Source organism: Lactuca saligna, chromosome 2 (assembly GCF_052625555.1).
Source record: "Lactuca saligna cultivar CGN05327 chromosome 2, ASM5262555v1, whole genome shotgun sequence".
Lineage (NCBI taxonomy): Eukaryota > Viridiplantae > Streptophyta > Magnoliopsida > Asterales > Asteraceae > Lactuca > Lactuca saligna.
In genome coordinates this window covers 137,320,558-137,392,646 of record NC_136418.1, presented here as the reverse complement: position 1 = coordinate 137,392,646, position 72,089 = coordinate 137,320,558, and the positions used below count along the sequence as shown (strand labels likewise).

The following is a 72,089-nucleotide window of genomic DNA, read 5'->3' as shown; positions in this document are numbered from 1 at the left end:
CCCGAGGACACTAGAGCCAGATTGGTGCGGGTATGAGATTGCGGTGGAGAACTCGTGAGAGTTGCTCTAGGGCTGAAGCTTGTTTCATCCTATCAGTAAGAAAGGTAAAGTTGGGTTTCGGACTTCGATGGTCGAGTCTTGGATAGCCTGGTCCGGTGAGTGCCAGGCGGAACATTGCAGGGATAGTTTCTGAGTAGAGTAATCGCAGGCTTCGAGGACGTCGCCTAATTTAAGTGGGGGAGAATTGTAACACCCCGTTCTTCAAGTGTTAATTATGAGTCCCTGAGATTTAAGAGAAAGGTAATTTTGGTCCCTTTCGAGAAATGAGTTTCATCCGAGAAGGTTTCGGGTGGGTGTATGTGTTAGAAGTATTGGGCTTCTCGTCACCCTCGCATGAATGTAAAGTTATTTGAGAGTGGGTTTAGATTAGAGGAGTTGCGGTGCCTCGAAGTTGATCATTGTTTATAGTCCTTTGTGGAATAAGAAGGACATGGTCTCATGCATGCATGGCATGCGTGCATGCTTTTGGTTTTGAAAGGTGGCTGGGTACGCCCAGCGTAAGCTGGACGTACGCCCAGCATAATGGGATGGAAGGTTGCAGGTGGCCGGGTGAGTACGCCCAGCGTACCAGGGAGGTACGCCCAGCGTACTCTCAGAAAACCCAAACCCTATTTTTAGGGTCAGCCACTATATAAGGAACATGTTGGTTCACCCCTCAGCCCCCTTATGCTCATCTTCAACCTCAGAGAAACCCTAATCTTGTATTCCCTCCATATTTGAGTGTGTTTGATCTTGGAAAGCTCTTGTTGGCAAAAGAAAGGCTTGAAGGAGAAAAAGGGAAGTTGTCAAAGAAGAGTAAGAACGTGTGGAGCTTGTAGATCCAAAGAAATACCACCCTTTCGAGCTGGTTTAAGGTATAAAGTTTCTTGCTTGATCTTCATATGGCATGGATCTATGTATTTTGAAGCTTTGTCTCCATTCTTGTCCCAAAAGTCTTCATCTTGTTGCATAGTTCGATTTGGTCAAGTGTATCTGTCCTTTCAGACCTTTGGAGAGGTCTTGAGTGATAAAAATGAGGTCCCAAGGGCTGTAGTTGTTCCATGTATGAGACATATAGGTCTTAATGGATTAAGACCTTAAGGACGTCCCAAGTGATAAAGTCTGAGACTTTATGATTTCTAATCATATTTGGCCTATGGATCTAAAGTTTGGGCATAAGAGCTTAAGCCATTAAGTTGTTAAAAAGGACTTATTGGATCTCACAGTTACGCCCCGCGTAACCTTCGAGTACGCCCCGTGTAGCGGGCCAGTCCCCCGTTTCATTTTGGCGATCATTGTAGTACGGCCAACGTACTCCTCCTGTGGACTTCCTTTTTGGGCTTTTGTGTTGGGCCATTTGTGGGTTGTTGGTGTTTGGGCCAAGTTTGGAAATTATGAATAGAGTATTTTGGGCCCAATTAATATTATGAATATTGGATCTAGGCCCATTTGGTGAGGTGGGCCCAATTTGGTAAATTGGGCCAATGTTGGACTTTGTGTGAGATTTGGACTTTGGTCTTGTCCCGATAAGTGGAAGTATGTTCGACCTAATGCTTATGCTTGTTATGTTGGTTAGTTCGGGATTTGCGATGAGTTGGTGGTTCGAGAGTCTGCTTCTTCCGTTCAGAGTATCGGCATTCACGAGGTGAGTTATCCTTACTATATCAACAGGGTCTAAGGTACCAAGGCCGGCCCTTTATTGGATTAATATTCGGATATGGTTATTATGTTTTTGCTTGATATGTTTGCATCCTGGTAGCTAGGATGGTATATGCTAGAGACCTGGTTAAGGTCAGTTTCCCGATATGTAGAGTGATGCTATGCTAGTGACCAGTTAGGTCGGTAACCTGGTTAGGGTAATGATATGTTATGTGATCTGCTTGATCGGTTTGTTGACTATGACTGTTATATGATTGTATGTTATGTGCACATGGATTGGAGGTGGGTTGAGGCGGGTCCTGCTTTGTTCTGTAGGCCAAGATACCCACGGCGGACCGGTTGTTCCGAAGGCCCAGCGAGCGTTCCGGATAGGTTGTAGGCCCCACGAGGGTGGACCAGATGTGCTGAGGCTCGGAGAGTGGACCAGTCATACTGTAGACTCAGAGAGTGGACCAGGTGGGTTGAACGCCCGGTGCAGGCGGATCAACCACACTGTAGACTCGAAGGACATGACTAGACTCGGAGGGTGGACCCGGTGGACTGAAGGCCCGATACGGCGGACCAGTCACACAGTAAACCCGATATACATGACTGTTCTATGTTCTGTTATGTTATGTATGCTTTTAATGCTATGGGCCGGAAGGCAATATGTTTTGGACCGGAAGGTCGTAGCCTGGAAGGGCGTATATGTGGTTGGTATTTTGGGGGTATCTCACTAAGCTTTCGGGCTTACAGTTGTGGTTTAATGTTTTTCAGGTTCTTCAGGAGACTGTGGCAAGGCAAAGGCGTGATCGTACCGTTCCTCGCGTTTATGTTTTATGAAATGGACCTAGGAATACTCTGATAAATAATGTATTGAAAACCTTTTTGTAATAATGTTATTAAAATGGATTGTTTTGAAAAGTTTAAATTATGTTGAAATTTTTGGTCGTTGCAACTTTAACTTTAGAAATTTTATTTAGCAAAAGATAAATAATTAATATTGTAGAGCTTGATGATAGGTTTCCGTCGATATAAAGATCATCAAAAATGGAGTTCGCATGAGAAAGTTATCGATGTTTGAAGTTTAGATGAAAGTATGTTGCTATTTTGAGAATGTCTGGTCAATGATCAACTTTTGACCATCACAACATCAGGATATGTTTCTCAAGACATGAGATGAGAAACTCATCGGGACACTTGGTGGAAAAGTGTGACACGTGACGAGAGAGGAAGACACGTGGCAGAACCGGGTCTTGTAACGTCCTAAAAATACGATCCAAAAATTTCAATTTTAATTTAATAAAACAGTATTCCAAAAAATTATGCATACGTCCCAAAGGAACAGTAAATGTATCAAACATCATATCAATCAGAGTAATATCTCAAAAGCGGAAACCATGTGGTGTGTGCGATGCAGTCATCCCGAGCTCCTCCCCTCGGAACCAGAAGTACCTGAAACATAAACTAAAAATCATAAGCACAAATCTTAGTGAGTTCCCCACGATACCGTATACCGTACATAAAACACATAACAGGCCCTACCCTAACTCGCATAACGGGCCCCGCCCAATGAGTATAACAGCCCCCCCCCCCCCCCCACACACACACATATAATTCATATCAAATAATAGCATACAAGATAATCATCGGACCCCACCCAGAAAATATACAAGCACACACACATACTAGTGTCACACAGACGAAGTATTCTAACATATCAAGTTATGGGTCGGCATTGGTTCCTTCGACCCGCTATATATGGTGAAGAAACTCACCTCGCTGCTGAACCTCACTAAAAATTCCTAGTTGTTGTCTTGAGGAATCCCCGAGCTAACAACACAAAATAGCACCCAATTAACACCTGGGTTCCAACACATATCCAATAGTCAATACTTGCAGTAAAATGACCATATTACCCCTGAACTAGTTTGAACCAAGACTGAGGCCCGAACTCATGAACCAAACTCTTAGCTTAATGCTTGATTTCAGATGGCCTACTAAGAACAAAAGCAACTAGGTCTAAAGGAATGACCTAACCGAAGCCCAAAAACTACAAAGCCCAACAGACTAAGTACACGGGGCATACTCAGTTGTACGTTAAGCGTCCTCGCTATATGGCTTGTACATTTCACGTACTGACTTGTACGTCCCGCGTACTCATCCATTAAGCAAACTTTTCTATTAAGCTATTAATGCTTAAGTCCATAGGTCCAAACCATAAATCAGAGTCCCAAAAAGTGTCTAGAACCATAAAGTTACTGACTTTATGACTTTTCATGCCCCAAAAGCTCCCAACCTTGCAATTTAGCATTCTACTCACGTTAAATGAACTCAAACTCACGCATGGGATATTATATGCCCTAAAGGTGCCAACTTTATGAGTCTAGGACCAAAAAAACACCAAGAGTGGCAACTCTAAGCTCTTGGAGTGGTATTAAACCACTAGATCTAATCCACTAGACCAAGAAGGGTCCAAAACTTAAACAAGGAAGATCTAAGCTTCTAAAGAACAAGATCAAAGCTTTATACATGAAACAAGCTAGAAATGAAGTAGATAATTCAAATCCACAAGCTCTTCCTTCATCCACACCTTGCACCAAACTACTCCGTCTTGAAAATGGATCAAACTAGACCAAAATGGACACTATAAGCTCAAAATGCAAAACAGAGTTAGGGTGTCGAGTATAGGGATAGGAAGACAGAGGAGGCTGAGAAATGAGGGTTTCATGGTCCATAATGATGTTTATATAGTGTCTAACCCCAAGAATTAGGCTTTCCAAGTGGCCCACATACGCCTGACATACATACACGTACGCCTAGCGTACGTGTCTGGAGTCTCGATCCCGCCTCGCATGAGTACACAGAGCAAACCTGTGGTACACCCCGCGTACTCGCTTTACAACTTGTACGCCTAGCATAGCATATGGTACACCCCACGTATAACATAAAGCCTTAAATCGATTAAGTAATTAATACAAGGGAAAAAGAGAAACTTAACAAGATTCAAGTGTTTACAATTCACCCCTACATAAATCAGACTTCATCCTTGAAGTACGCTGCCTAGAACAACTCCAGATAGAGCTCTCTGATCACATCCGTAGGATCCCAAGTCCACTATGATCCCTTGCAGTACTGTCAATGCACCTTCACTAGCTCGACAACCTTGTTCCTCAAGGTCTTCATCTATCGATCCAAGATTGCCACCGGTCTCTCAATATTGTTTAGGCGGTCATCCACCTGAATATCCTTCAATGGTACCACCACGGAATCATGCATTAAACACTTTTGCAGCTGAGAGACATGCAACAGGCTTTGAATCTAACTGAGCTCGGCTGGAAGATATAAACGATAAGCAACCTGATCCACCTGAGCGAAAACCCCGAAGCGACCAATATACCTGGGCCCAACTTGCCCCACTTCCCGAACCAGATGAAACCTTTCCAAGGTGACACATTTAGGATAACCATATCCCCCACCTGGGAGTCTAAGTCTGATCAGCGCCTGTCGGCATAACTTTTCTTCCGACTCTGAGTTATCTGGAGCCTACTTCAAACCTGCTGAATCAGCTTAGTGGTCTTGAGTACCACCTCAGTACTCCACATAAATTGTAGAGCGTTTTAAAAGAAGGCCAATCGATGTTGGCGTGATAACTGTTGTTATAAAAAAATTCCGCTAACGGAAGATATGTATCCCAACTCTCACCAAAATCCAATATGCACGCACACAGAATATCCTCAAGGGTCTGGACAGCCCGCTCACTCTGTCCATCGGTCTGTGGATGAAAAGTTATACAAAAATGAAGTCGAGTGCCCAACTTGTCATGAATCCTCTTCCAAAATCTAGAAGTAAAACGAACATCCCTGTCAGAAACCACCGCTACCAGCACCCCATGACGTGCCACCACCTCCTTGATATAAACCTCGACCAACTTCTTTGCAGAAGTACTCTCCTAAATCGGAATGAAACGCACACTCTTGGTTAAACGATCCACGATGACCAAAATCAAATCCACTCCATGTGCAGTCCTAGGAAGCTTCGAAATAAAATCCATAGTGATTTCCTGCTATTTCTATATGGGAATATTCTACAGCTGCATCTTGACGTGAGGATGTTGATACTCGGCCTTGACTTTCCTGCAAGTCATGCACTGCTTAACATACAATGCCACATCCTGATTCATGCAAGGCCACCAATAATCAAGACAAAGATCCCTATACATATTCGTCACCTTGGGATGAATGGAGAACGTCGACTTGTGACCGTCCTCCATCAGAATATGATGTAAACCGCCCCAATACGGAACCCAGACTCGCCAATCAGAGTCCAGAAACAATGACTATCATAATCGAAGGAAGCCCTGAGTCCCACAATATGCTAACTTTCCAGTGCTCTTCCCTTATAACCATAACGTGTGGCTCTCGAATCCGCTGCAATAATCGAGTAATCACGGTCATTGTCAAACATATATCTCTTATTGGAGTCGCTATCGCCTTGCAGCTGAGAGCATCATCAACCATATTGGCCTTCCCCGGCTGATAAAGGATCCCGTAATCATAATCTTTCACCGCATCCACCATCGACGCTGTCTCATATTCATATTCGTCTTATCCATCAAGTACCTCAAGATCTTGTGATTTGTTTAAATAGTAAAAAGGACCCTATGGAGGTAAGGTCACCAAGTCTTGAGGGCGAAAACCACAACCCCCAACTCCAAATCATGAGTTGAATAATCCGCTGCATTAGGCTTTAGCTGCCTCAAAGAGTAAGCGATCATGCGACTCCTCTACATCAACACTTCCCCCAAATTGGAGATAGAAGCATCACAATAAACCACAAAATCATCAACAACCTCTGTCAGGGTCAGAACTGGTGCCTTATACACCCGTTGTCACAGAGTCTCGAAAGTTTCCTGCAGCTTAGGCCCCCAACAAAAGGTAATAGGCTTCATGGTCAATCGCGTTAAAGGAACAACTATCTTGGAGATATTCTGGATGAATCTACGATAGTAACCAGTCAAACCAAGAAAGTTCTGAATCTCAGATGGAGACCTTGTAACCTCCCACTGTAACACGGCATCGACCTTGGCTAGATCGACTAGAATACTTTTCTGTTTGACAAGGTGCCCTAGAAACTGCACCTCGTGCAACCAGAACTCATACTTGGAGAACTTTGTGAAAAGTCTATCCCTCCTAAAAGTCTCCAACACTTCCCTCAAGTGCTCCTTATATTGCTCCAGAGTCATGGAATAAACCAAGATATTATCAATAAATACTATCATAGACCGATCCAACATCGGTCTACACACATGGTTTATGAGATCCATGAATACAGCTAGAGCATTATTGAGTCCAAAAGGCATCACCACGAACTCATAATGACCATATCTAGTCTAAAAAGTTGTCTTCTACACATATTTATCCCTGACCCGCATCTGATGATAACCTGATAACAAATTAATCTTAGCGAACCAAGATGCACCTTGAAGCTAGTCAAAAAGATCACCAATCCTCAGGAGTGGATAACATATCTTCACTGTTACCTTATTCATCTCTCGGTAATTAATACACATACGGTGAGACCCATCCTTCTTCTTCACAAACCGAATCGGTGCTTCCCAAGGTGAACTGCTCGGCCGAATAAATCCCTCGTCTAACAGCTCTTGTAACTATATAGACAACTCTTGCATCTCAGGAGGAGTCAATCGATATGGTGCTTTGGCTATCAGAGATGCACCCAGAACCAGATCAATCCTAAACTCAACCTGCCATCGCAGAGGCACCCAAGGCGAATCCACCGTGAATACATCTAGGTAATCTGGCAATATTGGCACGCCATCCACAATCGCCTTACCCTTATCTTGGGTATCCATGACATAGGCGACACAACCCGAGCAACCCTGCTGAAGATAGCGTCTGGCCCTTTCCGTGGAACATAAAATCAGCCCACGCTGCGGTCTTTCCCCATGCATTACCAACTCTCCCCTACTTGGGTTCTGAACCCAAACAAACTGCAGCTCGTAGTCGATCACTGCCCCATAGGGCTCAACTAACCCATGCCCACGATAACCTTGTTCCCACGCAAAGTAATGGGAACCAAATCAACCAGATATTGCTCACTGAATAACTGGAGGGTACAACCCCGATGGACCCTCATAACCTGAACAAACCTATCATCAACAATTTTGACATCTAGAGGAGAATTTATGTCCCTCGAAGCTCCAGCTAATGTCTTCCTAAGCGCAACGATACAAACGATTGGGTAGCCCCTTAATCAAACAATACCAATGCATAGATATTGTTCATAAGGACGATCCTAAAATAAAACACACAAATATAAGAAATCAATTCAATATAAATAAAGAGACAAACAGAAAATACATACCTTTCACTACATCATAAATTGCATGTGCGTCTGTCTGGCCCTTGTGATCGTCAGTAATCCGAAGAGTCGTAGAAGTAGGTACTGACACCGGTGGTGGTAGCAGTACAATACCAACTGATATGACCAGTCCGTCCCCAAATGAAGTAGCCAAAACCACCCACTCTTTACGACCCCTTGTGTGACCTAATACACTTGCTACAGTGGCCTCGACCCTTCTAGCCCTTTCCTCTCGAATCAACAAACTTGGGACTCTTTCTCGGATGAAGACATAATCTAATTATAATTCATCATTATATAGATTTTTTTTAAATCGGAATCTTATGTAGTTCTTTACATGAAGATTTTGTTCTAAACTATGTGTCTCAGCCTTGTCGTCGCCATAAATAATAAGCACTCCCCACTTGAGTCCCAAACTGACACCAACTGTTACTCACAATCATTCAAAGCCTGAAATCTGCTCAACCAACCCTCTACACTCAACACAAAATTTGGCTTACTTTTCATCTCCATCTCTAGATCAATATCCCTCTCCCTAGCTCACGTTATCATATCCTCCAGCGTCTTGCAACTGGATTAGCTCACAAACTACTGACCGTCACTCCTTAAAATCTCATGATATCGAGCCTTCTTCGTCTCCTCGTCCACTACATATTGTGTAACAACATAATTTTTCAAAACAAATTTTCCATTTTTAATATTCATAAAACACATGTCTCAACATTAATTGTCATAAATCAATACAAGTTTTCAAACAATTGTCCAAATCCTGGATCCACAAACATAACTTCAAATCTCGAGTGTGTGTACAATCACGCCGGTGCCTTCCCGCGATCCTCCAGGGTACCTCAAACACAAAACACATAACACAGTAAGCATAAATTCTTAGTGAGTTCCCCAAAATACCACATACAACAATTCACCACTCGAGGCAGTACTCAGTACGACCCTTTGGTCGATGTGTCGCAGCGGGACCCTCCAGTCTCGTAGCTTGTTGGACCCTCCGGTCCGGTCAGAATGGCACATAGCATATATATATATATATATATATATATATATATATATATATATATATATATATAATCACAATACACATAATCTCAAACAAACACATATGACCTTCCGGTCCACATATAGATACCACCCTAAGTAATGTACAGTGAAAAGACTCAGCTCGGGTAAACTCGAACGATCTCGAACTTGGCACCCTGATCTAGCCTCCACCTAATCACATACATAAATTGTCTCTAATTAATAATGTCTCTCAAAGGCTATAATAATCCATTCCTATGCTCTCTCAGAAGGATAAAAGACCATTCTACCCCTCCAATGGTCCACAAGTCCACTTGTTGACTAAACCCTAAAAGTCAACGAAATTCAACCCTAAGGAGTACAGGGAACCTACCAGATCCCTATGTTGGGCGTACGCGACCACTATACTGATATTAGGCTGATTGAACCCTACGCACCGCATTCTGGGATTTATGCGCAGCGTACGTCCCAGTTTCACCACTAACTCACTTATGGTCTTAATTAGTTAAGACCTTGGCTCAAAATGTAGATCTGGAATCCTACAGCCTCCTAATCCATAAAGTTGAAGACTTTAAGCCTTTGCAAGGCTGTAAAGGTCATCATCAACCAAAACACGCCACTCCCTTCACTCAAGAGCTCATATCTCATGCATGGCTCACTCCTAACGTTCAAGATTGGATTTTTATGGATCTATAATACATTATACACTGCATATGGGCTGATCAAGGTCTATGGAACCGCCTTACTTATAACGTCTCCACCTTTTGGACAAAAAAATACCCTAGAAATAGTCCATGAAACACAAATCCAAAAAGACTAGGCAAGCTTTGAGCTTTTTACCTTAAACTGATGCTTTAACCTCTGTAAATCTCAGATCAAAGGTTTGCACTCCAACTCTAGGTTCTTCAATGTCACCTTCTTTTCTTCAAAAGCACACAAGAACACTATCAAGCTCAACCACAAGCACACAAGCTCTAGAACGAGGGTTTTGCACTCTTAGGGCTTTACTCTTTGGAAAATGGTGGCTAAAAGTGAGGCCAATATGTTCGTTATATAGGGCTTACCCCCACAATTAGAGTTTTAATCTGAACCTAGTACGCCCAGCATAATGGGTAGACTTCATGTAAAGAACACGCTCATGAGTACGCATAACGTACTCTCCCTTACGCTCAGCGTACTCAAAAGCTAAAATTTTCTTTCAAGGACTAATTTTGACAACGTGGGTAAAGGAAAGGATCAAAGGAATATACCTGAATTCTAGGATGTTACATATTGCAGAACCAGAAGTTCCCTCTCCCGAAACATAGTGGTGATATCAACCACCATCTTAGTAGCCTAGTGAAGATCCTGAAAGTCCTGTGCCAACTGCTGCACCTCAATTACTGGTGCAAACTCAGCTTGGAATCTAGTCAAGAAATCATCTCAGGTCATGACATCAACCCTATAATCACCCATCATACATCCTACCTCCTTCCACCAGTCTTGTGCCCTGACCTTCAGAAGGTAGGAGCCTAGTCTGACCTTGTCCCCCTCGGGACAACGGCTGATACGGAAGGTGTTAGCAACATCTGCTAACCACCTCCTACTCGTAATTGAATCCCTCTCCCTGTCATAATCCAGAGCTCCACATGTCTAGAACTCTATGAAAGTTAAAGAATGCATCCCAACAAAACCCACCATCTTAGCAAGAAAGACGCTCAACCACTCATCCAGAATCTCCCGAATACCCTCCTTAACCATGCCAAAGATCATAGGAATCTGCTCTTGGATATTACACGTTACCTCAGATGATATGAACTCCCTCATCTGTTCAACATGCTACTCGACTCCAGAACCTAAGCCCGAATCCTCACCAGCAATAGAACTGCCAACAAGCATGCCTCTCAATGTCACCATACTGAAAATAACCCATATAAACCGTCAAAATACGCATCAATACACACACACACACACATATATATATATATATATATATATATATATATATACATCGAGGGAATCACAAACTCCACAAGTTTCGTGGTTTCATCGCAGCCCTCCTTAAATCGAGTACGGATCCTCTGCTTTCAGTAGTACGGGCCCATACTACCTTCCACATCTATCTATACTTTCGTCAAGGATTTCCTTGACTCTACCAGGTCACTTTATATCCATATAATTTCCCCTCGCAGATAAGGCTCCTAGAACTAGATCCCATCTTAGGTTTTACTAGGGCCAACTCCTCACCACTCTCTGCCATCAGTTGCAGAAGGAAATCTAGCTAACTTCTTCTAATTATCTCATTAATATAATTACATATTACTAAAACCATATAACTCTTCGAATGAGAGGTCTCACACCACAACGGTTGGACTCAAACAACAGCTACACAATAGAGTTAAAACTTAGCCTTCTCAAATTATTATTTATCATAACATGTAACTTTGAATATTCTCTTAGTAATTAGCTAAAGCTAATTAGAACTCCTGTAAAGCACAAAGCAAACAATATTCAGGCATCAAGCAACTAGATTCAAACATTGCCTAATCAGGCCACCCTATTACTGACTTATCAGTACTAGCATGCAATTCTACAAGCTCATACAAAAGGCATATAAAGGCATCTCTCCTAGCACTCTATCATGCGAAACTGAGCAGATCCCTATCCCTAAGTAGCATACGATTCACAGATTCACAGATCCAATCATAACAAATAACTTGTATAGGTATTTCTGGAAAACTTTATTGAGCTCGGTTGATTGCATGCACCATCCCATGTCTTATTTTAGAATAACCCTTTTCTTAAAATTTATTTCTTTATGAAAAACTTCACCAAATCCTCAGTTTGAGTTCAGACACACCCAAGAGTGTGCCCAAATCCCTCAAACCAAGGCTCTGATACCAACTAGTAATGTTCAAAAATACGATCCATAAATTTCATTTTTAATGTAATAAAATAGTATTCCAAAAAATTATCCATACATCCCAAAGGAAAAATAAACGTATCAAACATCATATCAATCAGAGTAATATCTCAACAGCGGAAACCATGTGATGTGTGCAATGCAGTCATCCCGAGTTCTTCCCCCTGGAACTGGAAGTGCCTGAAACATAAACTGAAAATCGTATCCACAAAGCTTAGTGAGTTCCCCTAGATACCACATACCAAACATTAAATACATAATGGGCCCCACCCAAATAGTATAACGATCTGCGCCCTAACTTGCATAACGGGCCCCACCCACATACAATTAATATCAAATAATAGCAAACAAGATAATCATCGGGCCACGCCCAGAAAGTATACAAGCAGACACACATAATAGTGTCAAACAAACAAAGTATTCTAACATATCAAATCATGGTTCGACATTGGTGCCTTCGATCTGCTATACATGGTGAGGAAACTCACCTCGCTGCTGAACCTCACTGAAAATCCCTAGATGTTGTCGTGATGAATCCCTGAGCTAACTATACAAAATAGCACCCAAATATCACTTGGGTTCCAATCCAAATCCAATAATACATACTTGGGGTAAAATAACCATTTTACCCTTGACCTAATTTGAACCAAGACTGAGGCCCAGACCCATGAACCAACAAGGCCCAAAACAAAATGATACTCTAAGGCCCACTTATGGACAAATTGTCCAAATTGCGCCCAAACACTATATGGACCTTACCCTAAAGCCCAATAATTTTATCTTGTCTAAACTCTAAGCCCAATGCTTGGTTTTAAATGGCACACTAAGGTCCAAAGAAGCAAGGTCCAAAGAAATGACCCAATCGAAGCCCAAAAACTATGAAGCCTAGAAGACTGAGTGCACAGGGCGTACTCAACTGTATGCTAAGTATACTCGTTGCTTGGCTTGTACACACCACGCACTGACTTGTACGCCCCGCATATTCATCCATTAAGCTAACTATTTTATTAAGCTCTTAATGCTTAATTCCAAAGGCCCAAACCATAAATCTGAGTCCCAAAAGGTGTCTAGAACCATAAACTCATTGAGTAAGTGACTTTACATGCCCCAAAAAGTCCCAACTTCATGATTTAGCATTCTACTCCATTAAATGAACTTAAACTCATGGATAGGATATTCTAAGCATTAAAGGTGCTAACTTTATGAGGGTAGGACCACAGAAACACTAAGAGTGGCAACTCTAAGCTCCTGGAGTGGTATCAAACCATTAGATCTCACTCATGGGATTGATGAAGGGTCCAAAACTTAAACAAGAAAGATCTAAGCTTCTAAAGAAAAAGATCAAATATTTACACCTGAAACAAGGTAGAAATGGAATAGATAATCCAGATCCACAAGATCTTCCTTGATGCACCACCTTACACCAATCTTCTCCTTCTTGAAAATGGATCAAAATACAGCAAAATGGACACACCATAAGCTCAAAATGCAAGATAGATGCTTAGGGTTTCGAGTATATGGCTAGAAGGACAGCGAAGGCTGAGAAATGAGGGGTTTCATGGTCCATAATGATGTTAATATAGTGTCTAATCCCAAGAATTCGAGTTTCTAAAAGATGCATGTATGCCCCACGTACATACATGTATGCCCAACATACGTGTCTGGTGTCCTAATCCCACCTCGCATGAGTAACGCTACTCTAGCAGGTGAGTAACACTACTCTAACATCCATTGATGTGTTATCTGTGATATGCATTATCTGAGATAAACGATTAATTATTAAGAAGTAATTGATTGATGTTGGAAAGATTGATATTCCTGAGAGATTAATATTTGGTTGAAAGATACACTATAATTGAAAGATAGATCACAATAAAAGATAGATCATTTCTGAATAATGGCTTATATTTATTTTTAATATATATGATAATTATGATATATGTGATATTGAGTATGTAAATTATATAGAGATTTAATTAATTGATTATTGTTGAAAGATGGACGAGTATGGAGAAATAGATCCTTATTAAGGGACTAATTATAATTAAATGATTAATGTTTGATTTATAGATAGGTTCTAATTGAGAGATATAGTATATTCGATAGATTCTGATTGACATAGATCATAACCGAGAAATAGATTATTACCAAGAAATAAAGCATGACTAAGAGGTAGATCATAAAATTGAAAGAGTGACCAAATGGAGAATTTAATTAAAATTAAAATAGATCCTTAATAAGATAGATCGTTCTTCAGATATATTCTTGATAGATTATTGACTGCGATATAGAGTCTAACAGATAGATTGATTATGATAGAGAGATAGACCAAGAGAGAGAGCGGGGGAAGAGAGAGAGAGAGAGATTATTGATCGAGAGATTGATCATGATTGAAAAATAGATTATTAAATGAGAGATAGATCATTGATTGAGAGATATATTATGAGTGAATAATAGATTATTATTATTGCGAGGTTGATTATAAGAATACCACTAATTGATATAAATTAATTGCTACATATGCGATAAAATAAGTTATTGTGTGATTTATATGATTTTCCTGATTATGTTATAGTAGTTGTTATTAACTAAGCTGTGAGACTTATGTTATTACGATGATATGTTTTGCAGGTTTATAATTGTGACGCCCAACTCGATCATGTACTTGAGGCCATTACGATCCTTGTGCTAACTACTTGTATTCCAGAGTGCTAATGTACACCAAAATTGTTGTAAACTTTTAGATGATAAATGAATTTTTTTTTTGTAGGTGTACTTGATATGAAATCATGGGCATTATTGATATCAGAGCCGTGATTTAAGTGAATTAGGTTCTTATAATAGATTCCTAATCTTAAATCATAAAGTATAAATGATAATTGATATGATATGATAACTATGAGTTAAACATATTATTTAATAGACAATAAATATATTATTATTTCCTTTAAAATTATGTTATGATGCATTGCAGAGAGAATTATGGAGTGTGATTGTGTGAGACATAGTGAAATATGTAGCATGGTGAGTAGTGATGTATGGCATAGTGATCTGAGATGCTCAATGGAGTTAGAATAAAAATTAGCAATGTAATTTGCTAGTCACAATGTAAAGGGAGAGTGATCACGACACGACCATAAGTAGGATGTTATAATTGAGTTGTATATATAACAACGGGAGGAGAATAAAATCACGATGAGATGATTTGATGATCACGACGAAAATAAGATCAAGTCACGACATGATTATGAGAAATGAGTAGATAAATATGGTGTACTTAGGGTAGCCATGTGATGTTGTCATATTTATACACATTTTTAGGCAACATTTTAATACACTTTTATTAATATGTTGGTTATTTGCAAAGATATATGGTACTTATAAGATTTAATTGTAATGTGCAGCCAAAATGAGCAATCTTGAGGAATAAGGACCAAAGTCGACAAGGATCGAAACTTAGAAGGATTGGATACCCAACTGTTTGTGCTATACTATTTACGAAATGGTACAGTGCCTTTAGTTGAATACCTATTTAGATATTAGGTAAAATTAGGTGTAGTAATATTTCAACATCACCATGACACGATGAGAGTTTTCCACGATGTGAACAAATAGCTGATTGTTATATGATTATTTAGGATGATCGACCACAACATGGTGACAATGATACCATGACGTAATAATGAAGAGTGAGAAAATAAGACTACAACACGAAGAGAAGCTTGTTACGATGCGGTGCTTATTAGAAAATGATTTAGAGTCCATATACATATAAATTGAGTAGTATTGAGAAAATAAATGCCAAGAGTGTATATAATACGATTCTATGAATTAAAATCTTTATATAACTTCTAAGTAAAGATAATGCGAGAAACTATAATGAGAACATTGGACTAAAATCCTGAGATTTACATAATAAATCGATGTTATGTGATTGGGTCTCATTGTGTACAAGATCGAAATATGTGAGAATTTTGATAGAGATCATTGACTTACATGATTATTTCATCTAGACGATTGATAGACTTACATGATTATTTCATGTAGACGATTAATAGAATTACATGATTATTTTATGTAGACAATTGATAGAATTACATGATTGATCTATGAGAGGCGATTAGATCCTTTCATGTAAACAATTGAGACTTACATGTTTAGACCCATGACAGATGATCGGATTTACTCATGAAGAAGATATTTGTGATTAAGTCTCTGAGAGGTGATTAGGCCTAATCTCAATATGAGATCTGTTCTGATTAATTTAATTAATTAATATGAGTAAATGATGTTGATTCAAGTCATCAATCTGAGTAGATAATACTAATGTAAGTGAATCAATAAATTTCTCTAAATCGGTTAACTATACTAGGATTTTATAGCATGAGAATGCTTGATTCAACCCTATTTCATGTTCCTTGTTTAGTTGTGGGATTAGGGTAGAATCAAATATTCAAATGTCTACTGAATCCGATGTTATGTACAATCGTGATGTATACACCTAGAAACTACATCAACAATATTTTTTGAAAGGATTGAAATTGATCTGGGAAATTGTAAAATTATGAGAGAAACAATTTCATAATTGATTATGAAAAAAGGGTCTGGAGAAGGATCATTTAAAATGATCAATTAATAATTCGAGTATTCGATTAGATTAAATTGAGTGAATGATCCGAGTGATGGAGTGAGATTAAATAGAAGGATTAATATTGATTAGACTGATTGATTTGAGTGGTTGATTGACCTAGTAATTTAAGTGATTTATATTGATAAAAGAGATAGATATGAGCGATTGATATTGATTTGAGGAATTTGGATTAATTTGATTAATTGATATTGATTAGAGTGATTAAGTAAAGTAACTAATTTGAGTGAAAGAACTAAGAGATTGACCTAGTAATATGATAAATTTTATTGAGTAATAAATCATTAAGTGAAGTAATCCATGCGACTAATCCAAGTGATTTGAATGATTTATAGGTACCCGGAAAGAGTGACTACATTTTGAGTATTGTAGAGAATAACAAGATTAATTTGAGTATTATGAGAATTAGTCAAAGTATTGAGAAATTAGTCATAACATTTGAGACGTGATATACCATGGATTGGCCTATGTGGTAGTTAGTTGATACCTATTATGTGAAGGTCTTTATGAGTCCCAAGTTTACATGTTTGATAATTAGTGATACACTCGTTGCTTAGAAATGAGCTGTAACTCGAGTACCAAATGATAATTAAGAAAATGCTTAGCGAAATAGCCGACTTTGAGTGATAATACGTGAACTACTACCAATTGTGAATGAGATGACTAATATTTCGAGTAATAGTATGAATATTGATTGATCTTGATAATTAAGAAAAATGTTAATGACTAAGAGGAGTATCGATATGTAATGGTCGAACTATTCTCCCTTGAGATTCGAATTTATCATCACCAAAGAGTTAAATAAAAAGGATAGTAAACTAAAGATTCAAGAAGTGTCTAAACATATGAAAAATATGTGATCTCTTTATACTTAGAGGATATGTGAGAAAATTGCAATGAAAAGAAAATTTTGAATGTAGGAAAAAGATGAGTTTTTAGTTGAGTATAACGAGAAATGAAATATGATGTTGAGTCCTTTTGTATTAAATGTTTCAATAACATCTTAAACGAGATATATATGATAAGTTGATATGAGAGAGTAATTATAGTTTGATACTATGAGAAATGAGTTACTAGAGAAGATTTAAGAGAAAGATTAGTTAAAAAAACTTATGAGTATTTCATGATATAGAAAAGAGACATAAGTAATACAACCTTACTAAGCGAGATTCCGAGGATAGAATCTTTTAAGGGGGGGGGGGGGGGAGAGAGAATTTGTAATAGCAGTCTTTCATGACTAGGTATCATTTCAGAAGACATAAAATGATATGAGGCGAGTAGGAAAGATATATCATAGAGTTACTTTAAAATTAGAAATGCTATTAGAAAAATATAAATAATTAATGTTCTAGTGATTGTTGAGAGGTTTCTGTCAATATAAAGATAGTAAAAAATGGAGTTCGTATGAGAAGGTTTTGCTTATTTGAAGTTTAGATGAAAGTACGTTGCTATTTTGAGAAAGTTAACGAAAGTCAAGTCAATGGTCAATTTTGATCATCACAACGCGAGAATATGTTACTCTCAACATGACTAAAGATATATGATGATATGAAATGAGACAAGTCATCGGGACACTTCACGGCAGAGCATGACACATGACGAGAGAGCAAGACATGTGACAGAACCAGGTATAGATGCATCTCAAGATGTTACATTAGTATGCTCATGACGTGAGCAATGCCATAGTGTAAATATGAGTGTTTTTGAGTAATTTTGGAGAGCTTTAGACGCGTTCGATTGAGGTGATGTAAGGAATCGTATACAGGACATTATACTAGATGAGTTATATCGATATATGGGTGATACGGGGCCTAGTATGACATCCATTAAGGTATATTTACCCTATTAATTAGTAGTGCCGGTATTAGATTATTTATAATATTTTATAATCTATAGTATATTACGTGTATCTATGATATGGTGTTGTTAAAACCCATTAGTATGATCAATGTGTAAATCTTACGATTAAAGATTTACTCGAGACTATAACGTTCATAAACCCTGATATTTGAGAAATACCTATTATGATAGATTTAACTAATGCCTTATGGGTTATGCCTATTATGTTAATATTATAATATTTGAGTAGTTTGGTGACAAGAAGTCACTGAGGGTAGCTAGTAATGAATTGTGACAAGTTGTGTGAAAACTTCTTATTTAATGATTACTTGCTACCATATGATGAGCTAATAGGCAACGAAGGATTGAATCTAACACTAGAATTAGTCTGGTAACTAACTAAGTGAGTAACACTATTCTAACATTCATTTATGTGTTATCTATGATATGCATTATCTGATATAAATGATTTATTATTGATAAGTAATTAATTGATGTCGGAAAGATTGATATCCCTACGAGATTAATATTTGATTGAATGATACATTAGAATTGAGAGATAGATCACATTAAAAGATAGATCCTTTATGAATAATTTCTTGGATTTGATTTGTAATAAATGTGATAATCATGAAATATGTGATACTGGGTATGTAAATTATATAAAGATTTAATTAACTGTTTGTTATTGAAAGATGGACGAGTATGGAGAAATATATCATTATTGAGGGACTTGTGATAATTAAAAGATTAAAGTTTTATTTATAGATTGATTCTGATTTAGAGATAGAGTATATATGATATATTTTTATTGATATAGATCATAACTGAGACATCGATTATTACCGAGAAATAAATCATGAGAGAGAGAGAGAGATAATAAAATTAAAGAGTAACCATATGGAGAATTTAATTATAATTAAAATAGATCCTTAATAAGATAGATCGTCTTGGGATATATTCTTGATAGATTATTGAGTGAGATATAGAGTTTAATTGATAGATTGATAATGATAGATAAATATATCAAGAGAGATGGATAGAGAGAGATAGAGAGAGAGAGAAAGAGAGAGAGATTATTGATCGAGAGATTGAACATGATTGGATAATAGGTTAATAAATGAGAGATATATTATGAATGAATAATAGGTTATTATTGCGAGGTTGGTTATGAGAACACCACTAATCGATACAAATTAATTGGTACATATGCAATAAAATAAGTTATTTTGTGATTTATATGATTTACCTAATTATGTTATAGTAGCTGCTATTCACTAAGTTGTGAGGCTTACGTTATTATGATTAATTGTTTTGTAGGTTTATTATTGTGATGCCCAACTAGATCGTGTACTTGAGGCCAGTACGATCCTTGTGATAACTACTTGTATTTTAGAGAGCTAATGTACACTAAAACTGTTGTAAACTTTTAAATGATAAATGATTTTTTGCGGTGTGATTGGTATGAAATCTTGGGTGTTATATGAGTAGTAGCAGACATTCCAGACCTTGAGGCACAGGCACAAATTCCCCGAGGCTCCGATTTTAACCCTTACTGGGGCATGTATGACTTTGTGGTTTATTTTGATACATTGATTTTGTGATTGGGTGAAATGCTTATGTAGAGGGTTCATGGATTACTTGCGTATAGAGGATGTTGAAGCCTCATCAGGGAAATTACCCTACTCATGATCTGGACCAGGGGCTATGGTTTTTGCCCTCAAGAATTAGAGACATTATTTGTATGGAGTTAGGTGTACCATTTTTATAAATCACAAGAGCCTAAGGTATCTAATGGATCGGCCAAACTTGAACACGAGGCAGGACAGATGGTTGGATGTGCTTAAAGATTATGTATCATCCTAGGCATGCCAATATTATGGTCGATGCCTTGAGTCACAAGTACAACCATCAGAGATCTATGTTTAAGGATTGTTATAGTTTCACCACTATTAGATATGATCAAGAAGGAACAATTAGAGGGGTTAAATAGAGAGAAATGGAAGGAAAAAATAATTTGCGGTCGGATTTCATTATTTTTAAGCGATAGTTGTGGATTATTGTGACAATCCGAAAACGTTCCGTCACTGTAACCCATACCCGTTAAATAAAATCGTTTGTATTCCAATTTTTCCGTTAACTTTTGGTTTAAATTAATTAAATTGGGACCTTTTATTTTGACCTCATGAGTGTCCAAACCCATTAGAAATGCGTGAAAAAACCCTCGTTATTTATTTGGAAAATTTTTAATTACAACTAAGTCGAGTTACGATAATTTCATCGGGTAAAATTGTAAACCTCGTTCAACGTCAGTATCGGGTAGATTTCCACCGGGCCACAAACTCAAGCCTTATATAAAGGATGAGTGAACTTCAATTTAGCTTTTTACCACCTCCTCATAACTTTCTCTCTCTACTCTCTCTCTAAAACTCGAATTTGATCCAAAAACGCCTCTTCAAGCTCCCAAAATCGTAAATAATCTACCCTACCTTGTTTTTTAACTTGTTAAGCATGTAAATCTGTGTTTAAACCATCTAAACACCCCTAAGGGCTTACTCTTGAAGAGTAAACTCCTTATCGAGGCCCTACATATCCTTACATGCTACCCGGATCACTCCTAACACTTGAAATAAAGTGTTTCCGTGCCTCGGAGTGTATTGTCTTACTTAATTGGTAGTTCAAAGTCTAATTAGATACAATTATGTATCTTTTCATATTACATAGGAACCTCGCGTGTATTCAAGCCCCGAATTGACACTTAACATCCTAATCGACACATTTCTCGTCTGGTGAGTTCATACCCCTACATTTTTTCATGTTTTCAATGTTTTCAGGGGGGGGGGGGGGGAATACAAGCAAAAGTACAAGAGTATCTTGGACTCAAACTTATTATTTCGTATGAAATGTTTCTTATTTCGTATGCTTTTAACACTGGAAACCGTATTAACCAACCGTTTAACTTGCAGAGTTAGTTTTCAAACTATTTGTGAAACACATTATAAAATGCTATATTTTATATTTCACAAATGATTTTCCACATTATTACTGTTAAAAGCATCAACTTCAGAACTTTTGATACGTCCTTGGTAACACTCCCCTAATACCCTATATACGAGAGTGAAGGACTAATAAACAGGATTTTCTAACGTCCTCGGTAACACTCCCCTGGATACGAGAGTGGAGGACTAACCAATAAGATTTTCTAACGTCCTAGGTAACACTCCTCTAGATACGAGAGTGGAGGACTAAACAACAGGATTTTCTAACGTCCTTGGTAACACTCCCCTTGATACGAGAGTGAAGGACCATTTTCATTAATCTTAAGATTGGAGACACGTCCTTGGTAACACTCCCCCGGATACGAGAGTGTAAGACTACCCCTGTAACCAGAATCTCCTGGAGAAAGAACGTGACTTGAGTGTATAGATCTATACGGGATTGACTACCCCACACCTGGCTTGCTAGCTACAGTCGGACCGACAGATCTACGGGTGACAAAAGTCATAACAATGATATTGGCCTAGTACGAGCCTTATATAGTCTAATGTATGGTTATGGAACTCACAACTTAGATTATGAAAACTTTTTTGCTTACTTATTAGTTTTATATACGTGTTAAAACCAATGTACTTTTCAAGGATAACCAGGTTTTCAGAATACTTATCTTAACACTGCAAGTATGGTAGATACTTGTACACTGCATTCCGAATCAATAACCAACTACAAACTTTTCAGGAAAATAAGGGTTTTTCCTGGGCTAACCGAACTGTTCTTAATCAGATTGTGTAACAAATGGATAACTCAAATTTTCTTATAAGAAAATATGGGATTTTCTTGGATAACAACTTTTTTAGGAAACCAAAAGAAACTTGTTCTTTTACAGAAACAAACCGCTTATGAACTCACCAACTTTATGCTGATATTTTCAAAATTGCTTGTATTCTCAGGTCCACATTAGATAGGTATCTCACAAATCTTTTGGAGAAGACAGAGCATATTAGCAGTCTCGTCTTTGCTTTTGTTCATTTTGGATGTCTCTCTCTCTCTCTCTCTCTCTCTCTCTCTCTCTCTCTATATATATATATATATATATATATATATATATATATATATATATATATATATATATATATATATATATATAATCATGTGTAACTATACTTTCAAACAAATGTGTAAATGCTTCTATGTAATGTAATGCTTGTGTTTACTATGCTTACTATATGCTTACTATGTACATTGATTGTGATACTTTACATGATATCCTTCGCCCCGGAACGTTTCCGCCATTGGTTTCGGGGTGTGACACCTCTCACCAAGGCCAATCTTCTAAACTGCCTCCACCAATCATAAGGCACAAAAGAGAAAAGATAAAAGTGTCAGCCCCTATGAGTGAGTTCATAAAGTTTCACATAAAACATACAAACCCCAAATGGGTCAATCATTCATTTTATGATGAAGCATAAAAATGGTAAACAAATACCACTTAGGAAACAACTGCATATCATAATTATTCAACTGCAAAGATACATATATGTTTAATCACATTTCTACCACATAACATATATTATCAACCAAATACCACATAAGCAACCGTATAACATATAAATAATCACATTTCATATTTAAGCAACCTTTAAATGTTCAACCTTTTATTAATAACCAACCTTTGTTATATATTCAACCTTTTAATATGCAACTAACCTTTTGTTACATGTTCAACCTTTTATTAATAACCAACATTTGTTATATATATTCAACCTTTTAAGATGCAACCAACCGTTTGTTACATGTTCAACCTTTTATTATATCTACCCAACCGATTGATAGAAAAGTGTCTCTTAGTGCAACCTAAGCCAAGAGAAACACCATGTTCACTACTTGTGTGCACGGCCAGCCAAATGCTCTAAGTGGCTCATGACTTCCACCCGAAACACCAACCCCGTGACTCCATTTTCGCTACTCCGACTTTGCAAAGTACAAGTACCCTACGGTGTTGTTCAGGATCGGTACAAACGGTGTCAATTCCAACGATACACCTCCCGATTCCCACGTGATGTTTGTGTTGGCTGCGAACGAGTGACCAACATCACTCCAGCCCACGAACATCGAAGTGCCCACAAACCATGTGTCACACGGTGATCTAGAAAGACCAGCAACTAATCACCGTTGTGGCTATAGCTCTTCCTATAGGTACTCTTTCAACCTAGTAGGCACTCTCAATGATCCGGATAAGGTTTTAGGTAAAGGTCATCAAACTACCCAAACCCACTACGCATAACCCCGCAATGTCATTTATACATTAAGTAAAGCATGGAATGCATACCATCTAAATGTGTATTAAACATGCAATGTATTCATAACCAACACATCAAAACATAACCATACATCATATTTCAAATAACTTAAGCTAGGATGTCGTATACATCAAGTACATCAAAGTGTAAGCAACATAGCAATTACGCCATATAATGGCATTAGCACAAAACATATATTAGCATCACCAATATGATATCATCATCAAGCACAAGTAATGACATGGTCATCCTAAAATGAATCAAATCACCATCTACAGATTGGACGTTTCAATAATGCAACCTTAGTGAGTTAAATCTATGAACTTACCTTTAGCCTTGATGAAATTTTCCTTCTATTCCAAGTCTTGAACTTACTTGAAGGCTTCACCTAAACACCACACATAACATTCAATTAACAAATAAAGTATATGTTTCAAAAATATTCTAACTTTTATATTAATTTTTATATTTTCCCTGCCCAACCCCCGTTCAGTGTTTTGGGCATAAAACAGAATCCGTAACTCCGATTAAGCTGAATCTGGACTTTCTGAAAACTAGAATCGATTTCCTACATTCTATCCATAGAGTGGTATCGGCCAATTCTGCTTATATTAGCAGATACATCCCTCACTAGATGAGACAAAGTTGTTGTGCAGAATTATAGTATTTGCCAAAATACACAAACACGTAAAGGGTTTAGCCAATCGATTAAGAATACATAAATTTTCACCAATTTGGCCTTGAATGAGTGCATTAAGATCTCATGGTTTGCTCCCTGAATAGTAATTCGTAGTTTGCTAGAAACTTTGAATATTGGTTATCTTTTGTTAAACACCAAACCTCACTGTCCACTTGATCAAACTCTTGAATCTATATAACAATTTTTGTACGATTTGTATTTTAAATGAGATAATCCACCGTCCATAAAAGCAATTAACAAATCTTGTTAAACTACTTGTTTACTCCACCAATCACACACCATCCATTCATCATATATGTGTATATATCCATGCATGTGATTAATCCCATGTATTGTAACTAATACACGTAGAAAGATTTTACCTTATATTTACGGGAAGCAACGTGTCTCTCACTGTCCTTCACAGTGGCCAATACATGTAATATGCAACCTATCTACGCCTTCCACAGAGCTCCTACCCACCTCGCACCATGCTTGTGTAAATATTTCTTCCCATTCGTGGTTCACTGAAATACCACATCAAGATCTCATCGGAGTTGGTTTGCCGTTGTTTTTCTTTGTCGGTTTCCATTGTTGAAACCACTTTAAGCCACCACAACCATCTCCTTGCTCCTTCCTGTATTCGTGTTTCTTTTGTTTTTTCTTTCGTTCCTTCCCAGTTGATGCCAAGCAAGAACAATAAGCAAGCTTGATTTTTGGGTTGCATCTTATGCCACTGAGGAAACGGATTGGAGAATAATCGATCCAATTCCCTTGAAGGTTATAAGTAATTACTATACTCGAAGGAAACGACAGAAAATAAACGACAGAATAATCGATCCAATTCCCTTGAAGGTTATAAGTAATTACTATACTCGAAGGAAACGACAGAAAATAAACACATATCGTAACTATCAGTTAAATTGAATTGAAAATAGAAATGTTACACTTTAAGTCCTTCGATTTATTTCAAGATAATTCTTTTAACCTTTTAACAATTTCTTTAATAAATCAAGTTTCATTCAATGACATTTTAACCCTCTATGTCATTCATACGTTTTAATGAATTATATATATACCTTATTTCTTAAAAAAAACACAACTAATTAAATTATATACTCGTTAAATATGTCGATTAATTAATTTAGGTATTTATTGACACCCTTTTTGTTTAGTTTATTTCATTCTATACCTATAGAATCGAAATATCTTTACAACAATTAATTTTTGAGTAACAGAAAGCTAACATCAATAATGGAAGGATTTTCAGATCGTTACAAGAATGCTATTGTTCATGTCCTTGAATTACTCCAAGTTTTGGAGACATTGTCTTCCTTATTGATTGGTAAAATTCATGTTATTGTTTCTATAATTCGAGTGGGTAATTTTCTGTGAAAATACCATGTTTTAAGCCATCCAAAAGGTTTTCAAAAATAGTCCTTCAAATATTTACATGAGGCTTAATCTTGGAGGAAACTCAAGCCTCAATGGTGTTCCTTATTTTAGCAACATACTTTGTTTTTCCTCATAAAAACATTGTATATAGATCATGGTTTGAGGTTGAAATTATTATTTTAACTTCATGAAATGTTGATATTATTAAGAACTCAATTTCCATATTTTTAGTTGATTTTGGTTATGGCTTATTGGGATAAGTTTTCAATTAACCTTAAAATTCAAAGCTGGGAAATTCAGGAAAATTATAATTCTACTCCGTTATCAAGAGTCGGATTCAGCATCTATAAACTCTAAACATTTAAATTACAAGTTGAGTTTGTGCCTACTCATTTCTAGGACCTGATGTAGTCTGTAACAAAGGTGAAAATCTTCATTTTCACTAACTGGTTAGAAATTACTGCATGGATATGCGGTTTTGTAACCTCTATAGAATATTCTAGAAAAACTATATGAACTTGTGCGAGCACTTTCTAAAATGTTAAAAGTATGAAGTACTAGAATATCAAAAAAAAAATTGTACAGATTTAAGTTTTGCTAAAGTGTCCTACTGTCCTTGAATAGACTGCTATTTCAGGTCAAAGTCTGATAATTATGCCTAATAACTAATTCGCATGTTTTGGGTAATTGCATTCCATTTTATGTCTTAGTATGGATATCATTTGGGTGTGTTGTCCAGTTTTCTTAATACTTGTTTTTGAGAACTTGTTTAATTTGGTTTAGGATCTTTATTTTGATGAATGATGTTTTTGGTAATAAAAGTAACATTGGTGATGTTCTTATAAAATTCAAAATAAGACTTCCTCTAAGTATTCTAGTAAATATATATTTTAAAATAAAAAAAGTGTGGGTGAAAAATCACGATGTTACAATTATAAGGGATCAAGATCCAAGATTTCTGTTGCATGCTTCTATATTTACGTTCCTTGTCCCTTTTTATTTATGTTATGGAAGTTTGGAGAATGGATTCCATAAAGTTGGCAACTTTATGGATCCTTTAGGTCCTTTTGGGGTTATATGTTCTAATTCTAGAGTCATGTGGTGTATTTGGTCTCATACACAAGTTTTGGTTCATTTTTTCCATGTTTTGACATAGGTTGAATGACATATGCATGTCCATAAAGCAGTGATATGGGTGTAGGAAATCCTTCTAGAAGTTATGCACTTGTCGCTTTGACCATTAAGTGCTTAATAGATTGGTTCATGCCTTAAGTTATCATTTACAACCTAGGTTAAGCGATCTTGACTTACTAGGGTGTCTTAATGGATAAAATTGAAAACTTCATCGATTAAGAGCTTGGGAAGGGCTATATTTGAGGTTTATAACTCTTGGAGTAGAAGGAAAACAACTTAATCCATTAAGCTGTTCAGACCCAGTTTCCACGATGTGGCATTTTAGCTCCCACAACATGGCAACTGGGGGATACTAGAATATTTTGTCGTTATCCTGCCACGACGTGGCCAATAAAAGGTCACAACGTGGAGGCTTGTTGAAGTTGACTGTGATCATTGACTATTTGACTTGGTTGACTTTTGATCATTTAACTAGTTTTAGAAAGTGGACTAAGGGCTTACCTTGTATAGTTTATTAGGAGTTGTATAGCACCCAATTCATTCACTACGATAGTTATTAGTTGTTGACTACGCCTTAAAGGTAAGTCTTCTCATTATATTATGTAGGTTACTAGATTATCTTTGTCACTCTTGCAAGAAAGACTGTGGTTCGATCATAACACCTGCATGAAAGACTGTGGTTTTATCACAACACTTATTTGTCATTTTGACTTGCATGGAAGACCATGGTTGGATCATGATAGTAAGGATACGGTTGGGTTATAGTCTAGAAGTAACTATAAGATTATGGTTGGATTATAGTATTCAAATAGGGTTGAAATACAACCCTAGGGATAGGCCCACTGATATGTATGGAATATGGTATTTTGGGGAACACACTAAGCTTTGTGCTTACAGTTTTGAGGTTTTAAAATTTTTCAAAAATTCCAGTACCAAAGGGAAGGGCCCAACTTGATTGCATAATATCTCATAATAATTTTCCATTCTTATTATTATCATTTTACTTCGATGTTTGAGGTACATTTTACTATGACTGGTTTTAGAATAAATGTTGTACGGATTTCATGGTTTGAAAATGAAAGAAAAAAAATTTATTAATATTTTTGAGACGTTACATACCAACTTTAGCTTCGAAACCGAACCCATATAGACTATTTTGTGATCGGGTAGAGATTAGGAATGGTCTGGGTAACTTCATGTTAGGACCAAGTTATGACCAAATTGGATTGTCATAAAATCAATTGCAATTAAGTTGCTTATGGATACTCACGTCATCGCATGAGAGATCAAATATTTGAAAAAATTCAACATCAAATGTAAAAAACTTTCTATGTAAGTAACGTAGTAGCTTAATTATCTATAGACATATTTCGTGTTTCTTGAACCCTTTGTCCATTTGTCATTTCTTGATATATTGTACATTTATCTCATCTTCATGTGAGACGGTCTAATTTTGTGAGACCGTGAGACGTATTTTTTTTTTATTTTTTTTTTATTGTTTTTAGTTAATTCAAGTTCCGAAAATAATATTTAAAAAAAGAATTTTTTTGATTTTTCCATTTATTTTGCATTTTAAAATTATTTTTAAAATATGTACAGTGTAATATTCTATTTAGAATATTTCACGTATTTTTCAAAAAAAGTAGGATTTTTTTTATGTTTTTATTTTTTTTTTAGTTAATTAAAGTTCCGAAAATAATATTTAAAAAAAGAATTTTTAGATTTTTCCATTTATTTTGCATTTTAAATTTATTTTTTAGAATATGTCAGTGTAATATTCTATTTAAAATATTTCACGTATTTTTCAAAAAAGAATGAAAATTTTTTTTATTTTTTTTATTTTTTATTTTTTTTAATTTTTTTTAGTTAATTCAAGTTCCGAAAATAATATTTAAAAAAAGAATTTTTGGATTTTTCCATTTATTTTGAATTTTAAAATTATTTTTAGATTTGGTATCACAGTTTCACAAAATTAAAATGGTCTCAAATGAACCTGACCTATATATATATATATATATATATATATATATATATATATATATATATATATATATATATATATATATATATATATATATATATATATATGAGATCCGTTCTAAGCACGACCCATAGATTATAATTTAGGTATTTCTTTCACCGTTATCTAAAATGTTTGGTGCTAATAACAAAAGAAAAAGCAAAAATACAATGCTATAAATGAATGGATTTTCAATTTACAATGCATGAATAAGAAAAAGGATATGAAAGTACATTGTTATAACTTATAATCAACACATAAATAAAAATCCATTGCGATGCTATGATATGATTTTTTAGCTTATGGAAAACCATAAACATAATTCGATGTGCACTCTACAGATAATTGGATTACTCATGAAATAGGGTCTTTGATTTATGATTCAAGGCTTTAGCCACTTGTTCCTTGGTTGCCCATTGATCTTTATTGCATGTCTAGTACTTCTTCATTCGACGCAAGCTAATAAATTAAGCATGAATTAGAAGGATTTGGGACTTTAATTTTTTTTTTTTTAAGATCTCATAATTGTGCATGGTGTTGAGCCCGACCAAGTCAGATGGTGCTTGATGTGTTGCTACTTTCCTATGAGACACAATGAACAAAAATTAAGCAAAGTTAGTTAATTGAAATGCTAAATTCTATCAGAATGTAACTAAATAAGGGTAAGGTGATGTTTGTCTTTTTCATTAAAAGTGCTTCTAACATCTTATGTTTTGCAGACTTTTTTTTTGAAGAATGTAAATGTCAAAACGTCAGCGGGCCCTCTTATCCTAAAAGACATGGAACCAACTCTTATGATCTTTGTAGATGTAAAACACGTGTGAAACATTTGATAACCTTAAAAACAAGACTTTGTTCTTTTACTCTCTTCCCTACTTTCACCTTTAACTTTATCCCTCACTTTGTCTACTTCATCTTCCTCCCTTGCTCACTCTCTGGGACTTTGCTGGACCACCTGGAGAGTATCGTACCCAACCACCCACCATACTATCGCCGATGCTATTATGGTTTGAATTTAGTAGGATCCACCTTTGGTGATTGCCTTCTGATTGTAAAGTAATCAGACGACAAAAAAACCCATATCTGATGCCTTCCTAAGGTTCCTATGGGATTACCTAAATTTTCATTTAGGACCCTGCCTGTGGATGAAGATTTTGAGATTTTCCTTGTCATTTGGACAACTTTAATAACACTCATGAATCATATATGTTGAGAAATACCTTAGGTGTATCCAGATCAAGACCATACTAGACAAGAGTAAGAATATCAAACTTGCTCATAAATGTGTATTTTACATGATTGTAACACATTGCAAATTTCACATGTCATGTTGATTGTCAATCCTTTAGTTGGATAATTATCATCTACAACATATGCTTTAAACAAGTTGGAGTTAAATCTATGTGACATAGGTAGGACCATCAAAGAAGTTGGTAGAAGGGACTAATTCCCAAATTTGAACTCATTGTTGAAGTTAGATCTTTCTGTAAAAATGAAAAACATTGCACCCACCAAAACATAATTAAAAAACAACAGATGTAGAAATTTTGAAAAAGTACGAACACAAAACAAGTTTAGGATTTTGAAATATAGAATGTTTCATGAACTCAATTGTGGACATGTGTAACTTTACCCACCGTAAGGTCCTTCGGTGAAGATATTCATCCTTATCAAACATACAAAATGAGGATAGCACCATATGGAAACAATTAAAGAGGGTAAGAGTTTTTCAAATTATTAAGAAGTAAAAATTATGCTCCAAAAGACCTAAGTCATTATGTTAATCATTTTCTCATATCCAAAACATAATAAAGATTTCAAAAGTAATTTTCTTCATGAATTTTTTATTGTAAGTTCCTTGGTATATCAAAATTCGGGTTGACTGATAAGAAATGGAAATTTATTTTCCTTATAATAGAAAATGACCAAACCCAAAAGTTTCACAAAATTTTGAAGTAAAAGCTTGATTTTTCATACCTTGCCATGAATGAATGTAACTAAAAGTAGAAAATTAAAAAGAATTAATACAATGTCGAACTTAGTCAACAAATCCTTTGCAGAGCCACAAACAGGATTGAGAAATCCTCTATAGTTACGGAAGGCCAAGTTCAAGTTCCAAATTCCGGGAGAAATTGTATACAGACAAAACTAAATTTTGAACAAAAGCAATATATACCAGAATGCAAATGCATCCTTAATATAGCCATCAATCCAAATATGATCAAAATTTGACCATGATGATATTGTCACTGGAGTTGAAGTAAGCATAAACCATACATAGATGAACTTGATTTTTACATATAAGGTTATATATTACGCTTTGTCGACAAAAGGGTAAAATAACAGAATTCACATAGTAAGATGAGTTTTAATCATTATGGATGATTACATCTAAATAAGGTTGTTTGTCTTTATAAATACAAATCCTAAAGATAATAAGAACTAAAAATGGAGATAAATACAAAATTGCCCTATTTACATGACATCCTAAACTTAACGTGTCCAACAACAAAGCAATCAGGATTAACTTAGTCTTTCCAATGAAAGGCAACCTTGTTGTTGGGGTTCACTGTCAATAATCATGAATACCATCCAAGTAATGTATTGAAAAGGTAGGTCCTATATATGTGTATCTTATTGACAGGAATTCCATGCTAGATTGATTTTTCATTCTTATAGGACTTTAATTAGAGAATCCATGCCCCTGATATGTGAAACCCAAAAGCATCATAAAGCACCATAAGCCACTAATTTATCAATTGCTATTAAGACAAATGAAAGAATAAGATATAAGTAAGACTTTTTGTAACAAAAAGATAATAATCAACCTTAGAAAGGTAGTAAGAGTTTTTCATGAGACGTAATATAATTATCATGGAAAGTAGAACATATATCATTTTAAAGATGCAATTAGGTTTTACATATGACCATATATAATCAGGAACTTGATGCAACTGAAGACTCAAGATATCAATACAACGCAAACACTAAAACCCTAAATAATGAGCAATTTAGTTACAAAGTCAAATACTTAGGAATTATGGCAAAAACAAAAACTCCAAACTCCAAACAGAATATATGGGAAATTAGGGGTGTTTGGGATTGCTTTTTAGGCTAAAAAGTTCTTTTTGACAAAATGTCTTTTTGACTTTTGCCTTTTTACAAAAGAAGGTTTTAAAAAGTGTTTGGTTTATCATTTAAAGCACTAAAAGCTAAAAACTCAAAAGTCACAAAAAGTCATTAATTCATGACTTTAGAAACAAACCTTTTTTTGTTTTTTCCAAAAAGATGATCTAAAATGACTTCTTAAATTGTCAAACATCTTTTTTGACTTTTAGCGTTTTGAAAAAGCCAAAAAGTCTTAGAAATCATTCTCATAATATATCTTAAACACCCTCTTAGACGCAAGAGACCGTTGAAAAGAAAAAAAATATTAAAAAAAATCAAAAAAAAAAAAAAAAACCAAAGAAGCTGAGGGTTGCGATTAGGGCGACGGTGGTATACCAGTGGAAGAACGTGTAACCAAGAGAGAATGCAATGTTGGTGGGTACAAGAGCGTAGGGAACAAATAGACCCAAATGATGAGATGCGTCTGTACTTTATAGGCTAGAATGGACAAATTCTGAATCTAACCACCGTCTCAAATAAAAGTTGTGTTTGTTCTTTGCGGTCTACTGGTTCCAAACCCATCTCAACACTTCGCTCAAATTAAAAATCCTCTATAATAAATAGACACAGTTTTGGATTTATATGGCATTCTTTAAAAGACCGGGTACGTGGTGTCATAAGAACCTTGCAAAATTGATTTAGGAGGCTTGAGAAAAATAGGGTTTTTATATAATAATGATATATATATATATATATATATATATATATATATATATATATATATATATATATATATATATATAAAAGTAAGTAAAATAAATCTAAGGAGGTGATGAATTTCATGAGAAAAAATAAAAAATATAATTAAAATAATTAAAAGAAAACCAAATATGAATTTATCAAAGTTAGAAAGTCAAACTTTTAACTTATGAAATTGTTTAACTAAATGAAAATAACTACTCTCTCCGTCCCAAATTGATATTTCACTTTTGATTTTTGAAGTCTTTTTTCTTTAAATTTGACCTTAAATATTTTTATTTGTGTTATAAATTACTTGATAAAACTTGTAACAATGAAACAACATTTAAAATACAATCATTCATATATTTTGCATCAAATATTATCTATCAAAAACAAAAATATTTAAGATCAAAATTAAAGAAAAAAGACTTTAAAAATCAAAAGTGGACTGTCAATTTGGGACGGATATAGTATTAAATTGAAGAGTCAAAGATGGAACTTCAATTTATATACTTAAGATGTAAAATGGGGATTGAACCCGAGTCAACCACAAAAGAAGCGTATACACAAAACAAATATATAAACAAGTGGAAAATTGTTGGATCTATATGTTGTTGGGTCACAAACATATATATATATATATATATATATATATATATATATATATATATATAAAATTTCGGCGTTATTTTTTTGGGTCCTATGTCGGCGCACGCCTGCACACCCTTAGGATTGACTATGCCCATCATCTTTAACTATTTAAACATATCAAAGTGTTTCTGAACACTCAACTCTGTCATTCGATTTCAAACACCAGTGTTATGAAAACCGGACCGGACCGGCCGGTTGAACCGGGAACCGGTCAGGTTACCGGTTTTTTAGCACCCAAAAATCGTTTGAAAACTAAACCGCTAAAAACCACTGGTTTTGTTAAAAAACGGATTAAACCGGACTGGTTGAACTAGAAGTAAAACCGGTTTACTGATCAAAATTTTGGTTTTTTAATATACAACCCAAGGCAGCAGGTCAGATTATGAGAGCCAGTCAATTGTAAAGAGATTTTTTATTATTCTTTCAAACGCTCGTAAGGCTCCTTTTATAAACTTCATATTCCTTTTAACTTTTTCTCCCCGTCGATGTGGGATGCTTCAAAATGCTTCCATATTCCTCAAATATACTTCCAATTCCTTTACACTTTTACACAACATGCCTCTTAATATATTACTATACATTTAAATCACACACACATTATATATTACATATATACTTAAATCACAAACACATTACGTATATTTAATATACATATATAAATCACTCACATATTTTTTATACAACTACACATTTTATATATGCACTACATATATTTATATCACACATACATTACGTATATGTTTAATATCCATATATAAAACACCCACTCATATATATATATATATATATATATATATATATATATATATATATATATATATATATATATATCCGGTTTTTCTAGTTTTTAGGATCGGTCCAACCGGTCAGACCAACTGAACTATCGACCCAGTAAGACGACCGATTTGATGTCCGGTCCGGTTTTCAAAACATTGTCAAACACTTAACAAATTAGCATCATATAGAACTTCCATGTATTAGTTTTCATCAACTACAAAGAAGAAACAACAAACATCACATGCTTTTATAAACATTTTAAACAATTTGTAATAATAATAATAGAGGGGTTTGTTTGTTATTTGTTAAAGTATTAAATTATTACCAAAAATGGGAATTGGGTAAGGTCTAACAAGCGACAAAAGTATAAAGGGATTTTTAAATTTTCTGAAAATATAAAAATATAAGAAAAAACAGGATTTAGGTGTGAATTAGCAAGCGTCAAAAATTGTGGGACTATAATGAAAAAAAAAAAATACGAGTTTTTTCAGCCAGCTTACTAACGTTTAACTTCTCCTCCCTTACCTTTCCCTGATTTCGATTTCAAACCCAACCCCCATTGTTATTACATTTTTACTATTTACAAAAAATACAAACTACCCTTGAATTTTGCCAGTGATATGAAACTCAAATTTATTAATTTGCAATCACTTTACACTATATAACTATATTATTTGCATGTATGTGAGCTTGTGAGGGGTACATGAAAAAACCTAGAATTCTTAACATATTAACTCGCAACAAAATAATTAAAATAAACTAAGAAAAACAAGCATGGGTCATCACATTAACATACAAAGATCTATTGAGATAGATCCAGAAGTCTTATTGGTTATAAGCCAACATACATATATTGATAAATATTTTAAAGGAAGTCAAGATGTAGGACTCTAGAAAGTGTTTGTGCCTATGCAACATGACGTGCCATTGAGTAGAGCTTAATGTCCTAATTCAAGTGATGGGCTAGAGATAATGAGTCGAGTTCCATATGCTTTGGTGTAGGATCGATATATATATATATATATATATATATATATATATATATATATATATATATATATATATATATATATATATATATATATATATATATATAAAGATTGATGTCTTATGTGCTTTGAACATGACTAGTCATTATCAGGCTAATCCTAGAGAAAAGCATTGGATTGTTGTCAAGAACACTCTCAAGTATCTAAGGATGACAAAGGACATGTTCTTGTTTTATAGAAGTATGTAAGAACTTAGTGTAAAGGGTTATTTTGATGCTAGCTTGCAAACTGATAAATACGATTCTTATGTATAGTCAGGATTCGTATTCTTACCGAATAGTGGAACAGTGACCTCGTGGTGTTCCAAGCAAGATACAACAGCATATTTTACAACATAGGATGAGTATATCGTAGTTAATGAAGCTACAAAGGAAGCCATATGGATGAAGTAGTTCATTGAAGATCTCGATGTTGTTCCAAGAATTGATTGTTCTATTGAGATCTTCTGTGATAATGAGGGTGCAGTCACATTAGTTAAAGAACCCAAAGCTAACAAGCACACATGGCATATACTCATAAAGTACCATTTGTTGATGATTTCAGTGTCACCATGTCATTTTAAGAAACTGGAACTAACATGTGAGCTAAAGGGCTTCATAATTTGTATTCTAATATATGTACGGGGTTGTGCGGAGTGCACGCATGTATAAGATCGAATTAGAAGTCGGTTCGACGATTGGTCCGGGGTCCGGGGGCAGCACCCTTGGGCCCGGGGTTTCCAAAGGGGCAGCGCCCCTTTAACGGGGTCCAAGGGGCAGAGCCCCTGGCTGGTAAAACTAACAAAACTCGTTAGTTTTGGTAACCCTAAATCCTCATTAAATCTGGATTATCATGACTTGCTTCCAATGCAACTAATGACGGCCCAGCCCTAATGAAACCTTAATCTTGTTTAATATATAAACAGTTCTTCCTCTTCTGAAGAGGGTTACGATCTTAAGCTCTCGTTTTTCATCATACTTTCACAGAATCCTCTAGCATATTCGCTTAGGATTTTTGTGCCTAGAATCGTAAGTGTCCACTTGGATTATCCTAGGCTGAATTTCTTGTAACCCAGGCATAAGGTAGAAATATAAATTCGGAAAGTGATAGCACGATCCCAGTTGGTATCCAGATCTCCACCACAAACCCTAAATTTTCCCTACAATTGAACTGATATTTCTATTTCTGGAGATGGGTGACTCAATCCGCGAGATGACCACTAAGTTTGCCAAGCTGGATAAGTTTGAAGGCATTAACTCCACTCTAAAAGAAACATGCGTGCTGACTACTCCAAGACCAGCAAAGCATGCAGAAGTTATTGCTGAGACAGCTGAAGAGACAAGAAGGAGACAAAAGTGGGATAATAATGACTAGATTTGCAAAGGTCACATTCTGAACAGTATGTCTAATGCTTTATTTGATATCCATAGTGTGCCAAGGAGTTATGGGACACCCTTGAACTGAATTATATTACTGGGGATGCTTCTAGCAAGAAGTTTCTGGTTAATGACTTTAATAATAATAAGATGGAAGATTCAAGGTCTGTCACTGAACAATACAATGAACTCCTTGGCATATACGTTCAGTTTAAACTGCACCATATGAATATGGATGCATTCATTGATGTGTTCACCATCATTGATAAACTGCCTCTATCCTGGAAAGACTTCACACAAAAATTGAAACATCAAAAGGAGGAACTGTCATTGGTTCAACTTGCTAGTCACATTCGTATTGAAGAATCTCTTCATGCGACGGAAAGTGACAAATTTAAGAAAGCCAAAGGAAACGTTGAACATGGACAACCCTCGGTTCATATGGTTGAAAACAAACCAAGGAACCAGAACCGCAAAGGACATGGTAAATGTAAGAAAGAACATGTCCCAAGAAACTCCAACAAAAAAGAGAAAGGATTTGATTTGTTGGAGGTGTAATCAAGTTGGGCATTGCAAGTCTGATTGTTGTGTGAATTTGGGAAACAATGGTGTTGGAAACAGTGGAACCAATAGGAAAGTGAACGAGTCTTTGGCCCAAGTTAAAGGAGGTCAGTTTTTTACTAACTTTGATAATTCTAATTAGAATTATGTTTATTATGTTTCATTTATCCCTGAATCATTCTATGTGCATGATGATGATGTTGCTTAGTGAATCGACTCCGGAGCAACGAACCATGTATGCAAGGATAAATGAATGTTTGAAACATTAACTCTGCTTGAAGATGATTCAGTGCTGAAAATGGGAGACGATTCTTTTATTCCTATTTGTGGTTTTGGTGTCGTGTGTCTTGAATTTACTTCTGGAATGACAATTAGGTTATTTGATGTTTTGTTTGTTCCCAAGATTCTCAAGAATCTTGTTAGCTCTAATTGTTTGAATTCTGATGGTTTTAAACAAGTTATTGAGTCGGATAAGTTTGTTTTATCTAAGGGTGGAATGTCTTTTGGCTTTGGATATTTAAATAATAGAATGTTTCGTTTGAATATTATTGACAAATTATTACTTTTTTAGAATTCTGCATTTGTATCTTCTGCTTCTAATGTTGATAAATCTGTGTTTTAACATGTAAGATTAGGTCATGTTAACTTTAAAAGGATGCATGAAATGTCAAAAGATAGATTAATTCCAGCCTTTAATATGACATCTGATAAATATGAAACATGCATGCTTACAAAGGTAACAAAACAGTCATTTCCTAATGTCACTAGAAATTCAGTTGTTTTGGAACTTATACACAGTGATCTGTGTGATTTTCATTCCACTCCTTCTTTGAGAAATAAAAAGTATGTAGTCACCTTTATTGATGACTGCACTTGGCTTTGCTATGTGTATTTGTTATATACTAAGGAGGAAGCCTTAGATAAATTCAAAATATACAAAACCGAGGTGGAATTGCAATTGGGCATTCCAGTTAACCGTCTTAGGACTGATAGGGGAGGTGAATATATGGATCCCATATATTTCAATCAGTAGGTATCATTCATGAGACCACAACACCTTACATGCCCCCAATAGAATGGTATTGTTGAATGCAAAAATCGAGTTTTAAAGGAAATGGTAAACTTGATGTTATCATACTCGGGATTGAGTGAAGGATTCTAGGGAGAGTCCATGTTAACGGCATGTTATTTGTTAAATAGGGTTCCAAATAAAAGGAGCAAAACAATCCCAAGCCGAATTTGAGCTATTTTCGAGTTTGGGGATGTCAGGCAGTTGTAAAACTTATTGAGCCCAAAAAGAAAATTTTGGGAGAACATGGAATTGATTTCATATTCATTGGATATGTTGAACGTTCCAAGGCATATAGGTTTTATGTAATAGAACCTAATGATTCGGCTTCAATTAACACTGTTATCGAATCACGGGATGCAACTTTTGATGAGATGCGGTTTTCATCGATTCAAAGGCCTAAGGATGTGACTTTTGGTGCTAATAAAGAGCCAAATTCAGAAAGTCAAGATGGTGGTATCGTGCAAGAACCACAAGATCTTCGTAGAAGCAAAAGAGGCGATATTGCAAAAAATTTCGAATCCGACTTCCAACTGTATTTGGTAGAAGGTTGAAGAGATAAAATTTAATCTTGAATACTCTTATTGCTATAGTATTGAAGATGATCCTAAGACATATCAAGAGGCCATAGAGTCTCATGATAGTGTCTTTTGGAAGGAAGCAATTGATGATGAAATGTCATCAATTCTTGAGAACAACACATGGGTGTTGTCTGATTTGCCTCCAGGTTCTAAACCTCTTTGTTGCAAATGGAATTTCAAAAAGAAAATAAATGTTAATGGGACTATTGAAAAATTCAAAGCCCGATTAGTCATTCAAGGTTTTAGATAATAACCCGACATTAACTATTTTGATACGTATGCTCCAGTTGCACGTATTTCTACTATTATATTGTTGGTTGCCTTGGCAAGTATCCACAATCTGGTTATTCACCAAGTGGATATGAAAAAAACCTTTTTAAATGGTGATCTTGACGAGGAAGTTTACATGAAACAACCAGAAGGTTTCATTATGCCCGGTAAATAGCATATTGTTTGTAAACTTGTCAAATCTTTGTATGGGATAAAACAAGTGCCTAAACAATGGCATCAAAAATTTGATGAGGTTATTTTGTCTTTTGGTTTCAAGACAAATTTTGATGTGACAAATGTGTTTATAGTAGATTTGATGATGCTACTAGAGCCGGAGTGATCATTTGCTTATATGTAGATGACATGTTGATTTTTGGTACCAACCAAAATCAAGTGGATGAAACAAAGAAATTGTTATCATCCAAGTTTTCCATGAAAGATTTAGGAGAGGTAGATGTAATTCTTGGAATAAGAATTAAGAGGATGAACAAAGGATTGGTGATGACTCAAAGCCATTATATTGAGAAAATTCTCAAACGGTTTAATTTTACCGATTGTTCTCCTGTGAGTATTCCTATTGATCCAAGTGTGAAATTAATGCCAAATAATGGCGTTCCCATTTGACAATTGGAATACTCTAAGGCTATTGGTAGCTTGATGTATGCCATGACAAGTACCAGACCTGATATTGCTTTTGTTGTGGGTAAGTTGAGCAGGTATACTAGTAGTCCTAGTGCTCAACATTGGCAGGAAGTGAATAGAGTGTTCAAGTATCTCAAGGGAACCATTGATTATGGCTTGAGTTATTTGGGAAGTCCTTCGGTTTTAGAAGGTCATTCGGATGCAAGTTCGATAACCAACATGGAGGACCATTCCTTAACTTCTGGTTGGGTATTCTTGCTTGGGGGTGCCATTTCTTGGGCTTCCAACAAGCAATCTTGCATTACAAACTCGACAATGGAATCTGAGTTTGTTGCTTTAGCAGCTGCTAGTAATGAAGCAGAGTGGCTAAGGGATTTAGTCTATGAGATTCCTTGGTGGTCTAAACCAATAGCACTTATTTCTATCCTTTGTGATAGTGATGCCGCTTTGGCTAAGGCATATAGTCAGGTTTATAATGGCAGTCTAGACACCTAGGTGTTAAACATAGTATGATTAGAGAACTAATCATGAATGTTGTGATTTCGTTTGATTTTGTGAAATTGCAACAAAATTTAGCATATCACTTGACTAAAGGTCTGACAAGAGACTTAGTGCACAAGTCTATAATCGGGATGGGATTAAAGTCCATTTAATTTTATAATGATGAGACACCCAATCCCCTCCTAATATGATGTTAGGAGTTGAATTCAATGTGGAAAGCTCATACTTATAGATTGGAACACATGAAGTATTCATCCTAGGTATGTGTTTGGTTCTACAAGGTAGCTAGGTTGAAGTTTAACTTCTTAATAATTTATTTGATAAATGTATGTGCATATACATGGAAAGGAGTTACCTACGTGATTGTGAAGTGTAGCCTCATTTCAAGAAGTTGTGGACTTGACCTTGATACGATCATGAGAGAATTAGGACACACGACTTTATAATAGTGTCAAGTTGTATTTTGCTAGAAATTCAATAAACTAGTATGTATTTTACTTTCTGGTATTCAAATGGGTTGATGGGTTCAATTCTTAGAACACCCTAATTTTCGAGTATTTGCAAATCTATGATACTAAGTGGAAATTCAATCGTTTCGATATTTTAGTTATGTACTAGTTTGGTTTGTTTGATAAGGTTATGTTTGTTCAAGGGTTACACTAAAATGAGGGAGGATTGTGTAATGCCCACAGATCCAAGTTACTCAATTTAGAGACAACGAGCATCAAAAATGAGTTTTTAATGAAAGTTTATTTAGAAGGATTATAACCAAGTTTTAGTATATGTTACAAGGGTTTTGTACATATAAACAACAACGAAATCCGAGTTATAACGAATAAGTTATGACCCGTCGAAGTTTTACGGCAAAATTGGCATGACATCGGGAGACGTAAATAGTGAATTTATGATAGATGACTTTTTAGCCTTAGTGATCTAAACAAAAGTTTTAGTATACGTTAAGCCAAGAACATACAAACAAAAAAACGCCCAAATATGACTTCATATGAGGAAGTTATGAATTTTCTAAGATTTGGCGTAGCAGTGCACGACCCAAAAATCAAATTTTAGTTTGAACAGTTTTTGGCCTACACGACCTAAATGAGAGATGGAGATCTCATTAATAGGAACTCAACGATAAAAAGACAGACGGAAATTAAGTCAGTATATAGAAGTTATGAATTTTAAGCAGCCATTTAACAGTATAATCTCCTCCTACTGTTAAATTTAAGATAAGTGGAGAATTAGCCGATTGAGTCAAAATGAAGGTTGTAGATCTTATTTTTACCTACGCTTTTATATTAAAACGTCAAAAACGGAGCTCGTATATGAAAGTTATGGATGTTATAAGTCGAAAGTGTGCTATACGAAAATGGGTGACGTGGCATAATCTTGGCCATTGCTTTCTCCCCAAGTCTTTCCACCAGATGGTGACATGTAGCACCAATTTCAGCCATATTTTACCCTATAAATAGAACATCTCCCACCCGCATTTTCTTCACACCTTTTCCATTCTTCTTCTCTCTACACTCTCTGTAAACCTCCGAAAACTCCCCTAGCGCTAGAAGAAAGCCCCGGAGTGCTCGATGGCTCCGAGAAGAAGAGCTTTTGGCTCGGAAGTTCTGCCCCTACAGAGCCCGGCTTCTAGCCAAACTCCCTCTTAGGTAAGTTACGCCTATGATGTTTTAAATATAGTTTTTATTTAAATATAGTAATGCTATTAAGACCTTATAATAAATATTTAGCCTATTATTATGAGTTATATACGTGTCGTTATAATATCTTTTTAACCACTCGCGGTACAGGGAATCTAGTTTGGATGGCCGCTTGGGTTGCTGGATTACAGAAGTGTTATATGTCAAAAAGATCATGTCCTCTGGTGTTCCATGTCTGGCCCCTATCTGTATATAGTGGGTGAAAAGTATTATGTTAACGCTTATATAATAGTAATAACAGTTAGACTATTAATTAGTCTCGTCGAGCATTAGACTAAACTCTAGTGGTAATGATAGTAGGTTCTGTCAAAGGAGCTGTTTAAAGTAAATGAATTGCCATCCGAGTACCGAGTCACCACCCTTTCAAGTGATTTCATAGTCCCTTTCATCTTACACATAAATATGAAGTATTTTAATATAAATTACGTGTTATGTGTGCATAGTGTCTGAATACTTATTGTCTACGTTGGGTGAAAGATTTTTATACATGTTTTAAATGATTTAAATTGTATATGTATTTTATATCTACAAAATTTGTTAGGTAAAACATGGGTAGATGAAATATTTGTTGTGTGATAACACGATGAAAGTCATTAATGTTAACAGTGATCCAGTCATCTAGTGGAGTATAGATGACGACCATGGACTATACTAGACAGTCTATTGGAATGCTAGTAGGCTCGTAACATGTAGGTGTTTTTGAAGTAGGTGCTCATTAGGTATTTTGAACTTGGTGTGTTCACTAGGTATTTTTAAACTAAGTGTGTTCACTAGTTATTTTTGAACTAAGTGTTCACCAAATGTTTTGGACTACGTGTTCACCAGGTTTCCCAACCTGATACACTCAGTTTATTTATATCACAGGTGTTGATATGAAGTCACATTACACTGAGAGATTAAGGAGATATAAATCACTAGTGATAATGAATGTAAGTTCTGTTTATACTTATGTTTCTATATTGACGATGACATCCCAAATGTTTTAAAATTAATAAAAAGACTTTTCTACATAAATGCTTTGATAATGTATTTATCATGTTTTACTGGGAACAAATTCCACAACATTTTTGTTAAAAGAGGTACTCTAATTTTTATATAGCATTAACAAAATTGGTCCTTTCTGGCCGTGAAAATGAGGATGTTACAGTTGGTATCAGAGCATTAGTTTAAGCGAACTAGGAATAAAGATTTATTTCTAGACTTAAACTTAAAATCCTAAGCAATGAATGTGAGGGTTGTGTCTAATAAATTTAGGTAATAGACCTAAATAGATACAAACACTAGCTTATTTGGGGGAAAATACCTAACATGCTTTTATGTGCTAAATGATTTATGATATGCATTATATGATCGGATCTATGGTCTATTGCCGGCCGGATCTGGAAACTTTATGTGTTCAGGTTACTAAACGTTTAATTACGGTATTAGAACCGGCATATAACTTTTCAGAGAGATAAGGGGATTTATACGTCAATCATAGATAAAATCTTTCCTATCTTAATTCTCGTCATTACACACCAGTCGTCTGATTTGGTGTATAGATCAAAATGTTAAGAACCAGAAGTGGAGTCGGGAACACAAATGGAAATATGAATCAACAAACCCCAATGATTGAACAAATACCTATTGTAGTAATCGCACCTGAGCCAATCATAATGGCCGGGGTACAAGCGATGATCCAAATGATGTGGGATCGTCAAATGGAGGAAACAAGGCATTTACTACAACAAAATCGAGAGGAACTTACGATGCCTATTGAATAGCCCGAGTTGAACGATGGGCAGTCAGAAGGAGGGAACTATAGTGAGACGGTTAGTCAAGCCAAACCACCGATAGTTAGACGAAACAATCAGGATGGAGGAAATGATGGACGTGGATGCAAGTACAAGGATTTCATGGCATCCAAACCCCCCGAGTCTTTCTGGAAATCCATCACTAGTGGAAGTTATGGACTGGATCTCCGAGATGGAGACAATGTTTCAAAGTTGCGAGTGTAGCAAAAAACAGAAGATCGCCCTTGTGGTCCCTCTATTAAAGTCTGGAGTACTGAGCTGGTGGAAGCTACTAGCTAACACGATGCCAAAGGGAGAAGCAAGCAAGATGTCTTGGGAAGATTTCCTAGTGCAATTAAAGATGCAATACTGCTCTAAGCAGGATCTTCTGGAGATATACAATGAATTCTAGTGTCACCAATTATGCTACAAGTTTTACGGAGAAGATGAAGCTCGTTCCTTATCTAGTTCCAACTGAGCGCTCCAAGGTCAACAAGTTTTCCCACGGATTACCAGTGGACTTTGGTCCAATGGTCAAGCAAGCAACCACTCTGAAAGTTGCCATCTGGGCTGCTAAGAATGTGGAGACCGAGATAAGAGAGAAGGGTATGGAGAGAGCTGAAGTTGGCGAGAAAAGGAAGCATGTACGATCTTCAAGTTCCAACAAGAAGAGAAAATTCCTTAAATATGGAGGAGGAGGAGGTGAAGCAAGACGGTGTGATAAATGCGAGAAGAAACACTTTGTAGAATGCGACGAGGAGGTAACATGTTTCAAGTGTGGAAAGTCTGGACATTACGCCAATGAGTGTACATCCAACAAGAGGGTGTGTTAAGAATGTAAAAAAGGAGGGCATCTTTCAAAGAATTGCCCAAAGAAGAATGAAGCAGCAAGGACAAATACACCACCAATGCCAAGGGCATTCCACATGATTCTCGATCAAGTAGAAAACAACGTGCGGAATCGAGGATGAGGACTTCATCAAGTTATGCAATAGTCGTGAGGATAGTATTGCATGGTGTAGCCTATTAGAGGCATAGTCCAGGGTAAACTTGAACACCTATGTAAGCATTTCAAGGAATAATATAAAACTTGTTGTTTTGTTATTAGGTGTGTTAAGTTGTTATGTGATTTTCTTATATGGTGACTTGGAAAACTACGAGACAATACTTGGGACGAGTATGAGTAGGTGTGAATGGTATTAGAGGCCTATACTACCGGAAGCATAGGACTCGCACCTGGATCAGGGAAAGTCACAAGGTTACCAAGAAGCTAGTAATTAATTTCGTTTTATTCAAGTATGTTGTAACCATCGTTTCGATAATGATTAAGAAGATGAGTGTTGTTTCGACCCTAGTGGTCATATCAAATTGAGTCCGACTAAGATGAGTATGTTACATGGTTCAGAGAACCAAGTTCGATGTAGCATCTAACTTAAGCCAGAAGATTTAAGTGAAAGATAATCAAAGCGGTCAATAGAAGTATCGTGCTAGTTAAAGAAGTTGGTAGCTAGAAATGCTACATGTTAAAATATCATTATATCACATTAAAACATGAAGGAAATCATATTCCATTCTGGAATTTGACTCTAAGAAACTTGAGTTTGAGTGTTGCAACATACGATGAGATTTGACCCTATCGGTCTATCATGGATATCAAATAAGCTTATCTTAAGTTTGTTAAGAAGAAGAAGGAGTCTTTGATAAAAAGTGAGTTTGTGACACGAAGGTCCTGATTGAAAGTGTAACAAGACATAGAGAACGGGTGCAAGATCAAGCACCGCTTGTAGTCAAGAAGACCAGGAGCTAGATACGCATTGGAAGAAACATAGAAGTTACGATTATTACCTAGGATGAAGAGATAACGTATGGATTCATTATACTATCGTGTTATGTTAATGATTTCGGGACGTAATCATCCTAAGGGGGAGATAATTGTAACGCCCGCAGATCCAGGCTAGTCAATTTAGAGACAATAAGAGTCAAAAATGAGTTTTAATGAAATATTATTTAGAAGGATTGTATCCAAGTTGTATTATATGTTACAAGGGTTTCGTACATATAAAGAACGCTGAAATCCGAGTTATAACGAAGAAGTTATGACACGTCGAAGTTTTACGGCAAAACCGACACGGCACCGGAAGACGTAAATAGAGAATTTACGATAGATGAATTTTTATCCTTAGTGATCTAAACAAAAGTTGTAGTATACATTAAACCGAGAACATACAAAAAAAGAACGCCTAAATCTGACTTCGTATGAGGAAGTTATGAATTTTCTAAGATTTGGCGTAGTAGTACACGACCCGAAAATCAAATTTTAGTTTGAGCGATTTTTGGCCTATGCGACCTAAATGAGAGTTGAAGATCTCCCTAATAGGAACTCAATGATAAACAGACAGATGAAAGCGGAGTCTGTATGTAGAAGTTATGAATTTTACGCGGACATTTAACTATACAATCTCCTCCGACTGTTAAATTTAAGATTGGCCGAGAATTAGCCGACGGAGACAAAATGAAAGTTCTATATCTTATTTTTTACCTACGCATGGATATAAAGAACATAACAAATGGAACTCATATGCGAAAGTTATGGATTTTAGAGGTCGAAAGTGTGTTGTGCAAAAATGGGTGACATGGCACAATCTTGGCCATTGCTTTCTCCCCAAGTCTTGCCACCAGATGGTGACATGTGGCACCAAGTTTAACTATATTTCACCCTATAAATAGAAGCTCTCCCACCCGCATTTTCTTCACATCTTTTCCATTGTTTCTTCTCTCTACACTCTCTCTAAACCTCCCAAAACTCCACTAGCGCTAGAAGAAAGCCCCGGAGCGCTCGACGGCTCCGAAAAGAAGAGCTTTTGGCTCGGAAGTTCTGCCCCTGCAGAGCCCGACTTCTACCCAAACCCCCTCGTAGGTACGATACGCATACGCTGTTTTAAATATAGTTTTTATTTAAATATAGTAATGATATTAAGACCTTATAATAAATATTTAGGCTATTATTATGAGTTATATAAGTGTTGTTATAATATCTTTTTAACCACTTGCGGTATGGGGAATCTGGTTTGGAGGGCCGCTTGGGTTGTTGGATTACAAAAGTGCTATATGCCAAAATGATCCTGCCCTCCGGTGTTCCATGTCTGGCCCCTATCTGTACATAGTAGGTGAAAAGTATTGTATTAATGCTTATATAATATTAATAATAGTTAGACTATTAATTAGTCTCGTCGAGCATTAGACTAAACTCTAGTGGTAATGCTACTTGGTTCTGTCAATGGAGTTGTTTAAAGTAAACGAATTGCCATCCGAGTACCAAGTCACCACCTTTTCAAGTGAGTGCATAGTCCATTTCATCTTACACATAGATATGAAGTATTTTAATATAAATTATGTGCTATTTGTGCATATTGTTTGAATACTTGTTGTCTATGCTGGGTGAAACATTTTTATACATGTTTTAAATGATTTAAACTGTATATGTACTTTGTATCTACAAAATTTGTTAGGTAAAACGTGGGTAGATGAAATAGTTGTTGTATGATAACACGATGAAAGTCATCAATGTTGACAGTGATCCAGTCATCCAGTGGAGTATAGATGATGACCATGGACTATATTAGACAGTACAGTGGAATACTAGCAGGCTCGTAACCTGTAGGTGTTTTTGAACTAGGTACTCACTAGGTATTTTGAAATGGGTGTGTTCACTAGGTATTTTTGAACTAAGTGTGTTAACTAGTTATTTTTGAACTAAGTGTTCACCAGATGTTTTGGACTACGTGTTCACCAGTTGTAATCTATGAACCTTGGTAACGATGGACTTCATGTCAATTCCTTAGGATGATCCTTAGGAATAAATGAACAAGGAATAGTTGATTCTTAGGAGTAAAGAAGATAATGGGGATGGGTAATTGGGGTGATTAATTATTTGAAGATTAAACATAATAATTATATTATTGTGGGTTGAAAACGCTATGTACTCACCAGGTTTCCCAACCTGACCCACACATTTTATTTATATCACAGGTGTTGATATGAAGTCACATTACACTGAGAGATTATGGAGATATAAATCACTAGTGATAATGAATGTAAGTTCTGTTTATGCTTATATTTTTGTATTGATGATGACATCCCAAATGTTTTTAAATGAATAAAAATACTTTCCTACGAAAATGCTTTGATAACGTATTTATCATGTTTTACTGGGAACAAATTCCGTAACACTTTTATTAAAGAGATAGTTTGATTTTTATAAAGTATAAACAAAATCGGTTTTTTCTGTCCGTGAAAATGGGGATTTTACAGATTGTTGGTGATTTTAGTGTCGCCATGTCATTTTAAGTAATTGGAACTAACATGTGAGCTAAGTGGCTTCATAATTTGTACTCTAATATAGTACGGGGTTGTGCAGAGTGCACATATGTATAAGATTGAATTAAAAGTCGGTTCGACGACTAGTTAGGAGTCCGGGCTTTCCAAATGGGCAGCACCCCTAGCGAGGTCCAAGGGGAAGAGCCCCTGGCTGGTAAAACTAACAAAACTCGTTAGTTTTAGTAACCCTAAATCCTCATTAAATCTGGATTATCATGACGTCCTTCCAAAGCAACTAATAACGGTCCAATCCTAATGAACCTCTAATCTCGTTTAATATATAAACAATTCTTCCTCTTCAGAAGAGGGTTTCGATCTTAAGCTCTCGTTTTTCATCATACTTTCACAGAATCCTCTAGCATATTGGCTTACAATTTCTGTGCTTAGAATTGCAAGTGTCCACTTGGGTTATCCTAGGCTGAATTCTTATAACCCAAACATATAGAAGAAATATCAGTTAGGAAAGTGATATTACGATCCAAGTTGGTATCTAGATCTCCATCACAAACCCTAAATTTTTATTCTAAGGTTTTTCGAAGATGAAGATATCATAGCCATTAGAGTTATATTACGACAGAACCTTGCCGATCCATTTATTAAACCTTTGTCACAAACCAAGCATGATTCTTATACTAGGTCGATAGGCATTAGAATTGCATATAAATTGGTTTGGGTGTATTTAGCTTAGTTTGATTTTGATTTGGGAACTTATACATTATAAATGTAACAACATAAATTTTCAAAAAAAAAATTTCATTTCTTTAAAACATAATTTCATTCAAGACAAACCATAAAATCCAATGTAACATAGTCATAATACAAAACATGTCAAATCCCAATATCAACTCTATCTAAACCCGCCTGTGTATGTGTGTACGAGTCATGCCGGTGCCTTCCCACGCTCCTAGCTAGTACCTGAAACAGATAACACAACAACTGTAAGCATAAATGCTTAGTAAGTTCCCCAATATACCACTTACACACATACGCCCTTCCAAACCATGACCTTCCGGTCCATGTGCCTCAAGGGACTTCCGTCTCAACCAGGTAAACCTTCCGGTCCTACCCGTGTCGACCTTCCGGTCCATAACTCGCTGACCTTCCGGTCTACATCATAATGCCTTATGGCCCATATTAAGCATAGCATACATAAAGCATACAAAACAGGCAACTAATAGCATACAATGCATATATCTTATAGCATACCAGACCTTCCGGTCACACATAGGTACCCTTCCAGGTACAATATAGTGAGAAGACTCACCTTGTGTAGCTCGGTAACTCGTAAATCTCAGAAATCTCGGACTCCGTGGGATAAGATGTAGCCTTCGCCTAATCGTATGAAATAACACTTAACATCAACACATTTACCTAGGCTAGACCATTCCCTCTAATCACTCTCAGGAAGGTAAAAGACCATTTTACCCCTTACTCGGCTCAATTACACTAAAGTTGACCAAACCCTAAAATTCAACAAAAGTCAACCCTTCGGGTTACGCTGTGCGTACGAAATGTGTACGTTGTGCGTACGCGGAGCCTTCACAGAATCGGGGTACACAGCCTTTTACGCCGCGCGTATTGGGACTACGCCCTGCGTAACGCCCATTTTCCTTATCTATCTCATTCAGGTCTTAATCGGTTAAGACTTGCATCCAAACTTCAAATCTGACTCCTCTAATATGACTTAATCCATAAAGTTTAAACCTTTAAGCCTTTACATGGTTGTAAAGGTCACATTGTGCTCAAAATACCTTTCCTCTTTCCATAATGAGACTATAACTCATGCATGACACAAGATCCACGTCTAAGATTGGATTTTTATGAATCCTCAACACAATATACACTAGAAAAGGTCAGATCTAAGCTCATGGAGACTTTTTGCACACGAAGACTCCAACTTTGAACCAAAAACCCTGGAAGTGGTCCAAAAAGAAAAACTTATGAAGAACAAGGAAAGCTTTGAGCTTTTTACCTTAGAAGGGATCTCCAACTACTGTAGAACTCAGATCCACACTTGTTCTTCAACTTCTAGCTCCAACAATGGCTCCTTCTTCTCCTTCTTCACCTTGAAAAGATAACTTCAAGCTCAAAACACACACACAAGCTAAAGCACGGATCTAAGCTCTCTAAGGACTCACTCAAGGGGATATGGTGGCTAGGGCAAAGGACTACATGTTCCTTTTATAGTGAAAAAGATAGAAATTAGGGTTTGCATCTGGGCTCGCTACGCCCAGTGTAACCCCTGGGCACGCCCAGCGTACCCGGGCGAGTCCGCGTTCAATTTAAGCGCGAGTGTACGCGCGGCGTACACCCAACGTACTCACCAACCCACCTTTCAAGTTTAAGGGACTAATTTGCCAACTCTCCAAAATAGAAGGGTCATAAAGCTTACTTGGATTTTGGGCTGTTACAATTCTCCCCCACTAGAACCAGACTTCACCCTCAAAGTCTCATGCTGCGAACAACTCCGGATGCTGCACCCGCATCTCTGACTCTCGCTCCCAGGTCAGCTCGGACCCTATCCGATGTTGCCACTGGACCTGAACCAGGGGCACTTCCTTGTTCCTCAGAACCTTGATCCTCCGATCCAAGATTGCGATCGGCTTCTCGGCATAATTCAGACTTGCGTCCACCTGGATATCCTCTAATGGTACAACTGTCGACTCATCGGCAATACACTTCCTCAGCTGCGACACGTGGAAGGTATCATGAATCTGGTCAAACTACGCAAGTAGCTTCAAGAGATAGGCAACCTTGACCACCCTTGCAATCACTCTAAACGGCCTAATATACCGGGGTCCCAGCTTGCCCCTCTTCCTTAATCGGATCACTCCTTTCCAAGGAAATACCATCAGGAACACGAAATCACCAACCTGGAACTTGATTTCGGATCGTCGTCTATCCGCATAACTCTTCTGGCGACTCTGAGCGGTCAATAACCTCTGCCTGACCTGTCGTATCTGCTCTGTCGTTTGAAGCACTATCTCCGTACTACCCATCACACGCTGCCCTATCTCGCCCTAGTAAATGGGGGTACGACACCTCCTTCCATACAACAACTTAAAAGCTGGCATACCAATGCTCAAGTGATGGTTATTGTTATAGGAAAACTCTGCCAAGGGCAAATACGTGTCCCAACTCCCGCCGAAATCCAGTACACATACCCGGAGCATGTCCTTGAGCGTCTGAATCGTCCGCTCACTCTGTCTGTCCGTCTGTGGGTGGTATGCGGTACTGAAATGCAGCCTCGTACCCAACTTCTCGTGAAACTTATTCCAAAATCTGGAAGTAAAATGAACATCTCGGTCTAAAACAATCGAGATCAGAACTCCATGCCACAATACCACCTCCCTCATGTACAAATATGCTAGCCTCTCAGCAGAAGAGCTCTCACTGATAGCAAGAAAGTGAGCGCTCTTCGTCAACGTGTCCACAATCACCCAAATCGCATCGACACCCCTGGCAGTCCTCGGTAATTTGGTGATAAAATCCATGGTGATTTGTTCCCACTTCCACTCGAGAATCTCTAACGGCTGCAACTTACCATGCGGACACTGGTGCTCGGCCTTAACCTTGCAACAAGTCAAGCACCTCTGTACGAACCATGCAACATCCCTCTTCATACAGGGCCACCAATACTCCTTCTTCAGGTCCAAATACATCTTAGTGGCCCCGGGGTGGATTGAGAACTTCGATCTATGCGCCTCCTCCATCAAAATGGTACGCGTTCTGCCCACAAACAATATCCAAACCCGACCCTGGAAGGTCATAAGTCCTCGACTATCGGTAACAAACTCCGATACCTGCCCGATCACTCACTCTTTCTTGCGGTTCTCCGGTCTCACGACCTCCGCCTGGGCCCCTCGAATGGTGTCCTATACCGGAGTCATCACTGTCAATCTCATGCAAATATCTCATATCGGGCCGCCCTCCGCCCTACGGCTCAGGGCATCGGCTACAACATTAGCCTTTCCCGGGTGGTACAGGATCTCACAATCATAATCCTTTACTAGATCCAACCATATCCTCTGGTGCATATTCAGGTTGGGCTGATCCATCAAATACTTCAAGCTCTTATGGTCTGTGTATATCGTACACCGAACCCCATACAAATAGTGACACCAGATCTTGAGGGAGAACACTACAACCCCCAATTCCAGATCATGAGTGCGATACCTCGACTCATGAGGATTTAGCTGTCTCGATGCATATGCTATCACATGCCCCCTCTACATAAGCACCGCTCCTAACCCTGATATCGATTCATCACAATATACCAGGAAATCCTCCATCCCTTCTGGAAGGGCCAACACTGGAACTTCGCATAATCTCTAGCAAAGTGTCTCGAACGAGGTCTGCTGCTCCGGACCCCAAGAAAATGCAACACCCTTCCGGGTCAACTTGGTGAGTGGCACGACGATCTTGGAAAATCCCTGATAAATCTCCAATGATAGCCTGCCAGTCCTAAGAAAATCCTGATCTCAGTAGGTGACCTCGGCACCTCCCAACTCATCACAACCTCAATCTTGGCCGGATCGACCAATATCCCCTGCTGGTTAATGAGATGCCCTAGGAACTTGACCTCCCGTAACCAAAAATCCCACTTGGAGAATTTGGCATAAAGCCTCTCATATCTCAGAACTCCGAGGATTTCACTCAAATGCTCCTCATGCTGCTCTCTGGATTTCGTAAATACCAAGATATCATCGATGAAAACAATCACCGATCGATCCGACATCGGTCTGCACACCCTGTTCATGAGATCCATGAACGCGACTGGTGCATTGGTGAGCCTAAAAGGCATCACCACGAACTCGTAATGCCCATAACGAGTTCTGAACGCTGTCTTTGGATATCTTCATCCCGAATCCTCATCTGATGATAACCCGACCTCAAGTCTATCTTGGAGAACCAAGACGCTCCCTGCAACTGATCGAACAAATCGTTGATCCTCGGTAATGGATAATGGTTCTTGACCGTCAGCTTGTTCAACTCCCGGTAATCAATACACATCCGGTGTGAACCATCCTTCTTCTTGACAAAAAGGATCGACGCTCCCCAAGGTGAGCTACTCCGTCTAATAAACCCCTTTCCCAACAGCTCCTGAATCTACGAGGATAACTCATGCATCTCGGACGGCGCAAGGCGATAGGGTGCCTTGGCAATAGGTTCCGCCCCAAGCAACAAGTCGATACGAAACTCCACCCGCCTCTCGGGAGGCACACCTGGCAACTCCTCGGGGAAAACGTCAGGGAAGTCCCACACAATTGGGACCTCATCAATCGAACTTGGCCTCCCAGCGACCAATCGCGTATCCATCACATAGGCCACCAATCCTCTACAACCCTGCTTTAAACACTGTCTCGCCCTAGCAGCCGAACAAAAATGCTGACTCAAGACGGGTACCCTCACCGTACACTGTAAGTACTCCCCCACTAGGGTCTCGTATCATCACCAACTGACGCTCGCAGTCTATAACAACTCCAAATCGGCTCAACCAATCCATGCCCACTATAACACACACATCCCCCGTCGCAATCGGGACCAAATCTATCGGGAACTTCACACCGAAGATCTCAAGGATACATCCTCGAATCACATCCGTGGCATACACTGCTCACTCGTTAGCTATAGAAACTCGAAGAGGTCGGCTCAAGGCCTCTCGATAAATACTGATATGATGACTGAAAACTAACGACATAAAAGATCGACTCGCACCCGAGTCAAATAGCACTAAGGCAGGTACAGAATTCACAAGAAAAGTACCTACGCATAACATAATATAAGCATAATATCTCAGCCTAAAATAAATAGGGAGAAGAATACATACCAAGCACAACATCGGGTGTTGTGCGGACCTCCTCTGGTGTCAACTAGAAAGCTCTCCCACAAGCCTTCGGAGCCTCGGCCTTCACTGATCGAACCTCAGTAACCCTAGAAGCAGGTGCAGATCCCTGCGCTGACCCTTGATGCAAATGTGGACTCTCGACCTTCTGATGGCCTGTCTGGTTGCAATGGAAGCAAACCATAAATCCGTTGGGGGCAATCCTTGGCGATATACCCCTCCTTTCCACATTTTTAGCAAGCACCCTATCGACAAGCCCCCTCGTGACCCTTTCCGCACTTCCCGCAAGTACGGCCTTCTGGCCTCCAGTCCTTGAATCAGCGGGCTTGGCCCGCTTGGCTGCTGGTTGAGACTGAGCCGGTCACCGATCCATCCTCTAAGACTCGGCCTCCTCCCTGTCCTGAGTCTCCAACTCGATCTCCCACTTCCAGGAATTTTCCTGAAGCTCAGCAAATGTACGATGCGTCGAGTTCGACACGAACTCTCGAATGTCCCTCCTCAAAATACCCAAATACTGGCTCATTCGTGCCTGTTCAGTAGACACCTGCTCAGGGTAGAACATCGCCCTCTTATGAAACTTCCGGGTAACCACAGTAACCGAATCATTACCCTGCTTGAGGGTCAAGAACTCCTAAACCAACCGTTCCCTCTCCACCGGGGGAACATACTCATCTCTGAACGTGGTAATGAACCTCTCCCAGGCCATCGCTGAAATCTTTGCAAGAGTGAAGCTCGCCGTCACGAACTTCCACCAATCCTTCACTCCCAAGCGAAGCTAGTTTAAAGCGAACCGCGCCCTCAAGTGTTCTGGACAAGAACACGTATAGAAACATCCCTCAATGTCAAAGATCCATCTCATCGCAGCAATCGGGTCCTGCATCCCATCGAACTCTGGTGGCTTCGTGTTGCTGAACTCCTGAAACAACAACGTGTCACCTCCCTGAGGTCTGGCAGCAGCTGCAACCTCAGTCACCGCTACATACCGCTCGTCAAAGGTCTCAATCAGTGTGGTCTTGATGTCCCTAAAGATCTCTGGAATCTCAGCTCAAATGGAAGCAACCACCTTCTCATGAATCAATCGACAGATCTCCTTGTCACTGACCCCACTGCTCTCAGGTGTGTGTCGTGTCCTAACCATGATGCCTCTTAAATACAACATAAAAATATCAGACACTCAACTGAACATACTCGCACTCGATAATGCTACCCTTCTTGTCCTCCAATACCCAAAAGATTCTTACTTCGGCTGCTCACTGATCTGGTGTCTTTAGTAGTACGGGCCCTATACTACTGACCACACCGTATCAGTATTCACCCCAAGTCCTCCTCCTTGGATCCCGGATCACAAGTACTCTATTCTCGTTATGCATTGGCTACCTACTCGCTCGCAAGGCATCTCATAGCAGCAGAAATCTCCTAGGCTAAGGCATCACAAATCAAGCCACTCTAGTCCTAACATGAATACCTAGCCTACTCTAGCATGCATAACATAACATAGCATATCTCATAATACATAATGTAAGGGTATTTTAGGGATTCACCATTCGGGCACTGGCTGACCGTACACACTGCTCTGCTCTGTTTGTTTCAAAACTCCTTGCTCTTTTAGAAATTTTGGTTCTTTTATTGTTGAAAATTTCTCAAATCCTCAGTTTGAGTTTAGATACGCCCAAAGGTGCATCCAAGTCCCTCAAACCAAGGCTCTGATACCATCTTGTAACAACGTAAATTTTCAAAACAAATTTTCATTTCTTTAAAACATAATTTCATTCAAGACAAACCATAAAATCCAATGTAACATATTCATAATACAAAACATGTCAAATCCCAAGAACAATTATATCCAAATCCGCCCGTGTGTGTGTGTGTGTACGAGTCATGTCGGCGCCTTCCCACGGTCCTCGCTAGTACCTGAAACACATAGCACAATAACTATAAGCATAAATGCTTAGTGAGTTCCCTAATATACCACTTACACACATACACCCTTCCAGACCATGACCTTCCGGTCCATGTGTCTCAGGGGACTTCCGTCCTAACCCAATAAACCTTCCGGTCCTACCTGTGTTGACCTTCCGGTCCATAACTCCCTGACCTTTTGGTCTACATCATAATGCGTTCCGACCTATATCATAATGCCTTCCGGCCCATATCAAGCATAGCATACATAACGCATACAAAACAGGCAACTAATAGCATACAATGCATATATCTTATAGCATACCAGACATTCCGGTCACATATAGGTACCCTTCCAGGTACAGTATAGTGAGAAGACTCACCTCGTGTAGCTTAGTAACTCGTAAATCTCAGAAATCTCGGACTCCGTGTGATAAGATCTAGCCTTCGGCTAATCATATGAAATAACACTCAACATTAACACATTTGCCTAGGCTAGACCATTCCCTCTAATCACTCTCAGGAAGGTAAAAGACCATTTTACCCCTTACTTGGCTCAATTACACTAAAGTTAACCAAACCCTAAAAGTCAACAAAAGTCAACCCTCTGGGTTACGCTGCGCGTACCAAACGTATACGCTGAGTGTACCCGGAGCCTTCACAGATTTGGGGTACGCAGCCCCTTACACCGTGCGTACTGGGATTACACCCAGCGTAATGCCCAGTTTCCTTATCCATCTCATTCAGGTCTTAATCGGTTAAGACTTGCATCCAACTTCATATCTGACTCCTCTAATATGACTTAATCCATAAAGTTGAAAGCTTTAAGCCTTTGCATGGCTGTAAAGGTCACTTTGTGCTCAAAACACCTTTCCTCTTTCCATAATGAGACTATAACTCATGCATGACACAAGATCCACGTCCAAGACTGGATTTTTATGAATCCTCAACACAATATACACTAGAAAAGTTTAGATCTAAGCTCATGGAGACTCTTTGCACACAAAGTCTCCAACTTTGAACCAAAAACCCTAGAAATGGTCCAAAAAGAAAAACTTATGAAGAACAAGGAAAGCTTTGAGCTTTTTACCTTAGAAGGGATCTCCAACTACTGTAGAACTCAGATCCACACTTGTTCTTCAACTTCTAGCTCCAAAAATGGCTCCTTCTTCTCCTTCTTCACCTTGAAAAGATAACTTCAAGCTCAACACACACACACAAGCTAAAGCACGAATCTCAGCTCTCTGAGGACTCACTCAAGTGGATATGGTGGCTAGGGCAAAGGACTACATGTTCCTTTTATAGTGCAAAAGTAAGAAATTAGGGTTTGCATATGGGCTCGCTACGCCCAGCGTAAACCCTGCGTACGCTCAGCGTACCCGGGTGAGTCTGCGTTCAATTTAAGCGCGTGAGTACGCGCAGCGTACACCCCAGTACGCCCAGCATACTCACCAATCCACCTTTCAACTATAAGGGACTAATTTGCCAACTCTCCAAAATAGAAGGGTCATAAAGCTTACCTGGATTTCGGGCTGTTACAATAAATCTTTATCTGATTTGAAGATTATTATGTAAAGATCTTAATGTATGATGGGTGCAATCATTTTCATTAGTTGATTACTATGTTCCATTTTTACGTTTACTTGACTTCCTTAGTGTAAAATTATTCAAAGCCTCGATAGTCGGACATACTTCTGAAAGTAAGTAGCGATTCACGACTAGCATGAGGTATTAATAAATTGTCCATGGAGATGGACATAGCATATAGATGTAACTAATACTCATATGTACTTGATAGAGATTAAGTATTGGAATAACCTACATTTAGAGATTACTTAATGGAAACTTTCACAAGTAATTAAAAGATAGTAATATCTTATATTCTTCAAACGGAGATGCATGATCATTTGATCTGCAGTTTGTTGTGCTTTGGTGTTCTCGAACATTGTTCGTAACTAATTGACATCAAATGCATGGCTATGTTTAGACTGAATTCATAATAGATCAGTCATGCAGTATGTTATGGTCACCACAAATCTTTAGCAAGAAGCACAAATCTTTATCGGTATTTTTCTACAAGTAAAATAGGTGTTAGTCAGTTGATGGCATTTTGTATCGTCTGATTGTAAAAAACATTGTCAACTATCTTTATGAGTATTTAAAGTAGAATTGCTAGCAGCTGCATAATACTTCCAACATCGCTTGCACCGAGCCTTTGCTACTAAGTATTTCTTTCATATTGTTGGTTTAATTTCCATTATAGTGTGGTCGGTATAGTTTTTTGAAGGTGTCGCGGTTCCTACGGAAGCCAAAGCTTGAGAGGATGTCATTTCAAGAAAAAGGATCGAAATTGTAAAAAACATTGACAATAAGGATATTTTTGCAAGGTGTTGAAACCAAATGAATCAACACCTATTTATAATACCAGAGGGGCATAAGACTGCAATAAACCGCTAGAAATAGGCCAAAACAGCCGTTTTCTCGAATCTGCATGTTATATAACGGCTAGCTAGTAAAAAAACATGAAGTCCGGTTAAAATTGAAATGGTTATTCAAAATACTGGTCTGATATATATACCGGTTCAAATGTACACCGGTTCTAGCCATGAGGTTTTCCATGTGCATCCAATGTGATCCATATAAAACTATACCCATACATAAGGCCATAACAGACAGAAGAAAACAACAAAAACAAATAAATAAAATATCGAGAAAATAAGCAAATAAGTTACAGCAACCGTATCATATTCTCTGAAGTTTGATCTTTTCATGCTTTTTTTCCTTATATTGGAAATAAGTTGACAAAAATCGTATCATATCCTCTGAACTTTGATCTTTTCACTCTTGTTTTCTTATATTTTAAATAAGTTGGCAGCAATCGTATCATATCCTGTGAAGTTTGATCTCTTCAATATTCTTGTTTTCTTATAATATAATATTGTGGATTCTTCGTCTTTTATCTCCCACTAAAAAGTTAGAATTGAACTATAATTTCTTTGAATCTAAATCGTCAAACCCTGATGTCAGCTTGTCTCTGATTCTTAATTCATCCATCCATGAGGGGCGAGTTCCCAAAAAAACCAAAGGAATATTTGTTTCATATCTCATTCCATATTAACTATCGTTTTTAAGTTAATCAACTTTTTGTTGCAGATTTGACACTTAGCAGTTCTAAATTTGTAGAAAAGAACCGCCTTTAATAAATATAATACACCATCTTGATTCTTGAGGTAACAATCTTTTTCCCTTAATTTGTTGTGCAGATGCTTTCACGATTTTATCAATAAAATATAACCGATTGCTTTCTTGAAGTTTCAATATCTCTACTCATGTTTTGCACATGCATGTATTTTGTTTTCTTTTAATATCATAACGCTCCCTAAAATTTCAGATCACTATATCCCCTATTTCTTCTTCACTTTCTTTACATACACCAGTTCTTTGACTTCATAATTGTAATCAGATTTTGATTATATCTTTTCTTTTTTTTTGGGATTTCTGAAAACAGTTTGTTTTACAGATGGGATTTCTGGATCTGTTTTCTGCTGCTTCTATGCCTATTCTCAAGGTTCTGATAGTTACTGCACTTGGCGCATTTCTTGCACTGGATTCTATTGATATCTTGGGACAAAGTACAAGGAAGCAAGTCAATAATGTAAGTTTTTAACTCCGCTTTAGTTATTCAAGAAAGCATACGCCGGCAATTTAAGTTAGAGATCGTCGGTTGTGCATTGTTGACTTGTAATGTACAAGTCGGTATTGCTTTTTAGGGTTAGTCCACCGTACATTTTGGGGTCCATTTTTGCTTAAGCTTACTAATAGTACAAAATCTTGGTAGTTTAATGGAAGATTCAGTTTTTCATATTATGGAATTCAAATGCCCATGTTCAAGAAAGTTGCCAATTTGATTAAAGATTCGATTTTTGTGATCATTGGACTAGTATACAACGATTTTGATTTTATGGCTCTAATTTCGAGTCTCTCTTTAGTCTTTGCCGATTAAAGAAATTTCTATGATTAAAGATACGATTTTCTGAATTGAAACTCATAATACTCCTTCCTATTTGATCAGATTGTGTTCTTTGTGTTCAATCCAGCACTTGTGGGCAACAATCTTGCTAGAACAATCACTCTCGAAAGCATCATTTCTATGTAATCTTTCTTCAATGGGTTCTTAATTCTGTTGTCGCTGTGTGAAGATTAACTGTTAATTAAAAACTTCAGGTGGTTTATGCCTTTGAATATTCTTATTACATTCATAATTGGGTCAGCACTTGGATGGGTGCTTTTGATAATCACTAAACCACCGAAACATCTAAAGGGCCTCATCCTAGGTGCATGTGCAGCTGGTAAATTGCTTGCATCCTGATGAATATATATTACTTTATATTAAGAGCATAAATAAATAAACTCCTATAAGTTGACAAATTTTTAAATTTTTGGTTCTTGATTATGAATGATAGGAAACATGGGAAACTTGCCTTTGATTATAATCCCAGCTGTATGCAAAGAGAAAGGAAGTCCCTTTGGTGATCCTGATGTTTGCCATGAGTATGCCATGGCTTATGCTTCATTATCTTTGGCAGTATGTAGTTTTACATTGAAAATTTCTAGGTGATTATTTGTTAATTTAAACTCTATATATCATAACAACATATATACATTCATCAGATTGGAGCCATATATTTGTGGACTTATGTGTACAACCAAGTACGGATATTCTCGGGTCATTCCCAAGATACTAGCAACACTGTTGTCGAAGAGACAGTAATCATACAAGAGGATTTGACTGAAACCTTGCTTCAATCATCTTCACTTATTCCTGGTAACAAGAAGGGAACAGTGAAGGTTGTTTTTTGCTTTCAATGGAGTGATCCATAATGTCCGATATGAACTTACAAAAAATTTAAAATGTTATGTGCATCAGGTATTAGATAGAATGAAGCAACATTTGGGGTATATTTCAAGACTGGTTAATTTAAAAGTGTTGTTCGCACCATCAACCAATGGAGCGGTATACACTAACCCTTAAAGCTACATTTCCAATCCAACTCTATCTTAGGTGTAAAATCTAGAGTTAACATGCTCTATTTTCTATATCAAAACAATAAATACTATTAATTACTCCAAAACTATAGTAATACTATTCATGTACACAAAGAATAGAGTTAAAGTTACACTTGTCATATTTATTGTCCTATTTAACCTGGAAGGTATGCACACACATAACAATTTCTTTCTTTTTAATCATAAAGATTGTGGGTTTCATTGTGGGAACAATCGCGCCAATTCGCAGGCTATTAATAGGCACTACAGCTCCTCTTCGGGTGATACAAGATTCTGCATCGTTAGTAGGGTATAGTCTTTTAAACTATGTCCAGATTTTTCATTTAGTAGGTGTCATGAATTTCTCTTCATTTTGTGGGTCGGATTATAATATGGAATCATGCATGGAATCCACAACAAAAGAAACTTAGTTAATTAACACTAATGGATCCTATTCCCATGTGTCAGGGATGCCGCAATCCCAACTACTACATTGATTTTGGGTGCTAACCTCTTACGAGGTAAGTAAACTTAGATTTGTTATATAACTGAGTTTTCATGTATTCAGTTGATTGAAATTAGTAGACACAATTTGCATTTTGCAGGTTTGAAAGGATCATCTCGTGTCTCGTTACCAATTGTGTTTGGAATTGTAACAGTTCGGTTAGTTGTGTTGCCACTTTTTGGCATTTTAATCGTGAAGGGAGCTGTTTATGTGGGCTTAGTGCATGCAGATCCTCTTTATCTATTTGTTCTTCTCCTACAGTTTGCGCTTCCACCTGCGATGAACATTGGTATGACATATGCGATTGCATGTTTTTGAAATTTCTTTATTTGTTTTTCTTGGATAATGAATAATGAATAATGATGACAAGTTGTGAATTTTTTTAAAATGGTCTTTATTGGTAGGTACGATAACACAGTTATTTGGAGCTGGTGAGAGTGAATGTTCAGTGATTATGTTGTGGTCTTATGGTTTGGCTTCTATATCACTCACCCTTTGGTCGATGTTCTTCATGTGGCTTGTGGCTTGATTCATTATTTTATTTGACTGATACCAACTTGTTTGATTACCAATCAAAAAATTTTGTAAAATAGTCACTTTTAATCTTAAAATATGTTGTCATCAAATTGACATTGTAATAATGCTGGTGAACTACCAAACTACTCATAAAGTTTCAATTGGTACGGGAGACGCTCAAAATTATCAAAATATGAAATTGCATGAGGTTCTATTTTTTAAAACCAACTGACAATAGAATGGAGTATTCATCGCCTTATATTCTAGCGTCAAATTTCTCTTTTAATGATATGGGATTATGTTTAGATAAAAAACAGGATTTCAATCGGATTCAGGAAAGAACTTTTTTGTTGATCAAGAATCCTTAGAATACTTTTAATTACATTCAGAAATCTCACTCTAAGCTATACAAAAGATTAAAGATACTAACCTTATCGATACCACTCACATACATATGTGAACAAGAACTATCTCTACAGATAAGATCTAGAAAAGTAAGAACTAATAGCAATCAACTCTTTAACGAACGGTTGAATATATTTTGTGTTTCTTATTGAACATTTTATCTTATCTTACTAACCCCTATAAAACAAGACATTATATAATAATATATATCAACACAAAATTACAAAGAATCCCTTCAACTATGTGATATTTACATTATTATCACTAGGGATGAGCAAAATGACCGAACTAGCTGGAACCGGTCCGAACCGGACCGGAACCGGGAACCGGCTTCGGCCAAAATCAAGAACCGAACTGGCCCGACGGTTCTATCGGTTCCGGTTCTACCGGTTCCCGGTTCCTACCGGTTCTTGTCGTGTCTTCAAATGTTCGAACCGGTCCTTGAAAAATAGCATAATACGGTTCCGGTTTTTGCCGGTTCTACCGGTTCCGGTTATATCGGTTCCGGTTCCTACCGATTCCCGGTTCCAAAAATCCACAAAAATAACGTCCCGGTCCCGACCCGACCGGTTCCATCGGGTTCCGGTTCCGGCCGGTTCCCCGGTCCATTTGCTCATCCCTAATTATCACAAGAAACTCCTTTTAATAGCAACATTCCTTTAGCTTTTCTATTCATTTCCACATTACCCTCAAATTTATTTATAGTACCCAATATTCACTTCTCATCAAAACATTTTCATTTTTCCCAGTATAATACAACTACTAGGTAATGTAACGTGCTCATTGATTAATAACTGTTAGAATAAGACAAACCATCTTTGTACAAGCTCTTAGGTTTTTAACTTCATGTCTATCTATTTGTATCGTTCACGATATGAATATAATACTTAATATTTCTCTCGCATTTTTCAACCGATATATTAGAGCCATAGCGCTCCTCATACTTGTTGTGTATCTCCTTCCAACATTCATTACCTTGTCTGTTGTATCCCTATTTTTGACACCACCATGTGCCGCCACAACCATACCCTAACCGCCTACGTGTCGCCACCATTACCAAAACCTTAGTTTCTAATTCTTTCTCTTCTAGTTTTTTGAATCACCATGGGCAATGTTTTAAATCCACCAACAAGTACAACTTTACTGTATTTAATTATCCCTGGTACACACTCAATAACTAGAGGAAAAAAAATATTCGGATCAACTAGCTATGTCTCATGGTTTGCTTCAGTCAAGATGCGGTTTAAAGGGCAAAGCCACGATAATCATTTAACCAAAATAGTTGCATATATAGTTCAATTAAAACATGCTAAATGGGAGGCCTAACAATACTAGCATGAAAGTTGTTGTTGTAAGAGAACTCTGCCAACGATAAATATGAATCCCATCCCTACCGAAGTCAAGTAGAGATGCCCAAAGCATATCCTCAAGAGTTTGAATTTTCCTTTCACTCTATCCATCAATCTGAGGATGATAAGTTGTGTTGAGTTTTAATAGTTTGGGTCAGCATGGAACCTCTTCCAAATTTTGGAAGTAAGACACACAGCTCTATTAGAGACCATTGAAACCGCTATATCGTGCCAAGAAACCACCTCTCCAACGTAAATATTTTTGATCTTCTTAGTTGAGGAGCTCTCTTAGATAGGCATAAAGTAGGCTCTGTTGATCAATCTGTCGACAATCACCTAAATGGTATTTACACCATAAGGAGTCTGTGGTAGTTTAGTGATAAGATCCATGATAATTTGCTCCTATTTCTATATCGGGGTATCAAGAGGCTGCAACTTTCCATGGAGATTCGAATGCTTAACTTAAACTTTTCGACATGTAAAACACCTTTCGACGTACCATGTCAAATCCCTCTTTATGCAGGACCACTAATAATTGTGTCTTAGGTTTGTACATCTTTGTAACCCTTAGATGAATCGAAAATGTTGACTTGTGTGCCTCATCCATCGGTTTCTATCGGTCTCCACCCAAACCCTGCCATACATGGTCAGCAAACCATGATTATCTATGTCATAAGCCAAACTTTGTCCTACGATTCTCTCACATTTACAATTCTACTCCTTGATTGTCTCATCTTGGACCTTTTTATCATCTCTAGAATGGGAGTAATCACTATCATTCTCAAACATGGATCCTTACTAGGTGCACTAATCTTTTTCCGATTCAATTCATTAACCACCACATTGGCCTTGCTTGGATGATAAAGGATTTCACAATCATAGTCCTTCACCACATCAAACCATCTATGTAGCTTGATGTTCAAATGTGCTTGATCCATCAAGTACCTCAAGCTCTTATGGTCTATGAAAATGGTACACCAAACTCCATATAAGGAGTGTCTTCAAATCTTGAGAACTAAGACCACTTCTCTTAAATCTAAGTCATGTTTCAGATAATTAGCCACATGAAGCATCAGTTTTCTTGAGGCATAAACGATCACCTAACCTCATTGCATAAGAATGGATCTGAATCCCATGATAGATTCATCACAATAAACTACCATATCATCAACCCCCTTAAGAAGGTTCAATACTTGAGACTCACATAACTTCTTTCACAAAATCTCAAATGTTCTTTGGTACTCAGGACCCCAACAAAAAACAACACCATTCTTTGTCAAACTGGTCAATGGCACATTAATTTTGGATAAGTCTTGAATAAATCTCCTATAATACACATCCAAACTAAGAAAACTTTGAATCTCAAGTGGAGACCTCAGAACTTCCCACTTTAGCACTGCCTTTATCTTATCTAAATCCACCAAATACCATCTTGGTTGTGAGGTGTCCCTAAAACAGAACCTCATGCAACCAAACCTCACATTTGGAGAATTTAGGATAAATCCTCTCCCTCTTTAAAGTCTCAAGTACCTCTTGAAAGTAGCCCTCATGTTGGTCATTGGTCTTAGAATACACCAATATATCATCGATAAATATGATCAATGAATGATCCAACATCGGCCTACACACCTAGTTCATGAGGTTTATGAACATTGTCAGTGCATTTTGGGCCTAAATAGCATCTTCACGACCCCCATAGTGTCCATAACCAATCCAAAAGGATGTATTATGAATATCCTCTTCTCAAACCCTTATCTGATGTAGCTTGACCTCAAATTAATATTGGAAAACCAAGATTCTCCTTTTAGTTAGTCGAACAAATCATCAACCCTCGGGAGTGGAATCGATTCTTCACCGTAAGCTTGTTCAACTCCTTAGAGTTGATGCACAACTGATGTGACCATTCCTTCTTCATGACAAACAAGATAGGTACATCCTATGACCAAATATTCAGTCGGATAAACTACTTATAATACAACTCCTGAAGTTGTATGGACAAATCTTGTATCTTTGGAGGTGCAAGACGCTAAGGTGCCTTGGATATCAGAAAACCCTAATTCTGGAGTTGCTCAAGACCCGCATCAAAACTATTAATTAAACTTAAAATAATACTTAATAATACCCCTCCAATTAACTTAATGCAATATTGGGCTTAATAGATTAAGTCCTTAAAGGTTTAAGTGTGGAACACTAACCCTAATTATCATCTTATGTGAAAACCCCTAGAATAGAGAAGCTCTATTTTGGTCAATGAGCGGGCATGTATTTGGAATATTGATTGGGTTATTAATTCACCAGAGAATGACTAGGTCAAACCTTAATAAGCCATAACCATAAATGATTAAGTTCATAATGGGCTAAGTGTTCTTACTTAACCCTAATCGTCATTTTATGTGAAACCCTAGTCATCATTTCATGTGAGGTTGCCACCAATGCAAGTGACTATGACATTTAATTGAGTATTGACTCAAGTGTCTTCATATAGGTGTTTGCAAGTGAGTTGAAGTTGATAGAGTCCTTCATTGCTATAGTGGTTATCCACGCGCATATTGATGTGAGTTTTTCCTAACTGTACCCGTGGGTTGAAGGCACCAATGCTGACCCACTAGTTTTGGTTATCTGCTAGTAGATGAATGCCCTAGCGACTGTATATGATCATGTAGGATAGACTGAGGACTCTTGATCTAGGATCTCTTCATGTTCCCTGTTTGGTTGTGACTCTAGAGTAGGACCATATGTTCAGGTGGCTATCTCACCTCTGGTTACTAATGGTTACGGATTCTATGGGGGTGAGCCTGTAGTGGAAATGTATATGAGAGGATTAGTAGGCAGTAGTGAGTTGTATGATTGATGTTTGCATGTATTATGTGCCTAATTGATCCTTATTGTTTATATGTCGACATATTGTATTTGTTGGGTTGAGGCAGTCCTGCTTTGTACGTAGGGCAAGATACCCGATGTGGGTCGGTTGTAAGCCATAGGTACAGAGGCTCGGGAAGAGCGGTAGGGTTGAGGCGAAAGGACAAAAAGCCTTGGGTATTGCATCCCGATAGCTGATTGGACCTGAAGTATATTAACATTCCAACATTGGGTATTCCATCCTGAGGATGACTAGACCTAGAGGTTGACTGGGCCTGGGGTATTCCAACCTGATGGTTGACTGGACCCGAATCTGTTTATATGGTGGTATTTTGGGGAAAACTCACTAAGCTTTATGCTTACATGGTCGTTTGTGGTTTCAGGTATCATCGGTTATTGTTGGAAGGCGAAAGTGGGACTTTACACACTCATTAGCCACATTGAAGAGTCCGTCTTTGTATGCTACTCTGATTTTTAATAAATGTAATTCGGAATAAATGGTTTTTTTAATTAATGCATTAATAAATTAGGAAGTTTTTATCTTAATAAAAATGAAAATTTTTAGTTATGAAAATGCAACGTTACAAGTTGGTATCGGAGCCCTAGTTTGAGTGAATTAGAGGAACACTTGTGCAAATCCAGTCTCAAACTAGGATCCGAAAGTTTTTCCAAAATGTTTTTTTTTAAAAAGAGATTCTAATAAAAGATTTGGGTTAAGGACATGGGCTCGTTCTGATCAAGAATGTGGACCTTGACTTAACTTTGATTTATTAGGAAGATGTATTGTGAACAGTCAGCCAGAGCCCGAACAGGAGAGTGGTTCCCAAAATACCCATACTTGTTATCTTTGTTGAGTTTTGATTTTATTGATATATGAATTGCTAGAAAGGCATGCTAGTAATAGGCTAGGGATTTTATTGATATATGAATTGTTATCTTTGTTGAGTTTTGATTTTATTGATATATGAATTGTTAGAAAAGCATGCTAGATATATGAATTGCCTGGTAGAATTGCCTGATTATATGATGCCTGGTAGCCAAGGGTTCTTCTTGTATGAAATTAACATAATTACTGTAGTTGCTTAGTGTATGCAGCATAGTTGTACATAACTAAGATTATATAGCCTGAGAATGTTTGGTTTAGCCATATTTCATGTTCTTGTTTGATGAAGGGCTTAGGGTGGAATCAAATATTCGACTATCTATAGGGTCCAGTGTAATATATAATTAGCCTACACGAGTGTTGCAGGGTTGGTGAAAGTTTCATGGACTAGCTGTGTGGGGTCTATCGACTAGTTGTGTAATGCCTAGCATTACTCTAGGATGAGAGGATAGAGTGCATGTGTATCTTGTGGGTATTGTTAGGGTTGTTATGATGATCTTCTGAGACAAATACAGGTAGGTGTGGAAGGTAGTATGGGCCCGTACTACTGGAAGCACATGACCCATTTGCGTAGTATGGAAATCACAACCCCTAGAGTTTTGTTAGGAATTGGCTACCCTAGTGTTATATGTTTTTTTATATCTCCTTAGTTTACTTTTTTTGTGTGGTGATTACGAGATGATTTGAGGCTGGATCCGGATCAGGGTAAGGAGCAGGTGACCAGCATGGACCAACATTAATTGAGGACCATGTCAAGGAGATCATTCATGAGGAAGTTGTTTCTTTTATCCGGGGGCAGATACTAGAGCTGGTTGAATCTGTAAAGGTCTCTATGATGAAGTACTTTGATGACAGGTATGCTACACTTTCTGCGATTGCTGTTGATGCAGCCACAGTGGCTATTGGTACCATTAGGGTTCGAGGAGAGAGCGATTTCCAGTATCGGGACTTCAATCGTACGAAGCCCACAAAGTTTGATGGGGTCTCGTGAAGGGTTTTGAGCATTCTAACACTCCTAAGGTGTTCATGCAACCCTAAATACCTTGGATCTATGTTTTCACTATTATACATGCAAACTTGAAGTTTCCAAGGTATTACCCTAAGCATACAAAATTTTGATACATAGTAAATAAAACAAGTTAGTAAACATACCTTTTGTTGTGGCTTATTGCTTGGAGCTTTAAGAGCTTAGCACCAATAGTGTGAATGCCTCAAGTGGAATCACAAATCACCACTAACACTTGGGAAAACTTTGAAGATAGCTCTAATGCTCACAAAAATCGGTCCCTCCTTTGTGTATACTCTAGGTGAAATTTTATTGAACCAAATGGCTCCTTATATAGTGGTAACATTAGGGTTACACCATGTAACTCATGACTTTCCACATTCTTCATGATCCATGGGTTTTAACCTCCATGGAGCATTCATGGGTCACTACATGGGTTAAGCCCAACATAAGGAATCATGGATCATTAGCCCACATTATAAGAATGAACGATTTACACAATCAATCCTTATATATTTAATTAGTCTCTTTTGACCACAAAATTAATTCCAAATTAATTATTGATCAGTACCAGTTAAATAATATGATTTCATATTAATATATTATAACTTATAATATACTAATAAATCATACATATCATCTTCTCAAGGTCCAAAATTGTTTCAGTGAAGTGCAACCTAAATGTACCATGCTCAACTGGGTCAAGTACACACCAAATATAGTTATGGACTAAGACACCTTATCCAACATCTTGGAACCGATTGTGGCGATGAGATGGCTATCTGACGTGGAGGGTTGTTTCTACACATGTTCTTGTTTAGATGACCAGAAGTTCAAGTGCGCCCTGAACCTTCTTAGGTTGGGGTCAAAGGATTGGTGAAAACTGATGACTAGTTCTTTTACACCTGAGCAGAGGGTTGTGATGACTTGGGAATAGTTCTCGAAGATCTTCCGTTCAATGTGTGTTCCCCTGGTAAAGAGGGAGAGACTGACCCTAGAGTACCTGGATCTGAGACAGACAACTGAGTTGGTGACGGAGATCACCAAGATGTTCATTAAGAGGGCCTTGTTCAGTCATGAGTTTTCTACTTCAGAGCAGGCTCAGATGACTCGGTATTTAAGCATGCTCTAGAAAGATATTCAACAGTTTGTGTCCATCCAACACTATGGTTCTCTCACGGAGCTTCAAGATGTCGTGAGGAGGCGAGAGATTAAGATAGAGACCCAGGTGGGGGAGTAGTGTCAAGCTTCGGATCAGTCCCAGCTTGTAGTAATGCAGTTCAAGTCCACCAGCCAGAGTTCGAGATCAATTAGAGGGAGGCGTAAACCTATTCATGTCACCGGTGTGGCGAGGAGGGTCATTTTGGAAGTGATTGCAGGTAGAGTGTGCGAGTTTGTTTTCATTGCGGTCAGGAAGGCCACATTAGGGATTATTTTCCTTTTCTTAATGAGGTGTTGGATCCTACACCCTTAGCTTGGCAATTACCCAATGGTTGAGAGGGAACCGCCGAGGTCCCGAGGACCGAGATTTGAGTTGGCAATTCTCTTATTTAGCAATTGTGATAGTATTAGTATCTATCTATCATTTATGTTGTGTTTCAAGGTTCAGTTGAAATTTTGGATGATGAATTAAATGTAATTATCTTATATAGCTTGTTCCAGTTGATCTCTTGTTATGTATGGATTAATTATCTTTTTCCTCGATTGTATGCGAGTTGAAATGTGCGAATGTTGTGTGAATAAGATTCTTCTGTGTATGTGAATATTAGTGGTTGAGATCAAGTAGTAGAGTTCGAGTTAGTTAGGTATCGAAGGATTATGAAGTTCTCAGTCTCTAGTATATTTCAAGTGGGGGAGAATGGAACCTCGCAGTGGGAAGACTTATAGCCAAGATTCGGTTCTCTTTTGGATTTCTCTAAGTTCCAGATTTCTGCGCAACTGTTAACTCTTCTGGTTTTGCGGTAAGATCATCATAAACTGTTGGACTTTCCATTCGATTCGCGTTAGTATTGGTTGTGATGGCATCTTTAGGGTGCTTGTGCTTTGATCCTAAGATGTTAGTAGCTCAAGTTGAGTGGTTGCTTGTTTTTTATCGTTTGATTGGGGGTGAACCCCAGTGTTAATAGTGGGTAGCTCAGTTGGGCAGTCAGAGAAAAGTAAGAGTGTGGTTCAGTTCAACATGAGAACAATTACTTTTCATTGTGGTGATGCCTTTTTGGTATGATATTAGAGTTTCGATGTTGGGCCGAGAAGCTCGGAGATGGACTGATTGTGCGGATTTTCATTTGTTGTGGTTGCTATGGAGGACTGCATCATGAAGTAAAAGCGAGAACTAATTCCGAGGACAAAATCTAGTTTAAGTGGGGGATAATTGTAACATCCCGTTAAAAATAAATAAATAAATAAATAAATAAATAAAATAATAATCCATAAAACCCCAAGATATATTTTATATTTTATTTTATTTTAGCCTTAAATCCGTGATAATTTATCAGTGTTACCCATAGGAGTTGAAAGTTATATTTTCTTGATGTTAAAGGTTAAATGGTAACCTGTGGACTTGTATTGAATAGCTTTTTCGAAGCAATGGGGTAAAGAATAAAATGTTGACTTAGTTTGAAAAGAAATTGTAGGGGCAGGGACCATTCTTGTTAAAATATGACCAAGTTTGGTATGAAACGAGACTTGAACCCGTGTTCCTTACCCTCCCATTTTTAAAGATGCAATACCCAAACCCAACCCAAATCACTATTGCAGCCGCCACCCTTACACCCCTCTCCAGCCGTTGTTAACTACGTAGCCACCGTAAGCCCGGATAGCATTGCTGCACCGCTAACGTCGAAGCTAGAGAACCACCAAGCAGCCATCGTTACTAATTTGTTGTCGGCGAAGATGCAGAGTCACGATCCCGTAATTGATTCAGTCGAGGAGATCAAAAGTTGAGGATCATGGAGGCTGTTGTTGTTCATGGTTGGGTCGTGTACACTCTCTTCTCCATTTCTTCAGCCACTACGCCTCAACAAATATCCGTCGTCGTTGTTCCTCGTGTTAGTGACGTGATTGCCTCTGGCCATCGTTTGCCACCGAAAAGGTGGTTGCATTTGTGTTTTATTATGTGTGTGTGTTGTCGTTGCGACGTTGGAAGATGTGTGTGTGTGTGTGCGTGTACTTTGGTTGGCCAGAAGTCGAAGAGAACCACCATGGCCGCCAACCATGGTGGCTTTCGCCATTGTTTCCTTTTCTGCCACCACCATTCACTGTGTGGTGGTGGATATGTGTGTAAAATGGAGTTATGTTTGTCGGTGTGTTTATTTCAGTTGAATGCTATTTTGGGTGTTACTTGACCGGAAACCGAAGGAAACCCACCACCACCACCGTGAGGTGAAGGCTGCGACTTCTTGTCGCTACCAACCATCATTTTTGGTGGTTGTATTGGGATTTTTCTTATTCTTTTTGGTGCTAGTGTGTGTGTGTGTGTTGTAGGAATTTGTATGTGTGTTAGATTGTTGGAATTATTACTCAAACCGTGTGCGGGTGGCTACTGCCCCCTGCCACCATTGACTGCCATCGACCACCACTGCCCAAGGTAGCAGTGGGTGGTGCCCA

The 72,089-nt window shown here is 37.4% G+C and overlaps 1 protein-coding gene and 1 pseudogene across 2 annotated transcripts; both read left to right on the top strand.

Moving 5' to 3' along the window:
- Positions 1-39,832: 39,832 nt before the first annotated feature.
- Positions 39,833-40,303, top strand: LOC145030136 (secreted RxLR effector protein 161 pseudogene; annotated as a pseudogene).
- An 18,391-nt stretch (positions 40,304-58,694) lies between these two features.
- On the top strand, positions 58,695-62,076 carry LOC145029117 (protein PIN-LIKES 3-like). 2 transcript variants are annotated; one of them, XM_078977737.1, is made up of 11 exons: positions 58,695-59,144; positions 59,435-59,569; positions 59,987-60,066; positions 60,139-60,263; positions 60,378-60,499; positions 60,586-60,762; positions 60,842-60,928; positions 61,170-61,270; positions 61,429-61,481; positions 61,566-61,754; positions 61,870-62,076. In XM_078977737.1, exons 2-11 carry the CDS (start codon positions 59,435-59,437, stop codon positions 61,992-61,994), a joined length of 1,194 nt encoding a protein of 397 aa, XP_078833863.1. In that variant the 5' UTR covers positions 58,695-59,144; the 3' UTR covers positions 61,995-62,076. The 2 variants fall into 2 exon arrangements, with proteins under 2 accessions (XP_078833863.1, XP_078833864.1); XM_078977738.1 differs by lacking the exon at positions 58,695-59,144 and adding an exon at positions 59,263-59,369.
- The last annotated feature ends 10,013 nt before the right edge of the window (positions 62,077-72,089 follow it).

Bases quoted from the DNA above. Each gene is read 5' to 3' on its own strand.
- LOC145029117 (XM_078977737.1), top strand. From the start codon at position 59,435: ATGGGATTTCTGGATCTGTTTTCTGCTGCTTCTATGCCTATTCTCAAG. The intron at 60,264-60,377 runs GTAAATTGCTTG...TATGAATGATAG, and splicing joins CCTAGGTGCATGTGCAGCTG to GAAACATGGGAAACTTGCCT. The intron at 61,482-61,565 runs GTAAGTAAACTT...TGCATTTTGCAG, and splicing joins GGGTGCTAACCTCTTACGAG to GTTTGAAAGGATCATCTCGT.